The sequence below is a fragment of the Euprymna scolopes genome, chromosome 3, assembly GCF_053919585.1.
Source record: "Euprymna scolopes isolate OS-2025 chromosome 3, ASM5391958v1, whole genome shotgun sequence".
Classification (NCBI taxonomy): domain Eukaryota; kingdom Metazoa; phylum Mollusca; class Cephalopoda; order Sepiida; family Sepiolidae; genus Euprymna; species Euprymna scolopes.
This window is the reverse complement of record NC_136484.1, coordinates 26,421,190-26,493,278: the sequence shown is the minus strand read 5'-3', so window position 1 is coordinate 26,493,278 and position 72,089 is coordinate 26,421,190.

The window sequence follows — 72,089 nt, the reverse complement described above, 5'->3', positions numbered from 1 at the left end:
CATCACCCGAAGATGATTCAATGAAGAATTAAAAACGTTCACGGTACACAAGGAATATGCATGAATTTATTTTGATTTTAACTCAGAAAAGATCATTAAAAAAATTTTTTTTAAATAAAAAAAATATACAATTAAGTCAATGAATTCTGTTATTTTTAACAAAGTTTAATTAAATGATGCGAATACTATTCGCTTGTTTGTTTCAGTGCACACTAGATGACGTCATCCATTAAAACAGAGGTGGGAATAACCGTACACAGTGAAGGACGTCACAAAATGATGATGTTATCTGTCAAACTATAGAACTAAGAATAGAGAAGGTGGGAAGAGATACTTTATGACGTCATCCTTTTCTGACACCCAAGCTTACTGGTTTTATCTAGAGGATTCATGACCCGAACGTCCAGACCTCCAAGGGTCTCTATTATATCTTTACTATTATATAAAAAAAAACTTTTTCTGTGTGCGCGTGTTTGTGTGTGTAAGTCTGTTTCCTATGGACTCCAAAATGGCTGATCTGATTTTTTTTTTTAAATTTTACCCGAATGTATGTGATGCCTGGTAGTGTCCGTATGTAGACTTTGTATTGAAATGTGTTCGATAAGTACTGAAAATCGATAATTGATTCAAGTGAATATGTAAAAATAATTTCATAAAATCAACAGTTTAATTTTTCTGTTTAGAGCACAATTTAACCATGATACTTGACTTTTGCATTTTAAACTTCTAAACTAAAGTGAAGACATTATTTACAGATAATTTTATAAAATCAACAGTAGATCCTCTTCAGTGTAATATAAACTACAATGTATTGCGGACTAAGTCACTGCAGGGAGACATGTGAAGTTTCCTTTCTGTGCACTGCGATGGGTCCCCAACTAGAGCAGGCAATCAATCGATTTGATTGAAAAATAAACAATGTCACTGATTTTATCTGTAAATGATAGCTTCACTTTAAACGTAAAATGCTAAAGTCAAGTAGCATGCTTCAATTGTGCTCCAAACAGAAACATTTATTTCGAACATGCCTCTATCATGTCAAAGTACCTACTATTAATTTTAAGGCCAGGCCTTTCGGCTTGTATGATAATAAAACTTCTCAAATGCACTTGTGATGTTAGACTGTGTAAAGTGTTCACTTTGGTCAAAATTGCCTGTTCGTTCTTTTATCAGATTATTTCGATTATCGGTTTTCGATACTTTTATCAAAGACATTCATTATACAAAACCTATCTATGAAGGTAAAGCACATAAAGTGCCTTCGAGTAAAATTTCATAAAAATCGGCCATGCCGTTTTCCAGTCCATAGGGAACTTTCTCACACACACACACACACACACACACACACACACACACACACACACACACACACACACACACACACAGAGAGACAAACAGACAGACAGACAGACAGACAGACTTCTTTTTATATATATATATATATATATATATATAGTGTGTGTGTGTATTATACAAACATTATTGGTTACATATGTGCATACATGTTTCAGTGGAATCCCAATTCAAAGATGACACTTCATCAGACCAAAAAGAATCGATTCTTTTTGGTCTGATGAAGTGTCATCTTTGAATTGGGATTCCACTGAAATATGTATGCACATATGTAACCAATAATGTTTGTATAATAAATACACTATATATCAGCTCTATCCTGTATTGAGCACTCTTTAATAATCACGTGTATTTCATTGGATTTACATCTAGGAAACCAATCGATACAACCATTATATATATATATATATATATATATATATATATATATATATATATATATATATATATATATATATTTATTTAAATAAGGGAGTAGTCACCAACAATGTGTATTTTTTAACATTATTTTATTATTCCGTGTCTTGGTTTTTCATTGAGAATTATGTTTGGATCATTGTACCTATTTACTATGCCTCCCCACGGGACAGAGTTAGACACCAGGGTCGTTTTTTAACGTGGAGAAAAGGTACAAAAATAAAAATTGTCTCAGCCGTGAAGGATTTCTCCTCCAACGAAAGAGAACAAGAAATAGAAGTGCAGCATCTGAAGAACAGATACTACACTTTGATCTTGTCCCGAAAGCCAAGGTTGGATCATTGTAATCAAACATAATTCTCAATGAAAAACCAAGACACGGAATAATAAAATAATGTTTAAAAATACACATTGTTGGTGACTACTCCCTTATTTAAATATACATCTTTCTTTCGTTGGAATTTCTTAACCCATTTTATTTATATATATATATATATATATATATATATATATATATATATATATATATATATATATATATATATAATTTAATTTAATTTAAACTTGAAATGGAGTTATTGATTAAATAAATTCCCAAAGATATCTACTAAATGGCTAAATTAATTAAACGATAAAGAATAATCTCGGATTACGACTGACACCATTTTTGTTGGATTCCAATCCACCTACCTTAGCAAAAAAGAAAGATTGGTGTAAGTATTTCAGCTTCCACCTACCAGATGACACTTTTTTTCTCAGCATCATTTACCATTAATCCTAGCGAATGGTAGCATCTCGTTTCTGTTTTCTTCTGAGAAGTTTTCTAATGTTTACCTGAAATCTTCCTGACACATAAAATAATGAGAGCAGCCAAAAAAGAAAAAAAAAAGAAAAAAAAAGAAAAGAAAAAAAATCAAGCTATGACAAAACAGACTAAGTTCACCTGCAATAGATAGTTTCTTGGAATCTAACAATAACAACAAAGAAGAAAAAATAAAAAAGGAAATAACGGATTGTTTGGTGCTTATGCAGAGAATGACCCATTTTTTTCGTGGATGTTGTGTCGGCATATTCCGGCTGTTTGCGTAAACCGCCAGAATATGATAAAACAAACACTCAGCCGATGTAGCAGCAGGACCGGCTTTAGGTAATTGGAGGCCCCAGGCGAAGTGAATTTGGTAGCCCCAAATGAAATAAAAATAAAAAATAAATACCGAAAAAAATAAAATTACGCAATTTATTAAAAAAAAACTACCTGTATTTCCTGTATTTATATCTAAATCAATAGATAACTGAAATTTATACAAACATATTTGTGTAAATGTCATAAACTTTCAACAAAACTCAACTTTTCGTGCTTCAACAGGAGCAAAGTCTCGAATAAATTGTGAATCATCCAGAGACCCAGAGACTGGACGATATCTTGTTCGATAGATATCGTTGCCAGACTGTTCAGGCGTTCTTGTATCATTGTCATTCTCAAATAGTTTTTTTTTTTTTTTTTTAAATTAATTTCCACTTGGAAAAACTTCTTTTCCCCGATGCAACAGTAATCGGAATTGTTAATGCTATAAGAAGGGCTATAGCGACATTTGGAACACATTTAGAGCGACATGATAGGAATTTCTAAAAATAGTAACATGCCACTGCGGATCGATGAGTAATTTCTCTAGTGAATTCTACCTATACTCTATGATTTTTATTTTTTTATTTATTTTTCTTCCTTTGAAGATTGTAACGCTGGGTATGGGGCGACCAAACCAGCTGCCAACATTGTCCTGCTTTTTTTTTTTTTTTAAACCACCCGAGAGCTCTTTTTAGTATCCTCGTTGTTCCCTTAAGTGCAATTGTCTGGATCTCTTTTGCACTTTTTTCACCAGGAATATTAGTTAGATATACAAGTAAATATGCGTTGATATCACACGCCTACATTAATATGCCTATATTTTGTTTTATGCATAATTAGCATTATGTATATACATTTTTTTCTTATGATTCCTGTGCAAGGCCCCCACCAATCAGGAGCCCTATGTGGCTGTCGAGTTTGCCTATGCCTAGCAGACGACAGTTATTAAATTGGAAGAAAATATTAGTTTTAATTGTACAATCGTATCTTCGATGAAATTACTATACGATAAATGTTTCCTATCATGATGTTTTCTTCCTTTTCTTTTTTTTTTCTAGCATTTTAAAATTTGATCAGTGCTTGACATATTCTGGTGGATTACGTTAGCTGCCGAAATATGCTGACCTAACATCCACGAAGGACCGGGTCATTCTCTGCATAAATGCTGATTCTTTAATTATAGTAATTTTCAATGAAATTTTACATCCGAATTCAATGAGATATTTTATTGAAAACTAGAAGGGTTACTCGGCGTTGCTTGTGTATTATGTATTCTAGCAAGAAATATGTTACTCCCGGATGTATATTTTTTGCTATATATATGACGAACGAACATTCATTACAAAGTAGGAGGCAATGCCTGGAAAGATGGCATAATGATAATAAAGCAGATACTACACTATTACTTTACCTTCTCCAAAAGAAGAAGGTAATCCTTGGGAAGAAAGTATAATGACTACAGAACAGATACTACACTACCCCCACCAAAAAAAAAAGAATGGAGTAATGTCTGGAAAGATGGTATCATGACAATAGAACAAATACTATACTACTCCCACTTGAATTGTTCAGACAAACAGATACCAAATCTCCATTAGTAATCGATAACAAAAATGTAAATTTATACATGATGACCTTCCCCTAATAACCCCCAAAAAGAAATTCTACTTTTTAAGCGATTGCATGTAAAACCTGAAAAACTTGGTGGCAAAAAGAAACATTATTTTAAAATGTAGAGTGAGCGATCAATTTTGTATATATACTTAACATAAAATGATTACCCATTTCTGGACCCAAAGTTTTTAATTAGACAATATTTTAAGGCGGTATATCAAAAGGAATGCCCAATGTAATCAAAGTATCCAACACATATGCATGACAAATTTCAAAGGTTCACGATTTATAAGAAATAGCTTGAAACATTTGCGAGTAAAAGCAAAAATAATTAACCCTAAGTCCAGATGCTAACCCACCCATTTTTTTTTTTTAAACTAAAATTTAACTAAAACCAGAAAATGAGTATATATCGTCCAAACACTATCTGGTCAGAAAGTGGGTATTCATTTTACATTAAATTTATATGCTCAACTGATCCTCCCAGCAAAATGTCTAAAATATTCTATTATTTTTTTTAAATGTTTATCACCAAGTTTTTCAGTCTAAGTTAAACGACGTAGAACATGGTCAATATCAGAGAGGTGATAATTTAAGAATACTGGGCACTGTGTGTGAGAGGATGACAGCATCTCCGAGCAAAAAAACTACAAAAAAAAAAAAGGTGTAAAACTAACATTAATTCTTGTGCTAATTGTCGGTGGCCCTAAAGTTAGACGCTAACCTATGAAGTCAATGGTGTTTTTGTGATTGGGTTCTAATCTCCAGACCAGCAGTAATTATCACTTCCTACACTTATGATTATGAAAGCATGAAACACTAGTGCCTGTATGTATAAAAAATAATTGTCAATATTTATTTTTAAAAACTGTTATTTACATATTTATACGAAAGGTGTTCCAAAAGTAATGCCTCTTATATTTTTTATTCCGCACGAATGGATCAAAGGGATTGCAAATTGCAATGTTAAGATGATTGAACTTTTGCATTCATAACCTGAAAGTTGCATCTCTTTGTTACAAATATTGACAGTGTAAAACTTTGAGGAAGCAACCCCTGTCATGGACGCTATGGGATGACTCAATAGAGTTTTCATTCTTGCACACGATTGACTACATCAGTCACTGTGCAAACAAGGGTATTGTATTTAATCCAGGCAAGTTTCACTATGCAGAAATGAAAGCGGAGTTTGCAGAATTTCTGGCTACTGTAAACGGTATTAAAACAACAACAAGAATGACAGAAGCCATCCTTCACTTCCCTACTCCCACGAATATCACTGGGGTTAGGTCCTGGTTTGAACTCGCAAATCAGGTGTTGTATGCATTTTCACAGGCAGAAGCTATGGTCCCCTTCTGGAAACTATTGAGGACAAAGAAGAGAAAGTTCTATTGGAATGAAACAGTTGAGTGCCTATTCCAAGAATCAAAGAGAGTAATAATGAAAAGGATTAAGACAGTTATCAAAACGTTCAAAATGAACAGAGTGACACGACAGGCGACAGATTACAGTACAACAGGAATATCGTACTTCCTATTTCAGAAACACTACAGATATGAGGATGAATTCAACATGAGTTGTGGGGATTGTCACTAGAAGCTTATTCTGGCTGGATCCCATTTTACAAATGACACAGAATCATGATATGCACCAGAGGAAGGAGAAGCTTTACTGAAATCCTGCCTAATGTTCATACTCGAATATCCGGATATGCTGATAACAGTGAATCCCCTGCCACGAATAAAAATATTTTCAAAACAGGCCCTGGAAAATATTAACCCCACGCCACCTGTTAGAAAAATATTCCGGATGAAACATCGTCCAGAACATCACATAAGTTTACTGGTACATGCAAAAAGGGATCGCAACAATTTGTTCCGTGGTCACGGAAGAGGGGGCATATACAGGTAAAAGAGTTATTTACTCTTGATAACAGGAAATCCCTGTGGAGTTATCTCCCATGATAACAGGAAGTAACCAGGGAGTGATCTCCCTTGATATCTATATATATGAGAGTGGCCATTTGCTTTTTGTGTGGATCTTAGTCTGAAGTAAATGATATAGTTATTGATAGTCTCCCTCAAAAGAAGGTCGTTGGTGAGATGATGACTCATCCCAGCATTGATGAGATCGAAAGAACATTAACAGAGATTAATAAAGGAAAAGCACCCGGACTTGATGGGACACCTGTTGAATTATTGCTATTTGGAGGTGATAGCGTTATCATCGCAGTCCATACACTCATTCTTGCTGTTTGGCATGGTAATGCTATCCCTCAAGATTTGATTGATGCAATATTGATCTCAATTTATAAAGTAAAATGGTCAAAATCTGAGTGTGGTGATTATAGAGGCATTAGCTTGCTTGAAGCAGTAGAAAAGGTTTTAGCAAAGATGTTGTTACATTGTTTGATGAAATGGATTTGTCTCTCTATTATCCCAGAGAATAAATGTGGTTTTAGATCTGGCCGCAGCACAATGGACATGATATTCTCTGCATGACAGCTAATGGACCAATGTATGGAGCAGCGAGTGCATTTGTTGATCTGACGAAATCTTCTGCAATGTTATGCACATGTTCTTTTATTTTCTCATAGGAGTTTATGTTACAGATCTATTTCGTGAGCAATCTTTAACAAACAATAAAAATATGTTATCACTGTATTTTTGAATGTAGCAAACTCTTCAGACAATTCTATTGGCGCTCCAAATAGAAACAAAAATGGAGAAAAATTAATAGACCATCGAATGTAATATCATAATATGGCTATGAATGGAACTAGTAAAAGAAAAATGAAAAGAAAAACTAAAATGGGAAAAAAACTACAGAAAGTAATAATGAGTGAGGGGCATCTAATTCAATAGAGCAAATACGAAGGAGAAAAAAAACAGACGAAGGAAACAGATTTGGTTTAATCCGCCATACAGTGACCACATCAAAAATAACATGCCGAAAGAATTATACCAAATTACTGATACCCCCCCCCAGAATGTATACTAAGCAAAATAATTAATAAAAATACTGTTAAACTTTCCTTTTCCACTTCATCTAACTTAATCAAAACTACAATAAATTCCAACAATGAAAAATTGAACAAAATCAGAAAGGATAGAGATAAGGAAAACCAGGAAGAATATAGTGAAAATAACTGCAATTGCAGGAACCCAGATGAATATCCACTTGAAGGGAAATGCCTAACTTCAGATATTGTATATAAATGTGAGGTTATAAATGAAAACAATAGTAAGGTATACTTGGGATCGATATATACCAATTCAAAGATATATTTCGTAACCACCTAACATCTTTCAAGTTAAAGATAAGTAATGAAACAAACAAAAATGAAATGAGAATGACAATACTAACCATAATAGTAGAAATAACAGAATGAATAATAAAATCCAAAAAAGTAAGAAGATAAGCAACACAACACTAGGCGAATGGAAATAAAACTGAATATAAATTAAAATGGTCCATCGTAGAGAGGGTTAGTAAGTATAAACCAAATACTTTGAAAAGATGTAACCTCTGTATCCTTGAGTCATATCACATATTAACGTCTAAGGAAGATTTATTAAATATGCACTTGGATGTAGTGCAGGGATGCCTGCATAAGAATAAATTCCTGCTATCCCGCATTAGACCAGACTAATTAAAAGAATAACAAAATTAGAAGATATATAAACGAATAAGTAAATAAATATACATAAAGGAGAAAAAAGTATAATAGAGTGATCTCCCCTGGATTAAATAACTAGAATATATACAACAAAACATAATGTTTACATACAGACAGATAAATAAATACATTCCAAAGATATTGTAGTTTTTTATACAGAGCAAAAATATATATATAGTAACATAAAAAGCAATCCACAAATTAGCCAGCAAATGTTAATATATGAGAAATAAGTAAGGGGAAGTAACTAATAATGTTTGTAAAGAGCCACACGTTGTATCTCAGTGGTTGTATTTTGAAATGTTGGAACAGTGCGTAGGTAATGCAGGAATAACGTCCAGGGTGTGAGTTCCATATATATTTATAAACAGACATTTCTTTCTCCAAATTTACAACATAGAAAGAAAGAAGAAAAGAAAAAAAACATACTGAGGATGGAGTGTAGCTCCGAAATATATTTATGTTATAATGTTATAAATTTCAAACAAGTTAAATATTTGTTTATTTTCCTAATATTACGTTGTGATTTGGCTTTTAATCGCACTTGATGCATATTTTATATATATATATATATATATATATATATATATATATATATATATATATATATAATTTTTAAAAATTAATAAAATCTGACGATATGAGATTAAAATGGGGGTGGAAAGACCTAGAGGCTCGACGTTTTGCCCGTATTATGCAGGCTTTCTCAAGAGAGATGGTCAATGACGGCAGGGTCGAATGTTTAGGGCTATATATACTAATAGGAGTCTTTATATAAATTAAACATTTATACACATATATATAGTTTATGATGATTGTAATATATATATATATATATATATATATATATATATATATATATATATATATATATATATATATATATATATAAAAGAAATTAAAAAGGGGGTATTTAGGGTTATCCTGTATCTAAAATGGTTTCATTAACAAGGATTTTTGACATATAGGAAGAAATATAGAAGAAACCTTTTTTTTTTTGCTTATTGGTATTAGTTTAGTGGAGTCGGAAAAGGCGAACATTTATATCAAGCAAAGGTTAGTGGTACAGAAAAGGTTAGTAAGTCTGTGGGGAGTCGTCTCGGTACGACATCCGGATAGCTCTCATTGAGCAGTCTATACTTGCTGATTATATGCCTAATGGACAAGTCCATCTTAGCGGTTTTAAGGGTGTGTATGTCCCCACAACAATTAGTAAATTGGGAAATGAGAGCAGATTCGACTAAACGACGTGTTGATTTATTGTGTATTTTACTTTAATTATGAGACTCTCCTAAAACACATAAAACGCATATTTGTACTCTTTCCAAAACATTGTCCTTGACAGATTGCAGAATCTCTGGATTGCGATTTAAGTCCCTTATTTTGTTCCTGATGTTTTCCTTCAATTCTTGCAGGGTTTGGGGTTTGTTAACATAGACTCTTTCTTTAAGATATATCCATAAGAAAAAGTCGCGCTAGTCAAATCTGGGAAACGTGATGGCCATTTGACATTGCCATAGCAAAAGATAATATGCGAAGCTGAAAATGGGTAACATTTAAAAGACATTATTTTCCATAAATAAAGATTGTTTGAATTTTGCATTTTTAAAAAGTTTCCCAATGTCTTAGTCAGATAGTGTTAAAATTACAGAAAGATATCATCAAAAATAAAGAATCTATTTAAGTTCAAAACCCGTCGGTGATTTTTGGACACCCTGTAGAAACATTTCTTTTATAAGTATATTTTGTTGAATAACATAAACGTTTCATGTCTACTAATTCTGGTTTGGATCCTTTCCATATTTCTAATTAATTTTCTTGCTTCTGGTAAATATTGGCTGATCAAGTCACGATATTTACTGTAGGATCAAGTATTTTCAAATCAGTCTGGATTCATGGTTTTATATATATATATATATATATATATATATATATATATATATATATATATATATATATATATATATATACTAGCAAAAGTACCCGTCGTTGACTGGGTTCAAAAACAGCCTACAGAAAATGGACTCTGATTTATGAAAGTATGATAGGTTATGAAAAGGAAGGGTTGTAAAGAGATAGCTTCGAATTTGGGGGTATCAAAACCAAAGCAAAATATGATGAAAGTAAAAATAAAATTTATTATACCAAAGCTGTTCACACTGAAACACTTATCACAATATTCTGTGGATCTATATTAAAAAACCTTGTTAAACTTTGTGACATATTTCCATTCTATGGAGGTCAGGCACGAACGAACACCACATAATTTTATTATACCATATTTCTTCAAACTGAAACATTATTATCAAAGTATACTTACGCAGATAGATATGAAAAGTCTTTATTAAAGTTTGTGCCTATTTCCATTCTATGGAGGCCAGACGCGAACGCAGACCCCACAATTTCATTATACCATCCCTATTTAAATTAAAACATACTTATCAAAGTATTATTATTATGTACATCTATATCAAAAACACTTGTAAACATTTTTTTTCATTTTTAAATTTTTTATTTATACCTTGTGAACCAGGCGCGTTGCAGACCCCACAATTTTAATGAATCATCATTCCTGTGTCTCAATACATCTTCTTTCATTATATGTGATCAGTTTTCTGTAATAGTCAACCATATAGGAGCCTATTTGTGACCAGGTATTTATTTGCTCCCCCACCGAGCAAATTAGGCACAAGGCCGATTTTTAATGTGAGGAGTGAAGGGGAAATGGGGACCAACTCCCCGGGGAGTAGGGGAGCTCGATAGTGACAATTGGTATGATGGGTTGCCTCTACATTGACCAAGGTCTTATATGTGGGGTTTCCCCCACATAGGGTCTTTGCTTGCAGTATCTGCCGGAACAGATACTACACTTTGATCTTGGCCCGAAGGCCACGAAGGTAGCCTAGTCGTGACCAAACACACACACACACACACACACACACACACACACACACACACACACACACACACACACACACGTTCAGCTTTATATTATATATATATATATATACATATATATATATATATATATATATATATACGCGCACACACACACTACACGCATATATATATATATATATATATATATATATATATATATATATATATATATATATATATATATATATATATATATATATATATATATATGTGTGTGTGTCATTATTTCATGTATTGGTTTGTATTATATAGTGGAGGATATACATATTGTCTCAGAACTTTATTGCTTATTTAGAATTTCTTATAAGAGTTCCTTTTATTTTAGTTGACATGGACGGCGCCTTTGTTACATTAAACGAACATAGCTTAGTCTTAGAGGCATGGATATCGTTAACAGCGGTCGTAGTCGACATTAAAATCGTGATCAATTCGCTACTGTTCAAGAAAGAAAGTTTTGCGAACACACGAACGCACACTCTTACTTTTATTTATATAGAAGAAAAAAAAAGTGTCAAGTGATTAAAGTCGTAGTTTTTTTTTTTTTTTGTTTTTGTTTCCTTGAATTTTAATTGTCAGTCGAGTTTCATCCGTGATTCTCTTCAGGCACCCGTCCCTTGCTGAACCACTCACCAGTAGTAGTACCAACCGGTGCAGTTTGGAAGGGAAGAAAGCTCATTATACTTGCGCGGCTATTTTCGTTACCTGAGAAAGAAACCTGTAACCTAACGACAGGTCACTCATTTCTGCACTTAACGACTGACTCGACACTTTTGGAGTAATGATCAAACTGACGCCAAGGTGTTATGGGAAATATACACGGAGGATACCGTGCGTGTGTGAGTGTTTGTCTTTCTAGTACTGCAAGAAGGATGACACACATTCTCGACAGGAAGCGAACAAATTAGGCACAAGGCCAATAAATTTAAGAGAGTAGGGGGTATCGAAGATTGTGCTGGTCTGTAATCCTTTCTTAAATTATTTATCTCCCTCCCACGACGGAATGTGTCGGAATGTGGGATTTGAAAAGCCAGCGTCCTAAAGAAAAGCACTTTAACCTGCAAAAAATGTCTGGACAGCCCCGTCGGCATTCCCTGGTAATGATGTCCTAGGCGATCAAGAATGTATTAACCCTTTCTTGAAAGGGAGAAAGCGAAGCAGGGAACAAATCATTTCAATAATGAGCTAGGCCAGCCATTCTCAATCGTTGACCCCTCGGCTTTATGTATTTCTTCATTTATCCCCCACTCCCACGCAAAAAAAACTCATAGACATCATAAAATAACAGAAAAAGAAGCTCAAAAAGAACCTTTTCATTGTTTAGAACTTTAGGTTTTGCATAAAAATAGTATGATACATAAAAATAGTATGATACATTTATATATATATAACAAAAACATAAAAATTGTATGATACATAAAAATAGTATGATACATAAAAATAGTATGATACATTTATATATATATAACAAACACATAAAAATTGTATGATACATAAAAATAGTATGATACATAAAAATAGTATGATACATTTATATATATATAACAAAAACATAAAAATAGTATGATACATAAAAATAGTATGATACATTTATATATATATAACAAAAACATAAAAATTGTATGATACATAAAAATAGTATGATACATAAAAATAGTATGATACATTTATATATATATAACAAAAACATAAAAATAGTATGATACATAAAAATAGTATGATACATTTATATATATATAACAAAAACATAAAAATAGTATGATACATAGAAATAGTATGATACATTTATATATATATAACAAACACATAAAAATTGTATGATACATAAAAATAGTATGATACATAAAAATAGTATGATACATTTATATATATATAACAAAAACATAAAAATAGTATGATACATAAAAATAGTATGATACATTTATATATATATAACAAAAACATAAAAATAGTATGATACATAAAAATAGTATGATACATTTATATATATATAACAAAAACAAATTAAACCTTTTTTTCTAAATAGAAAATTATGAAGTTAATTTGTATTACTTTTCTTAGACATACCACAATCTGAAAAGAAATATTTTTTTAAAACTAGTCTGGTTGCCCGGCATTGCCCAGGTGTTTGAAGGTGTGTGTTAAGCAAAAAAAAAAAGTTGTAGTAGGAAGGCAGGCTCAACCTCATACTGTGAAAGAGGAAAAGAATGTGGAGTGAAAAAAAAAGTGACGTCTTTGCTGCTGCGCCCATCGCCAAATCAGAAGTGGCGAAGGTTTAAATTAAGACTAGTCAATCGAAAAGAGAGGATGAGTTTTGAAAATATCGGCGAAAAAAGTGACCCCTCCCTGTAGAAAAGTGCCCAGTTGAGAGTGAAGGAATTAATGTTTTTAGCCAGTTTTTCAATATTTGTCGTCCGAAGAGTCGGGCTTCAAAACGATACTGATCTCGTGAAAATCCATCGCCTCTATTGAAAGTTTTAGGCATACATACATACATACATACATACATACATACATACATACATACATTTAAACAGACAGGTGAGATTTATATTAATAGAAAATTATCAGGCACCTCAATTATTTACCCACGACTATATACTTTTTTTCGACCCCCTAGGAGTAAATTTACCCCTGCTTGAGAATCTCTGACCTAGATTCTTTTGGCTTTGGTGCCGAGGGAAAAGTCCCGGCCTCTCTTAAACTAAACACTTTTGCCATAATACCGTATTTATTTTATGGGATTGACTACTTAAAATATCCCCAGCGTTTGATGGATTTTATTTACAAGCAGAATACGTACAGATGTATGTATGATAGAGAGTTAGCCGATTAAAAAGATTCTTTAAAACAAAAAAGATAAAGCAGCCAAATGAGATAAAGGGTAGGTTCGTAAGCCCCCCCCCCCCGCCCTCAACCTTTGCTAATTGTACACCTTTCATTGTTTTCTGGTTTGTTGGTGTCGGAAACAAGCAGATCAATCTCTAAATAGGAATAGCGTTTTAATTGGGGGAGGGGGGATAAAAGCGATGAATAAACGCGATTTTAGCAAGGAGCAGAAAATTTATTCAAAAACTCTACAATGAAAGTAGACAATATCCTGGTAGCTATAGATCTCTACAGTGAAGTGATTGTGTTGGTAATTGGACGGGTCGGTGGGAGGAGGAGAGGATTCGTTTAAGGGTCACAAACGCAGTAGTTCGTTGGAGCATATTCAGTAGAACTACTTGTAAAACGAGCCAGGGATGCTAGAGACTGAAGCTTGGTAAACAGTGTGGAACATATTACGTTTTATAACTATTTGCAAATATAAGCGACCATTGGATGCAAATCTATTATTATACAAAATGTGAGTTGCAGACCGTTTGTTACCCTAAAGCTTATATATATATATATATATATATATATATATATATATATATATATATATATATATATATATATATATATACTGGTGATATGTCCGGCTTACATATCAGAGCCCCAGAATGACTTATATTTAGTGGGAATAAGGCAGACCCCTGGAAAATATTTCATAAACGATAGTCCAACTCTTTATTGACAGGTCTGGACCATTAAACCATGAGAAATTCATGTTGCTATACTTGAGAACTGCCTGGGTGATGACGCCATGGAAACACCACTAGGGCATGCAGTTTAACACCCCGGAGACTGAGCGCACTGTGGAGGATATACTATGAGCAATGGAGGAGTATTCTGTCGGAATTCTTAGCGAAACTTATGAGAGATTTGCATGCCGTTAGAGGAAACAGGAGAGGTCTTTGACAAGTTCTCTACAATGATCTAAGAGTACTTTTGAAGGTGTGCAATTTCTGCATTCTATGCAGTGACTTACTTCTGTGAAATCAGATTGTAGAAGGTGTCCGTGACCAGTCAACCAAACAGGATCTGCTAAAAATACAAAACCTTACTCTACAGAAAAGTGTAGACATATGCAGAGCAGCTGAAATGGCCTCAACCCACAGTCAGGAAATGAGACTAGATACAGTCCAAGTGATGTGAGTACGTGAAACCAGTCTCCAAAAGAGAATGCTTATTTTGTGGCTACACACACACACCAAAATGCAGCAGATGCCCAGTCCATAGCAAACTGTGCTATGCATGCAATGAGAAGGGACCACTTTGAGTCCAAGAGTTCTAACAAAGACAGAATGACATAAAAACAGATACAACACACATGAATAAAAGCAAGAAGCGTGTTGCACCTCCACCACAAGTACATCAACTAGACACATCATCATCAGAGGAGGAGGAGGATGAAGAATACACCCACTGGGTGAATGTGATAAAACCCCAAAAGACAAAACAGGCAAAAGAGGCCAAATGCCTTATGCTTCTGAATTAGAAAGAACTTGTTTTCCAGATTGACACAGAGTCATCTATTAATACTCTCCCTGAAAGTTTGCCAAGAAGATGAAACCCTATAAAGGGGTCTTATCAATGTGGAACAAATCTTTGATAAAACCACTTCATGTATGCGAAAGAAAAATAAAAAATGAAGATGACTGCCAACCACTGCTTGGCCTGCGGGCGAGTGTACAAATGAGCTTTGTGGAGATAAAACAGAAGAACTTCCACCGTGTCACAGCAGTCAACATAGAAAAGAACAATAAAGTGTTTGATGATCAACTCAGCAAACTGTCGGGTGTTTCCACTCTCCAGCTCAAGCCAGATGCATACCAGTTGTAATATCCAATCGGAGAATGCCTATAGCCATACATTCTGAACTGAAAAAGGAGTTAAGTCAACTAACCAAATTAGGAGTAATTAAACCAGTAGAAAAACCCACTCTGTGGGTTGGCCAACTTGTCATAACAAGAAAGAAGAATGGGGCAATGAGAATATGCCTGGATCTTAACGAGCTCAACAAAGCACTCATGTGAGAGCACTACAACATGCCAATTCTCGAAGATGTTCTTCATGACACGAGAGATACAAAAATATTCCCAAAAGTGGACCTCTCATCAGAATATTGGCATGTTGAGCTTGTTGATGCATTCAGTGACCTGAGCACCTTTCAGACATGCTTTGGTCAATACTGTTGGCATCGATTACCATTTGGCCTGAACTCCTCAGGACAGATATTCAAAAGAAAGCTGAATGAACAATTTCAAGACATTCAGGGAGTTGTCATTATTGTAGATGATCTGGTCATTTATGGTAAAGACTAAGGAGAACATAACTACTTCAGAAATGCCAAACAATAGGAGTAAAACTTAATCCAGAAAAACTAGAGACCGGACTAAACACAATTACTTCCATGGGGCATCACATCACCAAAGATGGCATTGGAGCCGACCCAGAAAAAGTGAGGGCTATCACTGATATGCCAGCACCAGGAAAAATTGGAGCTCTCCGTAGATTTCTAGGCATGAAAAACTACATAGGGAAATTTATTCCAAATCTTGCAACAATGATAAAACTCCTCTAGAACCTGACCAAAAGATGTTTCATGGACATGGTCAGGTTCCCAAGCAGCTTTCAACGCTGTAAAAGAAACAATCACAAACTTACCTATCTTACGTACTATGACCCCCACAAGGAACTGACTCTGGAGAATGATGCATGTGAGTATGGGTTAGGGGCAGCACTAACATAGGTTGACAAACTAGTTGCATTTGCAAGTAGATCCCTATCAGATACCGAAAAAATTGAGAAGGAGATGTTGGCAGTTGTATATGGTCTAAAAATATTTCACTACTATACCCATGGAAGAGAAGTGATAGTTTTGACTGACCACGAGCCCTTTCTCTCAATCAACAAAAAGCTCCTATGAAAAGCACCAAAACGGCTACAACACCTCCAGTAATACAACTACACACTCCAATATGTCAGGGAAAGATATCCCATTGGCAGATATGCTGTCACGAGCACCAACAAGCAAGCCAGAGTTGGAAGAAATAACGTCAGTGAATAATCTGACAATGCAACCGATACAAGACCACAAGCTTGCAGAGATTTGCCAAAGGACAGTTGAGGACTTCAACATGAGATCACTGGCAGATGTAATCACTAAAGAGTGGCCGGATGATAAGGAAAGCCTACCCAATTCAATCAAACTGTTCTTCGATTACTCACTGTACAAGATGGACTAATACTGCGAGAACAGAGAATAGTCATACTGCATGCTATGCGGACTGAGATGAAACAAAAAGCCGGCCACCTAGTCATAAATACATGTCTGTGAAAAGTGAGGGACCTCATATTTTAGCCAGGAATGTCTAAAGAGATTAGACAATACATTGAAGCCTGTGGCACGTGTGCAACCTGCAGACTATCAGCCAACAGAAGCACAGATCATAGCACCAGTGCGGGAAAGACCTTGGCAACGAGTAGCATCAGACCTCCTATCATGGGGAGGGACAGCTATCTGATCACAGTGGACAGACAGCAATTTCTTTGAAATTGACAAACTGGATACACTCACATCAGAAACTATGATTGAATGCATGAAAGCATATTTCGCACACCATGGAATTCTAGAAGCACTGACATCTGACAATGGTCCTCAATTTTTGTCATACACGTTCAGAAAATTTGCAAGGAAATGGCTGTTCAAACACGAAACAATATCACCAGGCAACAGCCAAGCAAATGATGCTGCTGAAGCAGCAATAAAAATCACCAAACGCCTCTTCTGCAAATGCAGAGCATCATTCTTACGGCTGTTGAACCTACATAACGCGCCAACCAAAGAACTAAGCACCAGACCAGCACAAAAAATCTGTGCCAGGTGTTGAATTTAAACTTAAGCCCCTCTAACCACACTCAACTGATGAAGCATAGAAAAAAACAGAAGAAGAGGCTTAGACACCATGAGATGGGGAAAGAGCTGAAAGGCATCAATGTTGGTCACAATTTTGGAGTTCAGCCATCCGATCCCTACACAAGAGAGTGGAGGGAAGCAACAGTCCGAAAACGAATGACTGGCAGGTCCTATGAAGTAGAAGCAAGAGACACACAACTATATTGCCGAAACAGGCGATTCCTGCAGAAAACGCCTGAGTCAAAAATCTCCTTCACAGGACACTATCCATCTACACGTACAGCTGATGGTCACCCTCAGTCCCAAATACAGCCTGACAAACCCATACTACAAAGAGAAAGGATTCCACAGGAAAATGAGTTGGCCAAAGAAAGCATCTATGAAAGGAATGACAGCCAACAGCTGACTATGCATTCAAGATGGATTATTCGAAAATCAGCATGCTACAATGAATGAACAATCCACCCTCCCCCATATTACGATTCAAAACCTTGTCCCTACCTCCTTGCACTTCAGAAGAAAACAAAATTAACAGACACTCTCCCTGAACGAGGGGAGATGTTACATATACTCAAACCCTCACCACTGCTCTCCCTAGCCCTCTCCCTTTTTTGCATAACTCTCCTATAAAAAGTGGAGGACTTCTCATTGTAAGATGGCCAATCAATAAAGCTGCCGTTACACTTAGTCCTGCGTCGTCTTCATTCTGATACTAATCCATGAACATAAGAAAGACTTGCCAGTTAGGAACAGCAAAAGTGTTAAAGTACAGCTTGAACGTCTAAAGTCAAAGGAACTGACCTAGTATTCAAGAAAATATATCCAATTAAAAACATTGAAAAGTTGAGACTACTATGAAGAAAAAAAAACAAAAAAAAAAAAAAACAACAACTACTACTACTACTACAACAACAACAACGATAATAACAACAACAATAATAATAATTTTGATAACTATTACAAAAAAATATAATGCTGCATTATGTATTATATATACTATATGGTAATGCAAAAACCAAAAAAATCCAACTTCCTCCTCTCTTCCATGATTTTGCAAGTTACAACCCCTATTTATCAATTAATTAAAAGAATAAATGTACTTACACCTCCATATTTATTGAGCAAATATAGTGTAAATTTCACTCAATACAAAAATAAATCACCACTTCACTGGATGTCGAAAGTCTATTGACCAATGTACAGTTTATGAAGAAATCAACATTATAATTAACTAGTGGGACTTGTAGAAATTCCGCAGGGGACTGATTCATATGTAATATATTGATGTTGGCATTCTATAGATGTTCAGTGCAAATGGAGACGCTAGCAGGGACGCCCGGCATAGCCAGATCGTAAAATACGCTTAAATATGATACTTTAATTCTTGTAGATTTCGTATATATTATTATAGAATTAATGTTGTATCGATTTCTATATATTATAAAGTTGCGATTTCAAAATTTAAAAAAATATATCTATATGACTTGGGTTCATCAGCTTGAATCGAAACTGAATCTCAAACTTATATATATATATATATATATATATATATATATATATATATATATATATATGTATATATATATATATATATATATATAGACATCCACATACAGTACTGTTTCGCTGTCTCACAGCTCATCAGTGTGGCTAGATAAGCAACTACCTCAAGCCAGGATTGAAACCCGACCGTCTGCACAACAGTCAAGGCTCCTAACCATTGCGCTATTGACGGCTGCTGAGCGAGTAGTGAGTTTAACGATGTTTTGACATTGTCCGAAATACTTCTGCTCGATTTGTTTTACACAAAGAGTGTCGCTTATTTGCTAATGGTAATTCGTGTATCACTTCTCGATATGCTCAACTCAAGATGAGGAGCATAACTAGCTGTGCCCGGCCACGTGTTGCTGTGGCTCAATTTGTTAAAATGAAAAACCTCCCTCAAGAAAAATTGCATTTTGTATTGTTTATTTATTTTATTATTTTTTGCAATTTTTTTTATCAATAAAAGTTGTTCCCCCCCCAAAAAAAAAGATTAATTTTTTACCATAAATTGTAAGATGAAAGTTATTTTTTTTCAGGAAAACTTGCACTTTTTTTAAAAGAAATTTGACAGTAAACGTTTCTTTTTGAAAACGGAATTTTTATTATAAAAAAAATGCTTTATATGAACACTGTAAATAGTGAGGTGAAAGTAGGGAAAAGTTTGATTTTCTTTTTCAAGAGAATGTCAAATTATTTTTTTGTTAAGAAAATAAACAGAAAAAAATACTCCCATCATTAATTAATTATGCAAAAAAATAAAATGTTGATTTAGTGTTTCAACATTTGAACAACACTTGGTTGAATCCGGTGATTGCCGATCGAACCCTAACCATAATTGGAATCTGGGGTGGGGGGTCAAATTCTTCATAAGTACCATTCTTTTTAATTTCCTCTTTTGTTCAATTTTTTGAGTGGGCTATCAGCGATTGCAAACTAACAAATTTAACCAAAATGCAAATTCAACAATTAAATAATTTTAAAAAGTGCCAAACTTCTAATATAAATCCTAGTAAATCAATCCCCCTTATTGGAAACACTCAAGGGAAGGACGAAACCAAATCATTGCCAGTATATTTGGGAGAGGTTCTATTTTTTTCATTTTTTTCCAATATTTTAAGCAGATTTGACACTCAGCTACCAGATTTTTATGAGTCGCTCGGTTTTTAATATAATGTAACGTACGATAAAACTTGCTGAGTATGCGCTGTTTTACAGCTGTTGTAAAAATGGAACGGAAACTTAAATTTCGCTCTGTTTTAATCTTTTTTTAATTGTGCCCTCCCCACAAACGAATATAATCAAAAGAATAACATTCAACAATTGTACTTTATATATATAAAACACAAAATATTTTTAAAAAAGTTATTAACGAAAGGGAAATAATTCCATTTTTAACCGAAAAAAGTCAGTTTGGCATATCTTTTTGTTATTTTTAAATAAGCCCAACTTATCGTTCACATTGGAAATGTCGACATTTATAGGTTGTCGGGTACGTTTACAACGAATAAACACTCCAATCTACCCATGTTAACAACGGCTCTTGGAATAGACACCTCCAACATCCCCATGTTAAGAACGGCTTTCGGAATAGACACCCCTAATCTTGTCAGCATACCCGAAAACCTATAAAAGTTGACATGTTGAATGTGAACGATGAGTTGAACGTAATGTATAAATGTACTAAATTTAAAAGGGAACGAAATATAAATTTCCGTTCCATTTTTATAACAACCGTAAAGCAGAGTACTCTATGCAAATTTTACCTAACTTAGTGCATTAATGTTATTTTTTTGGTAAATATAGGGATATGTTACAGCAGAACACTAATTTGTTTTTTTAGGGGTAATCGAGGTCGCTCACAACGAATCTGATAATCAAACCCGGGGTAAATTTACCGTTTGCATGGTATTAACCCCTGAACCCACAAACTACTTTCCGCCATTTTACAGCTTCCATTTACGCTATGCGCGAGCGCACGGTAACATAAACAACGGCTGTTGAATGTGCTTTTACGTATAAAACTGCCTTTTCACATGGCATACGAATGTTTTGTGGAACATTTAAAATTATATGAAAAAGAAGAAAAGCACTCCAAGTGTTGGGGGGGAGGATACGTCAGAAACATTTTTTTCTCATTGGGGGACAATTTAAAATTCGAAGGAAAAGTTGTCCAAAACAAAATTTAAAAAAAATAGATTACAGTACTTTGGGGAGGGGGATTTTTTTTTTTTGTCTTACATAGTTTTAATGCATTTCAAACAAAGTTTTCAGGAGTGGTTTACAAAAACATAAGCACCAGCGTAAATGGAAGCTGTAAAATGTCGGAAAGTAGTTCGTGGGTTCAGGGGTTAATACCGTGCAAACGGTAAATTTGCCCCAGGTTTGAATTATCAGATTCGTTATCAGCGACCTCGATTACCCCTAAAAAAACAAATAAAAGTGGTCGGTATCCCTATATTTACCTTTTTTTTTTAAGTAAAAATAATATTTAGGTTTGAATATAAATTCCTAAACTCATTTCACACTAAATAATTTAGGTGACTGAAATAGGAATCTAATTGAATCTTTAATTTCCTGAATAGTAAAAAGATGATCCACAATGATCGATTTCATGCTAATATCCATTTTTTAGGTACGGGCAAAATAAACAAAGAATAGGAGGATCTAGTTTTGAAAGCCGATTTATCATAACTTTTTTGTAGGTTTCCGACAAATGCTTAATTCAATGATAATATCAGTAGTTCGAGAAATTCATTTTTCTTCGAGTTATATTGAATTCATTAATACGGACTTTAGGGGCCTTTTTTGTAATGTTACTGTAAAAATTATTATTTTTTATTATTGTTACAAATTATAATGCTTTATTTATATAAAAAAAGCTAAAATAAATTCTTGCGTTTTTTTATTTACTACTGAAAACCATAACTTTAGTAAAGGTATTTTTTGTTTAAACAAAATACTAAGATTTAAATAAAAAATAATTCCGCGATCATTATTGGATAAATAATGAAATTTTCATTAAAATTGGTTAATTTCCTAATTTTTGGTGTATTTTTAAGTAAAGGAGGGGTCAAAATGTTTATATATTTTGAGCGTCAGCATTTATTTTACCCGTAGGAAAACGACCACATGTAGTTAATTTAAATTAAATTTAAATCACATGGTTACATTATAAATAATCATGTGATTAAATCCATTTAAAATTTACCGATTAGAATCTGATATTTTAAAAAATTATTTCATACAACATGATAAGAATTTATTTACATTGTGAGACCACAGCTTGTCGTGGTGAGACCAAAAATTCCTTTAAGTGATGTCACGTGACGGCAGGTGGTGATAAATAAATATATCCCCAAATAAAAATAATGGCCCATCGGTACAAAGAAAACCACCTATTTATTAAAGAAAAATTAAGTATAATGTTATAATTAAAAAGAGATATATAAAAACATGCATGGGTACAGTAAACATATTATACCAAAATGTCGAAGCAATCGTTCTAGTGGTTATTTAGACTACTAATAACGAACGAACCAAGAATTACATTTTTATATATATATATATATATTATATATATATATATATATATATATATATATATATATATATATATATATATTTGGGCTGTGGAAATAATTATATATATATATATATGCATATATATATATATACACACACACACACGCATATATATATATATATATATATATATATATATATATATATATATATATATATATAACTACTTCATTTACTCACATAAAATTAATATACGAAAGTATAGATTTATGCGTAAACTTTAAGTATTTACTTCAAAAGTGCTCAATACGTAGGTAGAGCTAGTTAGTAATTTATAAAAAATATATGACGATTAAGCTACACTGAATATTCTGCGTTTCATCCACTATAGGATTCGTCAGGCTTATGCACGAATTCTGTGGTTGTTTCTTGTTTTTATATATGTTGAAGATTTTAGTTAGCCAATCAGCTTTCTGGTATCCACCGCGCCCCTTCCTATCAGCCAATGGGCATGCATTTTATCGAACAAAAGATCTGTTTTAGAACTAGGTTAGTGGTTTAAGGTAGACGTTTTCCTCCCTTTTTTTTCTTTTTTTTATATATATAAATATACATATGTGTACACACATACATGCACACATACATACATATATATATATATATATATATATATGTGTGTGTGTGTGTGTGATCGTTTATGTATATTCATGTTTATTTAACTTATTTTTTTTTTTTCTATTGTTTCTGTTAGTTTTAAAGCTATCTTGTATCGCTATCCTAGAGTAAGTTTTATTTTGTGAACACAGTTGTTTGCTATTTCTCGTCTACAGTTTAATAGATTTTGGGGTTCTTTACAGTACAGGATAGCAAATTTTTCATGGAGGCATAATTTACATGGGTCGTCTAAATGTCTGCATGTGGTAGCTTGTCTTATTATTTTCCATTCAACTACCGGCGAATGTCCGCTTTCTTTGAGTTCCCAGTATTTATTCACTAGTGTTGTTTTTATACAGTGTTTTTTATTGTTGAATGTACTTTTGTGGTCATAGTATCGGGTTTTGAAATCTAAGGAAGTCATGCCTACATAATATTTCTTGTTATTCGGGTTTTCTTTTGCAAATATTGTTGCTTGATAAACTACGCTTTTTGTTAGACATTTATTTTTAACTGGGCAAAGTGTGCGGTGTCTACAGTTGCATTTATCTTGTTCATTATTAGTATTTTTATTTATGGTATGGTTGTTCTTGTCCGGGGTTGGTTTGTTATTATTATTATTATTATTATTATTATTATTATTGTTATTATTGTTACTATTATTATTATTATTATTATTATTATTATTATTATTATTATTATTATTTCTGCTAGTGTTGGTTTTATTTTTGTCATGGTGTCGATATCAAATATAAGCAACAAAACACCAACAACTATAATAAAATTAAAAATAGAAGAAAAAGAACTATAATTTGGTATACGGCCCCATACAATCAAATGTTAAAAACAAAACTTGGCAAGAAATTTCTAGATCTTATTGAAAAACACTTTCCCGCAACCAACCCCTTACACAAAATCTTCAATAAAAATACCTTGAAGTTATCTTACAGTTGTTGCGAAAATTTAGAGATGATAATTAAAGCACATAATAACAAAATACTAAATGAAAACAATGTAAACAACAACAAAATAAATAATAAAAAAAGTAGACACCATGACAAAAATAAAACCAACACTAGCAGAAATAATAATAATAATAATAATAATAATAATAATAATAAAAAACCAACCCTGGACAAGAACAACCATACCATAAATAAAAATACTAATAATGAACAAGATAAATGCAACTGTAGACACCGCACACTTTGCCCAGTTAAAAATAAATGTCTAACAAAAAGCGTAGTTTATCAAGCAACAATATTTGCAAAAGAAAACCCGAATAACAAGAAATATTACGTAGGCATGACTTCCTTAGATTTCAAAACCCGATACTATGACCACAAAAGTACATTCAACAATAAAAAACACTGTATAAAAACAACACTAGCGAATAAATACTGGGAACTCAAAGAAAGCGGACATTTGCCGGTAGTCGAATGGAAAATAATAAGACACGCTACCACGTGCAGACATTTAGACGACCCATGTAAATTATGCCTCCATGAAAAATTTGCTATCCTGTACTGTAAAGAACCCCAAAATCTATTAAACTGTAGACGAGAAATAGCAAACAACTGTGTTCACAAAATAAAACTTACTCTAGGATAGCGATACAAAATAGCTTTAAAACTAACAAAAACAATAGAAAACAAACAAATAAATAAATAAAATAAGCATGAATATACATAAACGATCACACACACACATATATATATATATATATGTATGTATGTGTGCATGTATATGTGTACACATATGTATATTTATATATATAAAAAAAAAAGGGAGGAAAACGTCTACCTTAAACCACTAACCTAGTTCTAAAACAGATCCTTTGTTCGATAAAATGCATGCCCATTGGCTGATAGGAAGGGGCGCGGTGGATACCAGAAAGCTGATTAGCTAACTAAAATCTTCAACATATATAAAAACAAGAAACAACCACAGAATTCGTGCATAAGCCTGACGAATCCTATAGTGGATGAAACGCAGAATATTCAGTGTAGCTTAATCGCCATATATATTTTATAAATTACTATATATATATATATATATATATATATATATATATATATATATATGTAACTTGAGTTTCTTCAGCTACAATCAAAACCGAAACCAAAACTTATGAAGAATTCTTGATAAAGTTATAAAAACAAAAAATAGATTACTAAGGTGCCATCAGCTAAAATCGAAACTGAAACCAAGACTTATGAAGAATTCTTGATAATATTATTTTTAAAATATAGATTATTGGAGTGCCATTAGCTATAATCGAAACCAAAACCAAAATTATGAAGGATTCTTCGTAAAATTATTTATAAAAAAAATTAAATGACTTGAGTGCCATCAGCTATAATCGAAATCGAAACCAAAACTTATGAAGTATTCATGGTAAAATTATTTATTACAAGAAATGAAAGTATATAACAATTAAACGACCCGGATGTAAGCTTAACACAGAAAATAATACACGCTATCGTATTAATATATAGATGTTATACACCCATCTCACCCTCCTCTCAAAATCAATCATAGAATCCATAAAAAGTTATTAGTAATCTGCACAACCGAAGTCCTCTTTTATGACTATAAAAAAACATTTGCAAAGAAAGACATCTCTTCTCTCTCCTGTCCCTGTCCACTGGACACTCCAGCATAGACGATCTTCACTGGAAGATAACTGCTGACTGACCTATGACAACCAAAAAACTCTCAGCTCTCCCCTTTTCTCAATATTCAACTTTGTATCGCTGAAATAAACCTTTCGTTTTTTGTTTTTTTTCATTTCGTGTTGCAATTCCGACTGCTAGTTAATTAAGAGAAATGCAATCTTGCATCTATTAATTAGCATAAAAAAAACCAAAAAAAAAAAACCCAGCAATTATTTAATTGAAATTCATTATTGAGATGAATATTATTTATTAATTTTATTTATTGCGGACTATTATGCTCATCTTTTCTTAGTTGTTTCACAACGTTTCGGCCAACTATTTCTCTGGCCTTCGTCAGGTGGTAACCGCAAGGGATAAGAACTCTGAATCTCCTGACTGCATTTTGTGCAATTACTGCCTTCCATAGTTGTTGTCGTCTCACCACGTTTTGGCCAAGTAAGCCTCTGGCCGGCTTTGGGTAGGATTGAAACCGCTATCTTCAGACAATTCTCACCTGGAACCATAGAGATTCAACATCTCTATCAACTGTGCCATAGGCCCCGAAGGCTTACTTGGCCAAAACGTGGTGAGACAACAACTACAGAAGGCAGTAATTGCAGTGAATGCAGTCAGGAGATTTAGAGTTCCTATCCGTTGCGGTAACCACCTGACGAAGGCCGGTTCAGTTGGCTGAAACATCGTGAAACAACTAAGAAAAGATGAGGATAATAGTCCGCAATAAATAAAATAAAAAAAAAACAGCTGTATAACATATATATATACTGACCTCCACCTATCTTCTAATCAAAAAAGGTCATGAACCAGCCCCATGTTTTAGCCGCACATAATAGTTGTGAAGAATCAATAGTACTGGAATCATGCTGAGTTTGTTTGCCACTTAAATTCCAAAGAAACCTGAACGGTCGTTGTCAGCCTTCCTTTGGTCAACAACAGTAACGCTGTCTTGATTAATAATAACTAGGGATAGGACAACAGAATATTCTTTTCATTGTTTTGACTCTGGAGTATATACACAACACAGTTAGACACCGTTAAAATCAACCGAGAACCACATCACTCTCTATAAAAAAAACATTTAAGATACTGTTATGGTATTAAATGGTAATAAAACGAAAGGAACACAGGACTTTTAGAAACAAACATGTATTCACATATATTACAGGCAAGGCGGGTTGAGCAATACCATTCCTCAATTGTTGGGCGACCTGCTTGGCCGCGTATCAATCTCTGACTGCCGGGCACCGGTACTCTATTTTTTTTCTTTTTTTTTTTACACAGTGGTCACCACTTATCAAGGTCCAGAAGCCACTCAAGGATAAGGGTCAAAGGGTCATTGCAAGTACATTATGTTAGTGTGGAGATTTGATGAAGTGTTTACTTAAGGGAGCGGTTCATTAGGAATTTGTTAACGTTGGACTTGAACACATCCAAGTTGTAGTCAGGTGGGAAGCAGGCAGACGGAACAGAGTTCCACAGGCGTGCAGTTCTAAGAAAGAAGCTTTGTTCATGGAATCCACGTTTTGATTTAGGCACAGATAAAGAGTGGGGGAAATTTTTCACAGTGGATTCAGCTAGACGGGTGTCGTTACCAAAATTTACGTTACCAGAGGAAGTGACGTCATGAGATAGTCCATTAATTCCATGGAGGGGCGTCTCGAACAGATATGGACGGATATATACTTGAGAGTCAAAACAATGAAAAGAATATTCGGTACTTATGCAGTTTAGGAAAGATATAAAAAAACGAAAATAAAGAAAAATCCCTATTATGAACATGCCCGTTTTCATAAATGAAAAATCTCTTAATTTGATCAAGCATTCTTTTTTTTACAGAGGAAAATAAAATTTTAGTCAGATACCTCGCAACGTAGACATCCTAGCAAAATTAGTTACAAAGAGGGGAAGGAGCACAAGGGGAAATAACTCCATCTTGAAGTGTGCAAAAACACACAGTTTTGAATAATCTTAGGTATTCCTTTTTTCTGTCTATTTTCGATTTTTCAAAATTTCCAGAAAGAAAAAAAGGAATATCTAAAATTATTCAAAATTATGCGTTTTGGCAAACTTCAAGAATTGGATGGAGTTATCACCCCTGGCGCCCCCCTCTTCGTAGCTAAATTTGCCAAGATGTCTGCGCTGCGAGAAATCTAACTAAAATGTTATTTTCCTCTGTAAGAAAAAAAAAAAAGAAAAAAAAACCTACTTGATGAAATTTTTCGTTGACAAATGTGTATTTCCGTGGTGTAAATTATTTGACAGACAAAAATTTATAAAAATTATTTATGTTTATATAAAACACATTATTAAACCCTAAGGCTAAAATAAAACCCGAAAAAAATGTAATTTTTATTATTTTTTTCAACATTTTTTATTAGACTAAATGTACGACAATCGAGGCTGCCATCTTGTTTTGAAATTTTGGCCTTTCTAAGGCTTGCCAGGTTGGCCTATTTGAGGTCAAATTTGTCCTTTTTACGCTCTTGCAGGGAACCATGATTTTGACTGCTGTTTTTTTTTGGGGGGGGGGTCTTTTTCTAAATGTGCACTTCACGTGCGTAAATTATTGTTAAGACATTGGTGGCCATTTTGTTTTTCATATTGCTATTCTTTTTTCCCAAATTATTATGTTTTTTTTTTTTTTTAAATAAAACATGAGACACCAAAAATCATAGTCCAATGAAAATATTTCCCCAAACATAATAATTTGGAAAAAAAGAATGGCAATATGAAAAAAAATGGGCATCAATGTCTTAACAATAATTTACGCAATTGAAGAGCACATTTAGAAAAAGACCCCCCCCCCCAAAAAAAAAAGCGGGGGCCAAAATTATGGTTTCAAGAGCATAAAAAAAAGCCAAACTTGGCCTCAAAAAAGCCAATCTGGCACGCCTTAGAAAGGCCAAATTTTCAAAACAAGATAACAGCCTCGATTGTTGCACATTTAGTCTCATAAAAAATGTTGAAAAAATAGTAAAAATTAAATTTTTTCGGGTTTTATTTCAGTCTTAGGGTCTAATAATGTGTTTTATATAAAAATAAATAATTTTTATAAATTTTTGTCTGTCAAATAATTTACGCCGCTGAAATACACATTTACCTTTTCGTTTATCATACCATAATGGGTGCGTACATAATAGAACTTTTTGTCATCTTCGTTTTTTAATATCTTTGCTCAACTACATAAGCACCAAATATTCTGTTGTCCTAGCCCTAGTAATAACAAAAGGTCCTTGAACTTACTCCAGCCAATGCTAACTTTCGCAATCACACCAGTACCAACTTATCTTTGCGTTCTAATTATTATCAAAACTTTTGGACAGCCATATATATTTTCTCCACATCTGAGTTCTTATCCGTTTCCATTGTCTTACAATTTAAAAGTAAAGTTTTAATCGGAAACATAATTTAACAGCATACATACTAGTGTACCTATTTGACCCGGTTTGGGGAGTATTACCGTTGATATTGTCATATTTTTAAAAGCCTTATTGAACATGTCAATTTTGATGTCATCTTTACGATTTCATTGTTTTATCATTTATAAACAAACACACGCGTCAAAAGTATAAAACACGCACACATCTACTGTAGATGTTTAAATTGTAAAAGACAAAAGGTCATTTCACTCAAAGGCTATTGATAAATTTATGGAAACACTTTGAATGAGAAATAAAATAATATTTGAACTTTGATCAAGAAATTTATCTGCATTTATTGTTTTAATAAACTTTAAATTAAACATTAATTTTTCTGATTTTTAAATAGTAATCAAGCAGGACAATCTGTTCTTGAATATTCAAAGAAATTACAATTTTAGTTCAATCGTACTATAGAGATTGTAGGATTATTTCACTCGTTTTTTGTTTCATATTCACCTAAATATTTAAGTAATTATTTATTTATTTATTTATTTTTTAATAATCTTGAAATAAAATTATAATTTAGTTTTCTTTTGTCTTTTCTTTTATTTCTCCCTCTCAATTACCTTCCCTTATTCATTCTTAATGTTATCTCTTACGTGGAAACAGCTTTTTTCTCATTACTTTTGCATAAATGAAGAAGAACGTCGTATGGAATGAATAAAGCTTTTTTCACATAGAAAAAGATTTTCTAGCAACCTTTATACCATTCACACACACACACACACACACACACACACACACACACACACACACACACACACACACACACACACACACACACAATATTAAACAGATTAATGAGAGTATAAAGTGTGTCTTGGGATTACTTTCTACAGCCTGATAACTCTTGCTTCCCTTATTTTGTCCTTTACTCCTCACTTTCTGCAAGCGATATTTTTTGTGTTGAAATCTAGCCACCTCACACTTATTGTTGGCTAATTTTTGACCTAGAAGTTATATATTTAGCTCCTTATCTTAAGTGGTTTCATGTCCTGTCTGGGGCGATTTCCATTAAAACAAGTGAAGCATGCATGGTCCCCCGTGAGTGCACAGTGAACGAGGTATAAAAAAATTGCCTAAGTTCAGCATTTGCCCCCCCCAGCTCCACCCATTTAGCCCCAAAAGTCCCCAGGGGACGTCAAATCCTAGTGAAAATGAACAAACATTTAACATATGTAAATTTGAGTTCTGCACCATGCAAATAAAAGAAATGACTAAGTCTATAATTTGCCCCATCCCCATTTAGCCCAAAAAAGTCCCCAAGGCCTTAATATATTTAAATTTGAGTTCAGTACCATGCAAGACTGCTAAATAGAGATACACAGAAAATTTTGGACAAATATGGTAAAATAGTCCCAAAAATGGAGTGTTTTTATTAACCATAAAAGAGCCCCTAGAGCACACCCAAAGTACAGATAAACAAAATTATATAGAAATCAGTTAGTTAGAACTCTTTTAGAAAGTTTTATAAAAATCTAAGGCATCAATTTTATTTTAATAAGCACAAAAGTGTCAATTTTAGCCATTTTAACTCGAAAGGCACTCCTAGGTGGGGGGGGGCAACCGAAGTTTTTCCAGAAAATCTGTTCTATTATTTTTTTTACTCATATCATATTTAATGTTTGTGCAAAATTTCAAAAAAAAAAAATCCAGGGTGTAGTTATTGAGAAAAGTGTGGACAGACGACCGGACGAACGGAGAAGGGTGAATTTACAGGTCCACCCTCCTTTTGCCGGGGGACTAGAAATTGTAATGTAAAATCAGGATAAAAATAATTATGCCCCATTGAGGTTTCTCATGCTTAACCCCTTTTTTTTTATTATTATAATATATTATTAATTTATGCTGGCAACACAAAAGACTTTTCACAGTTGTGTTTCCAGAGTACAAATAATACCCACATATCCTCATCTATTTTCCCAGGACTTTCCGTAGAATATACATAACAAATCATCTCTTGCACTTTTTTGTTTTAAACTCAAAATTATGCTCTATTTTCCATTTTCGCTCATAACGTAATCGTTTCTAGATTCTTTATTTACCTTAATATATACGGCATAATAACATTGACACACCGGCTTACATTATATCACCAAAGTTAAGCAGCATTAAGCCTGGTCAATACTAAATGAATGACTATTTGGGAATACCATATGTTATATGTGCTCTCTGCTTATCCCAGCATTGTTTACAGTCGTCTTAAACTTCTCCTTTCCACTAATTAGGCAGTGTTGACTCAGGAGAGATGAAGTTTGGGATTGCGCAACCCATGCTTTATGATTACATGTGCAGGTACTTTTACAAAGGGTATCCATTGTCTCCCAAGACAAAACGGAGGCCATTAATCATTAGCCATAAATTACTTAAAAAAAGAGGAAGGCTGCATAGTTACTGTGTTAGCCTCACGCATGTAAAAGAAATTTAAAAATTGATCAGTCTGGTGCTGCATGAGACAGCAGGTCAATTATCATACAAACATGGGAGTCCATGTCTTATACTTAAACGCTTTTTACCTTATGAATACTGTTTAGACTAATTTTTTTTTGCAAAATACATCACAAATCATATAAAATAGTACCTCCCTTCCAATGTTTAATCAATTCTTTTTACATTGAATTGCTATTTATTTCCAATTTTAGTTTGCATTTATTAAAGATTTTACTTATCATTTAAATCAAGAGCTGGTTATTATTTGAAATACATCTCTCTCTTCTCTAAATCAAAGTAAAAATAAAAATCATCACCTCTACGTAAGTACGTCGCTGTTAAGATGGTTTCTGGTATTTACAAAACAATATGAATGTGCATTTTTATTTGCAAATTTAATAATTAAAAAACACTATAATTAACACTTATAGATAGCTAGAAAAATTGAGTACAAAAATTTGTATGGTCCTATCTTTGTCACGATACTCGAGGTAATCGGGGTTTCGTGACTACCATATGGAGGTTTTGACCGTTCTAACCCTCCTTCATGCCCCACGTTGTGTCAGCATAGTTTCACAAAAGAAGGCTTGAGGTGATGCGGCCTAGAAGACTGTTCAGTTCTTGTAGTTGGGGTTACCAAACAGATTTAGCAATTCCAAAGGAAAAGTAGAAAACAGCCGGTCGACAACAATAACAAGATTTATTTGTTTTATGGGGTTTAAAGATATAAGCAGGAGTTTCTTGGGGTCTTCTATTTTCCTGTCAATAATTTGTTCAAATTATAAGAAAAAAGTATTCAAGCCTAACACACGAGCGTCTAGGTTCCTATGGTAATTTACTTACCTTCTCGTACTATACCATGCCATGTCATGCTAACGATTCAGAATTTTTGTTTTGTTTGAATTCAAATATTTTTTTATATTTTTTATATTTTATTTGCTCAGCCGTTTTCATTAAATTTCTACTTATTTTCTATTTTAATTTTAATTTATTTAAGATTTTAATTATTATTCAAATTAAAAATAGTTGTACAGACACTCTCGTTTACTCACTAAATAAATAAATAAATAAATATTCATCGCCTCTAAGTAAGTAGAGGGTGGCCCACTTAAAAGTAGCCTCCCCAAAAAAATGTAGTAGAGAGGAAGAACATTCTTTTATCGTTTAAATTACCCGTAGCATTAAAATAAAATACGCATCTAGTGCGCTTGAAAGCCAAATCACAATGTAATATTAGGAAAATAAACAAATATTTTACTTGTTTGAAATTTATCACAAATGTATTTCAGAGGTATACTCCATCTTCAGTGTGTTGTTTTGTTTTTTTTTCCCCCCCCTGTTGTAAATGTGGAGAAAAAAGTCTGTTTGTAAAGAGCTGCGTGTTGTTTCTAGCGGTTGTATTTTGAAATATTTGAACTATGCATAGGCAACGCAAGAATAAAGTCGAGGATGAGAGTTTATATAGAAACGTTGATTTAATTTGAATAAAATAAAATATGCATCAAGTGTGCTTGAAAGCCAAATCACAACGTAATATTAGGAAAATAAACAAATATTTTACTTGTTTGAAATTTATCACAAATATATTTCAGAGGTACACCCGCTAGAAACAACATGCGGCTCTTTACAAACAGACTTCTTTCTCCAAATTTACAACATTGCAAGGAAGAAGAAAAGGAAAAAGAAAAGAAACAAAACAACACACTGAAGATGGAGTATACCTCTGAAATATATTTGTGATAAATTTCAAACAAGTAAAATATTTGTTTATTTTCCTAATATTACGTCGTGATTTGGCTTTCAAGTGCACTTAATGCATATTTTATTTTATTCAAATTAAAGCAACGTTTCTATATGAACTCTCATCCTTTACATTACCTATAGCAGTGTTTAAATTACCTGTAATGTTATAAAAGATGCTGAAAGTGTTCCCCGTTGACATCTATGCATTTCTGGGCACATTTAACAACGTCTGCAGATACTGCTTGTAGATTTTCTCTGGTGATTCTCCTGATAACATTGGTAATGTTCTCCTGTAGTTGGTCTAGATTATGAGGATTATTTGCATAAATTTTTTGTTTTAAAGTTCCCTAAAGATAAAAATCACATGGTGAATCATGTGGTAGCCATAACCCTTTGCTTATTGTCCTCTCTTCCGTAAACATGTCATGAACTCGTGTCAGTGATCTGTGAGACGTGTGGCACGTAGCGCCATCTTGTTGGAAAAAGAATTGCAGTTTGTCTTGTGGTGTCAGTTGGTCGTTAAGAGAAAGATTAATGAGGTCAGGTTACTTTTAAGTGGGTCGCTTAATCTGAAAAAATTGATAGAGAAAGATTAGAGAGATCGAGCTACTTTTAAGTGAGCCACCCTGTATGTAGTTGCGAGGATGCTTTTCTTAGTTAATATGAAGGTTTATTTTTTATTTATAAATTTAATGATTAAAGAGTACTATAATTAATACTAATATTAGGAGAGTAGAAAATTAATCTTGGATTTACTTTTGACAGCTCCATAACTCCTGCTTCCCTTATTTTGTCCTTTAGTCCTCACAATCCATGAACAATGTTTCTGATAAAGGGGAAAGAATTGCTATTTCCTGGGTTGGAATCTATCTGCTTAACACTTATCGTTGGCTAGTTTTTTACCTTAAAGTAGTATTTTTTGTATCTCATTACATCAAGTGGCTTCATGACTTGTCTAGAGCGATTTTCATAAAAAGACGGTATTATTAACTTCCCTCCAGTTCCCACTGCAGAAATGTGTGACACAAGGTTGGAAAATGGAAATTGAAAAGCCAGTGTACAATAGGATATACACTTCAGAAAATATCTGAATAGCCCTGTTAAGATTCCTCGGTAGGATTGCCTCAGGAGATTAGCAATAAACTAACCCTTTAGTATAAGGAAGTAAAGTTTGAAAGAGTGGACCTCTTCAATCTTCACAAAACTATACCGCAGTCCAACAGAAGCAAGGCTACCAGATTCAAATAGTCCAACACTGTTTGACTGATTGTCGAAGACATATCCTCGACGTATGACAGTTTTGAGAAAGCTGAGCAAAAATATTTATATGCTGTTCAGAGGTGGTAACATGAGTTTCTCTGGTTCTTCAATTTTAGCACTTTTCACTATTGTTATTATAATACTAGAAGGGAGACCCGACGTTGTCTGGGATTGAATGATGATCAACAAATGTTTCACACTCCCATATTTTTATCGTCATTGAAATCGATGAACTCTCCCATTTTTCAATCATATCGATTGATTGCCTGCTCTAATAGGGGACACATTATAGTGCACCTGAAGAAAGCTTCACATGCCTCTCACAGTGACTAACTTCACAATACATTGTAGCCTACATTACACTGAAGAGAACCTACTGTTGATTTTATAAAATTATTTTTTATATATAATGGCTTGAATTAAAGTTTAAAATGCAAAAGTCAAGTATCATGCTTCAATTGTGTTCTAAACAGAGACATTCATCTCGAACGCGTCCCTATCATATCAAAGAACTTACTTTCGATTTTATATGCCTGGCCTTACTGCTTGTGCGGTGATAATGGCTTGAATTTAAGTTTAAAATGAGAAAGTAAAGTATCATGGTGCAGTTATGCTTTAAACAGAAACATTCATTTCGAATGCGTCCCTGTCATATCAAAGAACCTACTGTTGATTTTATATGTCGAGCCTTTCGGCTTGTGTGGTGACAAAACATATCAAATATCCTTGTAATGTTAGACTGTGTAGGGTGTTAACTTTAGTCAAAATCGCCTGTCCTTCTCTCATTGGATTTTTTCGATCATAGATTACCGATACTTATCAAAAACATTCCAATACAAAACCTATCTAAGAACACTGTCAGGCATATCAAGTACCTTAGTGTGAAATTTCATTAAAATTGACCCAGTCGTTTTCGAGTCTATAGGGAAGGATCTCACACACATAGAGACACAGACAAAGTTTCTTTTATATAATAATAGAGATACCATTGAAGAAATATGCTTTCTTGTACAGCTAATTATGTTGTATTCTAGTCTAAAGCGAAGATTTAGTCAACAACATAATTTAACATCATTAACAAGAAATTTACTGTACCTATTTGGCCCAGTTATTTGGATATGATCATTAAGACCTTGCTAAAAGTCGTATTGAAAATGTCAACTTTGATGTAAGTATATCATATTTACTTAACGATTTCATTGTTTTGACATTTATGAACAATCACTTTGGTTAAAACTACGCAGAAAGATATAAATAAATACGTAAATATAATGTGAATGTTTGTAATTGTTTAGAGTGAAAGGTCATTTCGTTCAACAGCTATTGATAAATTTATCAAAACATTTCCTTCAAGAAATTAAATAAAACTTGGACTTTAATCGGGAATGAAATTCTGAATGACCTACTAATTTATTAAAATAAAATTTGATCACCTTTAACTGAAACAATGGCCCTTGTGTACTACTGCGTAGGAACTACTTTTTGGTTTTCAGTTTGGAGATTTCGAGAGCGTACATCAGGGGCAGATAAATGCAATTTCAGCACTGGGTCGAAAACCTCAATAAATGTCAAGAACAAATAATGTGTGTGTTTTTGTTACACATTTATTGTATTAAAATAATTAAGAAAATTATAATAACACGAAATAGAATTGTTTTCTTTTATAGGGATTTTTTTTCATATCAAAGTCCAAATTCTGAAATTTGAGGAAACTAAATTTTTATGAAAATTTTCAATTTTCGTAATGAATGAATGAACGTTGTCAACATAAAATTTTCAATATCCGTAACAAAGTAAAAATTCTTAAATTTAACATGAATTTAAAAATTTAAGTGACCAAGCGTATGAGTTTTTATTTACAAGGGATAGTGTTCTCTTATCAGTCAAAGAAAATTGTTAGTGTTCTAACAAAGTTTGTTTTCTTTTTGAAAGTTCTTGTTACACATTTATTGAATTAAAATTAATTTAAGAAAGTTATGGTAACACAAAATAGAGATTATTTTTTAACACAAAATAGAAATTTGTTTTTCGTGTCTGCCGTGACTGTTCAGAGAAATTTTATGGGAACTCTTAAATTGCATTTGTTTGCCCCTGATGTACACTCTCGAAATCTCCAAACTGAAAAAAAAAATGGTTCCTTTGCAGTAATGCACAAGTTTTTTTGTTTTTTTTTATTCAATCTTCACCCAAAACAAGGCAAGTGCCACTTTGAAGTAGGGGGCTAGTATTGGGGACAATTTGTGGGGGCATTATGAAGGGAGATCAGTAGAAAGATGTTTGTTCACATTACACTTGAACTTCTGCATATCAATACAGTTGGGAAAGCAGTATACCGGAAGGGAGTTCCAAAGACTTGCAGTTCTGGGGAAGAAACTATTGGAGTAAAAGGCTTTCTTACACCTAGGGATCTCTACTGTAAAGGGGTGGGACTTAGCTGTTTGTCAGGTCTGTCGGGGGTAGTCACGTCGCGGAGGTACAAGTGCTTGCAGTTCGTCAGAGCAGTCACCATTAAAGTATTTGTAGAACAGCCAGAAGAATGCAACATTTCGTTGATGGGAGAGAGGCTGAAGCTTAGATCACAGTTCAGGACCGACCAGGTTAGTGACTCTCTTTTGAACCCTGTTCAGGAGTGAGAGACAAGCAGCAGATGCACCAGCCCAAATGTGACAGCAATACTCCATACATGGGCGAATGGTTGCCTTATAGAGGTACAGGATACTTTCAGGTGTAAGTAATTTTCTGGCATGGTAGAGAGAGCCCACCTTCTTCGCAGCAGCCTTGGCAATTCTCACAATGTATATATTCCAGTTCATGTTCCCTGGAAGCGTTAGGCCGAGGAGTTAAAAGGAAGTACTTTCAGGCAGTGTATTCTTAGCCATTGCTATTGGTGGTAGAAAAGGTTTCTTGTAGTTATTGAAGGAAACAAGCTTAGTCTTGGAAGCATTGAATGCGACCATTCATTTTTGTCCCCATTCCACTGCAGATTTGAGATCATCCTCTAGTGATTCTCTCATTTCCTTAGATATGTGTTCATTTGTTTTCCCTTCATGCCTGTTATAGAGGGTGGTGTCATCGGCAAATATACCCATCTTCGAAACAATTTTATCAAGGAGGTCATTTATGAATATCAGGAACAATAAAGGTCCAAGGATAGACCCCTGGGGTACTCTCGCATTTATATCATATTGTTTAGATGTACGATAGTAAGTGCTGAAACAATCAATATACTATTTATCTTGATTTATTGTTTTAATATTGAAGTTAAAAATTGATTAAATTTTTTTTTTTAATATTAACCAATATGAAAATATGTTCTTGGACATTCAAGGAAATTACAATTTTGGTTCAGTTATACTATAGAGATTTTAGCGATATCTCTCTTATTGTTTTGGTATTTACTGGAATGTTTTTGTTTAAAGTAATACCCTTGGACCTGAAACAAAGTTATAAGTTAAAATTTTGTGAATAAAATTGAACTTTTATACTAAATGCTTACCAATTGCAGCCATGTTTAAAAATAATTTGTTAATTTGCAATTATTTTTTCGGTGGTTTATTATTTTTAAATTATCGACTGGTTGTTTTAATCTTTTCCTTTTAGTTTTAAAATTCTTTAAATTTTCTTAAAACTTGTTTTGCTTTTATTTCAAAATAACAGTACATTTTTTTGAAAATGTATGTGCATATAATGGCATAATCACACTAACACACCGCTTTCTGTGAAGTTAAGCATCGTTGAGCCTGGTCACTACTAAAATGGTGACTATTTGGGAGTTACAGATGCTGTGTGTGCTCTCTGCTTATCTCGGCATTGTTTCAAGTCGTCCTGGATTTCTGTTCACTGGAATCAAGCAATGCCAACTCAGGAAGTGAGGTTGGAGATTGTACCATCCTTGCTTCACAATTACATTGCAGGCACTATTACAAGGGGTGTCCATTGTCTCTCAAGACAGAACAGATGGCAGTTATTTTTATAATGGTATTTTAAACAGATTAAAAACAATGCTCAGTGAGCAGCCACCGAATATTTTACCCCGGAGAAATTTTTGGGGGGATGATTTTTTTAATTTTATGAAAATAAATCTTTTTTTCCATGTTTCTGAATTTTTGAGATGAGGATTGATAATGTGGATTATTCGAACTACTCTTCTCATTTTGAGTGTTACTTTCACAATGTTTCGGGCGATGTAACCTCCAATCTTCTTCAGGTATATCTTGTCGAACTTGGGAATCTTTCTGTCGGACCTGGGAATCTGCACAAAATTTTTAATGGAACTCTTTATTTAATTAACGGAGGTAACATGCTCTCATTCTTCTAGCCATGATATGATACTTACATATGGTTGCCATATATTCTTCTTCTTCTTCTTCTTCTTCTTCTTCTTCTTCTTCTTCTTCTTCTTCTTCTTCTTCTTCTTCTTCTTTTAGGGATGGTACAATGATTAAAATGATTATTTAAACGATTAATTTATTAATTGAATAGAAAATCACTGGCCTGTTGATTGTGTCATGCGTTCCTTAAAATTTTCATTATCGTTTTCTTTCCAGATCATATGGCGGAGCACTCCAAAAAACAACTATAGAATTGAATTTCACTGATTTTGAAGCTCAGAATTTAAAAAGTGAGAGTTGGGGAAAGAATGTCTAGGAAAAAATGAACTGTGAACAGTCATATACATGGTTAATGTCAGTGATAAGGAGGATGATATTTGGGAAATAGTTTTTTCTAGAAGTATATGTTATATTAGCTTTTGTTATGCGTTGACCTTCAAAGGTCATCTCAAAATGGAAGGCAGTACGCATTTAAAAATATATATAAATATATATAGATGAATAAGTACAAGAAAGAAAATTATTAAAATGTAAAATATGTATTTTCTTTTATAATTTTTTTTTTTGCATATATATTTTCAAACTATATACATATAATTGTAAAAAATATATTACCCCCCACCCCCAAAAAATAAATAAAAATATTTTTTTTTAATGAAAATAAAGCATCGAAAATTATAACAATTAGAAAAAAAATTATTTAATTTTTACAGGAAACTAGAAAAAAAAGCCCTAAAGTCCGTATTAATGAAATGGATAAAACTCGAAGAAAAATTAATTTCTCGAACTACCGATATTATCGTTGTTTATTTAATATTTTCACAGGCATCGAACTATCGATATTAGCATTTTTTATTTAACATTTTCACAGAAAAAAAATTATAATTACCAAAAATATTTCTACTTTTTTTTATACGGTTACATTTATAAAGTAATCTTTATATGTAAGATTCTAATATTTTCATTGCACCCATGGACGTATTATCATCAATGTAAGATAATTTTCATATAATCTTGGAAAATAAAGTAAAAATAATTATATCGAAAAACAGAAATATACAAAGATAATTAAATTAAAAAATGGTAAAAGGTATACGAACATTCCATGTTGGTAAGTACGGATGCACAGTTCTGAAAAGAAAACCCGTTGGCTTTGCCCACCTACCCCTCTATCCAACTACCCGATGTCCTTTTCAGATGCGCCTGTTTGTGTCAGTCAACTTTAAATTTCATGTAAACATTCCGATAAATTAAAACGTAAGCTTGTATATTTTGTTAAGTGTGTAATTTTTTCAATAATTTTATAAATTGTTTTCGGTAATCATGAAGAAAGAGAGAGCCTGTTTCCTCCGTTTGACTATAGGTGGCGTTACTGTCTGTCCACCCAGTTACGGAAGCACAAAATGTATATAATGGCACCCTTGAAATAAAAATAAATGTTGTTATATTTTAATCTTAAACATGTTTTTTTTGTTTTCTTTTTTTGCAAACATATTTAAGTTTTATTTTTTTTTCAAATATATTTACGTTTTTTTTTGTTTTTGCAAACATATTTAAGTTTTATTTTTTTCAAATATATTTACGTTTTTTTTTTTTTGTTTTTGCAAACATATTTAAGTTTTATTTTTCCAAACATTTACGTTTTGTTGCTGGTTTATTTTCAAAAATTTACGTTTTTTTTTTTTTTTTACTTTTTTTTTTTTTTGCAAGCATAAACTAAATGTTTTTGCTATATTTTTCTTTTAAACATATTTATAGGCACAACAGTTTTTCCGCGAGTATTTTTTACGCTCTCATAATAAAAAAAATCAACGTTTTTTCTTTTATCTTTTTATGGACCCCCCCTTTTTTTCTTAATTTTTCTGCACTTATTTTACCTTTTCCGCGAGTATTTATATATATATTTGAAAAAGGATATTGTAAAACCTGAATCTTACTTAAAACTACTATATAAAAAAAAAAAAAAAACAGCGCGGTACAATAAGTGCATAAGCAAGCTTTTCAAAAAGAAAAATATTTAAAAAATATTTAGTTTATGCCTGCAAAAAAAAACAAAAAAAAACACACAAAAAACCGTAAAAACAACAACAAAAAAAAAACGTAAATGTTTCAAAATAAACCAGCAACAAAACGTAAATGTTTGGAAAAATAAAACTTAAATATGTTTGCAAAAACAAAAAAAAAAACAAAAAAAAAAAACTAAACATGTTTGAAAAAACAAACAAACTTGAATATGTTTGCCAAAAAAAAACAACATGTTTAAAATTAAAATATAACAAAAACATTTATTTTTATTTCAAGGGTGCCATTATATACATTTTGTGCTTCCGTAACTGGGTGGACAGACAGTAACGCCACCTATAGTCAAACGGAGGAAACAGGCTCTCTCTTTCTTCACGATTACCTTGTTTTCTTTCTATTTTGAATTCTGTATAAATAATTATAAATAATGGTGTTAACTTTTTTTTTTTTCAATAAATAAATTGTCAGTATTATTAATGAATTAAATTAACATTTATGCAGTTTGTCTTTCAAGTTTAAATTCTATTAATAATTGTTTGAACTTTTTAAATGAATAACTTGTTATTGTTACTTAGTGCATTTAATTGACCTTTCAGCACTTAAAATGCACTTGTAGTTTTATTAAAAAATAATTTATCGACGCATTTAGAGTAGCCGACAAAGCAAAAAACGGGGTAAACCGAATGCAAGCTAGATAAGTTTTTTGTGCGTGTTCTAACTTACTTTTAAGTGTTTTTTTTTCTATTTAAAAATAAAGCTAGCGAAAAGCCAGCAGAGTTAGAATGAAATAAAAGGTTTTTTATATTCTATGATTATTAATAAATAAATATTAACATTTTCATTAAAATTGGTTGATTTCCTGAATTTTGATGAATATTTAATGAAAGGAGGGGGTCTGCGACTCAAAAAAAAAAAAAAAAAAAATCGCTCGATATATGAGAATAATTTTAAATAATGAAATTATGTTCTTTTTGCGCTTCCATACTTTTTTTTGAATTTTGCCGCTATGTTATTTTTGACACGATAAACAAACTTTGTTGCTACTGCTGCCAAATCTTTCGATAATTATTACATTTTTTAGCAGAATTTAAGTACATTTATTGTATTAATTCATTATCTTAAGACTTTAACTTAATATTTCACTTGGAAATGATTCAAGAAAATTATATTTCTCTTAGAAAAATGTAAAGACGATCTTTGTCATAATGAATTTTTACGTGAAATGTACGGTTTTTCAGATTTGAGATAAAATTATTCCATGTATTTTTTATTTCACACGCTATTTTTTCTTTGAGAAATTAGATTTAAGCTGTAATCTTTTAAACATAATCAAAAATTAACCGAAATTTAAAAAAAAATATTATGATTAGCCGGCATTCAAAACCATGTCCCCTACCCAGTCAGTCAGTCATTTTGCACGTACCTAATGATAAGTGTATGAAAAATGTAAATATAAATAATTCCGAAGCGATAAATAATATATCAAGCAGATACTTAAATTTGGAGATATAATATTTGATTCTGTAACAAAGAATACAAATAGACAAGTATGTGTCGACCTAATATATATTTTTTGTATTTATTATAATGATTGTGCTAATGCTTTTTATTGACATAGAATGCAATACAGAAGATTTTTGAAAAAATAATATTATTCGTTCTACAAAGAAATCTGATTGTTTATTTCGTAGCGATTACATGATGTAACCTCCGACCTTCTTTAAGTGGATCTTGACGAACTCACAATTCTTTTTTGTTAAACTCAGGAATCTACATAGAATTTTGAACCGACTCTTTTATTTAATCCATTAAGGGAGCATGTTCTCGTTCCATGAGCCCTAACTGGGTAGAGACGGAACGAGAGTATGGTAATCCTTGGATTAAATAAAGAGTTCCATTCAAAATACGTTGCAGATTCCTGAGTTTGGCAGAAAGATTCCCGAGTTTGATAAGATGTTTTTGTAAGAAGCAGAAATCTAAGAATAAATGTACGAGGGGCGCGCAATAAGTAATGCCCCTGACCCATTTCCCATAGCAGTAGAGTAACGAAACTTGGCACAGTTATTAGTCTTTCTCTAAATAGGAACCACCCAGTTATGCATTTCTCTCATCGTTTGATGCAGCTCTGGAGACCGTTTTTGTAGAACACCCCAGGTTGGTTCTCCAACCACAACGTGACTTCAGAAATCAAGGCTGCGTCATCTGGGAAACGCTTTCCTTTCAAAAACAACTTCATGGCTGGGAAGAGGTGAAAGTCAGAGGGTGCAAGGTCAGGAGAGTAGGGAGGATGGGGAAGGATTTCATAACCACACGCCCATGCTTCTGATCTGGCGACATGCGAGTTGTGGACCGGAGCGTTGTCCTGCAGGAGGAGGGTACCTTTGCTGATCTTGCCCCGCCTCTTGATTTTGATAGCTTCCCTTAATTTCCTCAAAAGTGAAGCATAATAGGCTCCTGTAATTGTGGTACCCTTTGCCAGGAAATCTGTCATCACTACTCCGTCCTGGTCCCAGAAGACTGTGAGCATGATCTTGCCAGCGGAGGGCTGCATCCTTGCCTTCTTTGGAGGTGGTGAGTCCAAGTGCTTCCACTGTATTGACTAGGCTTTGGTCTCTGAATCATAGTGATGAACCCAGGTTTCATCCTGTATAATCAGTCTTTTGAAAAACTTTGACTTATCTTCTTGGCACATCTCCAAATTCATACTCGAGCACTCGACGCGTTCTTCTGGAATGGTGTGAGCAACCTGGGAATCCATCTGGCAGACACCTTATGCATATGCAAATGCTCATGAATGATAGTTTCCACAGACCCTGTACTAATCTTGACATCTTGGGCTATTTGGCGAATAGTAATGCGCCGATCTTCCAAAATGGCAGCCTCAACTTGACGGCCAGATGCCTCATCAATGGCAGAAGGGGGGCGACCAGGTCTGGGAGCTGTTTCCACAGACTTCCGGCCATGTTTGAATTCACGATGCCAGCGTTTTACAAGGTCATATGATGGGACATTATCACCATAAGTTTCTTTCATTTCATTAAAAGTCTTCTGTGGTGTGTGTCCTTTCAAATACAAAAACCGGATCACTGTTCGACATTCAACAAGCTCCATTTCACACCTGACTCAGTTCAAATACCTGTAAAACAGAAACCACAATTAGTTCAGAGCTGTAATTTGCCACATAACCCGCAGAGAAATAAATCATTGCACATGCAAAATTTCAGCTAGATCAGACAACTGGAAGTGGGTCAGGGGCATTACTTATTGCACACCCCTCGTAATATGTCGTAAGTGTGTAACTAAGTAAATGTTAGCTGATTATCTTATTTAAAGAAATAATATATATTCATAGGGTCTATGAAAATATAGCGCCTGAAATTTTTTTTAAAAATCAAAAATTGAAAACATCAACATCTAAATTGTATGAGGTGAAACTTAGCGGACATCAAATACGTTTGTTTAAACTTAATGTAATTAGGCAAAGTGTATATCAAGCAACCAAAATTACAGAATAGAAATCCCATAATCATGGAATGTAGTGGTGGTGTGCTATGGTAATAGCCTATCCTCTATATGGATAATTGATCAAGTGGCTATGGGTGGCATGTTAGTAGATATTTTATAGAAAGAAAATATTGTTGCTACCTTGAATTTGGAAGGCGTTTTTGGGAGAAGCAGAAATCTCAGAATAAATGTAATAATTTTTGTAATAATTCAAAATGTAAAAAATTTTGTAAAACATGCTGTAGGTTTTGGTGTTGAGTGGAAAAAATTTACATAGAAAGCATTCGATTATTTTCCTCTAATTGCGGAATTTAGAGAGGAAAATCGAGATTACTTTATTATATATAAGAAAATACAAAGCAAGATAATATTTATTTAATTAATTGGAATTTTCATTGAGATAAATAATTTGTATTATTTATCCATTTATTTATTGCGGACTATTATTCTCATCTTTTTAGGTGTTGTTTCACAACGTTTCAGCCAACTATTCCCTCATGAAACAACAGCTAAAAGAGAGGATAATAGCCTGCAATAAATAAATGGATAAATAACCCAAATTACTCATCTCAATGGACCTGACAATGAAAAATTAGATAACAAATAAATGTTGATTTATAAGACCAAAAAATTACACCTTGATCGTCCTTTAGGGCCTGTGGCTCAGTGGATAGAGACTTTGAATCTCTATGGTTTTAGGTGAGCATTGTCTGAAGATAGTGGTTTCAATCCTACCCAAAGCCGGCCAGAAGTTTAGTTGGCCCAAACCTAGTAAGACGACAACTATGGAAGGCAGTAATTGCTGAGGATACAGTTAGGAGATTCAGTGTTCCTATCCCATCACGGTTAACCCCCTGACGAAGACCAGACGAATAGTCAGCCGAAACGCTGTGAAACTACTAGAAGATGAGGATAATAGTCCGCAATAAATAAATGAATGAATAAATAAAATGAATAAATAAGATAATATTTGTTTCATCCGAAATCTCATTTTTAAAAGAATATTGGATTCAATATATTGATTGATGCTTTTTAATCAATATTTAATTAGAGGCTTTTAAACTTACCCAACATTTTTAGAAGTGAGACAAAAGAAGTATTTTAGCAAATAAAGGAAAACATTAGTTTCTCTTTATATATGACTGACTGTTTAAAAATATTATTAACACAGAAACATATTTTATTGCTGTATTACATAATCTACTAAAGAATGTGAATACATTAAATCAAAAAATAACATCCGCGTGCGCGTGTGTGTGTTTAGATGCAGGCATTGAATTTCTATAATTGGCTATGTCCATCAGTCTCACTTAATCTTGCCCTTAACTTTGCATTTAACCATGACCTTGAAAATCAAGGAGATCGATTAAGCTGCTGCCACTTGGTGTGTTTTTTGTTGTTGTTTTTTTTTCTTTTTTTTTTAGTTATGAATTTAGAAAATGTAAAGTTATTTTGTATTATTTGGACTACTGTTCTCATCGTCAGCGTTATTTTCACAACATTTCAGTCAATGTAATCTCCAACCTTCTTCAGGTGAATCTTGATGAACTCGGCAATCTTTCTGTCAAACTTAGGAATCTACACAGAATTTTGAACGAAATCCTTTATTTAATCCATGGGAGTAGCATACCACGTTCCCTCTCTATCTAGTTATGGCTGACGGAATGAGAGCATGCTACCCCAATGGTTAAATAAAAGGTTTGGTTCGAAATTCCATGCAGATTACCGAGTTCGACAGAAAAATTCCTGAGTTTGACAAAAAGATTCCCGAGTTTGACAAGATGCACCTGAAAATTGCCTCAACTGAAACACTAAAGATGAGAACAGTAGTTCGAGGAATCCAAATAATACAAATAACGAATCCTCATCTCAAAAATTCAGAAACGTAGTTATTTTAATTAAAAAATTTTTTTTTTTGTTGTTTTCATCAAAATAAATAAAAACTAAAATAAGATTTGTTTTCATAAGAAAATCATAAAATAACATCCGCGTGTGTATGTGTGTATGTGTGTGTGTGTGAGAGTGAGTGTGTGTGTATGTGTTTAGATATTTAATTTAAAAAAAAAATTGTTGTTGTTTTAATCAAAATAAATAGAAACTAAAATAAAATTTGTTTTCATAAGAAAACAACAACAAAAAAGAAAAAAATAAACAATTAAAATATTTTATTAATTTTAGAAGTTAAAATTTTTATCCTTTTTACAAACAATTTCACTAATAAAATAGACAGACTCCATATTTCAGATGATTCTTTTGGTGGATGTAAAAAAAAAATACAGGGTAATTAATTTTCCATTTTTTAAAACAAATTACTTTCACTTTAATTTCCCTTCCCTAAATATGAAGTGTTTTGTCCACAAGGAACCGTAGCGTACTGAATGAAGTACTAAGTAAAACAGTTCTTTTTTCTGGAGGTTGATGGCTCAATCCTCAGTATGGGCGATACAACCGATATCAAGTAACAAGTCTATAAACCAAAAATTGACAGAGGATTTTGGTAGTAAGCGTTTCTCAGACAGACAGACAGACAGACAGACAAACAGATATTATCACTTATCTATCTATCTATCTATCTATCTATCTATCTATTTCTACTATCATATAAAAGTCACTTTGTGTGTGTGTGTGTGTGTGTGTGTGTGTGTGTGTGTGTGTGTGTGTGTGTGTGTGTGTGTGTGTGTGTGTGTGTGAGTTCCTTCTGTATAGGTTCCGAAACGGCTGAGCCTATCTTTTGCAAATTTCACACAAAGGTAATTTATATGTCTGGCAGTGTTCTTAGATATGTTTTTACAGAAATTCATCGAATTGCATCGAATATGAAAAACTTGATCTTAAAAATAGTCTTTCTCTCTTAAAGAAAAAAAAAGAATTTTTACAGGGGAATATTTTACATTACACCAGCAAGGGAAATAATAAAATTTCAGAAAATCATTTCTCCTTAAAAAAAACAACAGATTTATTGTCATCTAGAGATATAGCTCAATGGTAGAGCATTCGACCACAGATTGACTGATCCTCTGTTCAAGCCCGGGTGTATCTCACCATTTTATTTTAATTTTTTCTTATTAATGAGTTCAATTTACAATAAAAGAAGAAGTATCATTTAAAATCGCTGCAAATCATTTCTTCGTTGGCATATTTTAAAACTAAACATTAATCAGAAGTGACTTTTTCAAGCCATTCATCATCTAGCCCAAATATCAGCTGACGTGATATTGTAAACAAACATGGACAGTATTTGATGAACGACATTATCATTATTATTCTTTAATTTTTTTATTTTTTTATTTTTTTGTGAATTAGTCCACTGGGCAAATTATTCCTCCTAATATACATTAATCAATAGAGGATTGATTCTATAATGATGCATACCTAATCCGCATAAATAAAAATATCATGTTTAAGCATATTGTAGAACTGCTAGTATATATATATATATATATATATATATATATATATATATATATATATATATATATATATATATATATATTAGCAAAGATACACATGCTTTGTGCAGGACTCTGCTGTACACTCGGGTACTTACTTTGCAGGCACATTTGCAGTAAGTGGATGTTGTAAGAGTCGCACCAAATATGACCTTAACCTTTGACCTTGACGTTGAAAAATGGTGTGCACCATCCCTAGGTCGGAGACCATCATTATGTCAGGTTTGGTCATGATCGATTCAGTGGTGTGATCTCTAGGAGAGCATATATATATATATATATATATATATATATATATATATATATATATATATATATATATATATATAAGCTATGACCTTGACCTTTACCTTGGAAAGTGGTGTGCATCATCCCTAGGTGTGGGACTATCATTTTGTCAGGTTTTATCATGATCGGTTCAATGGTGTAGGCTGTGAGAGAGTTGTACAAACACACACACACACACACACACACACACACACGAACGCTACTACATTATATATATATATATATATGTGTGTGTGTGTGTGTGTGTGTGTGTGTGTGTGTGTGTGTGTGTGAGCAAACAGTTAATAAGATATGTTAAAAACCACTTTGAAATGAGTTAAAAACATATTTAATCTGAAAAGGAAACACTAGATAAATGGATAGTCTTTAATCCGCGGAGTTTCGAAGAAATACTCTCCTTCTCATCAGAGGGTAGGAATTAGCAAAATGCGGGATCGGATTTTGTATGCAGAAGTATTTGATGAAACAACAAGTAAGTCAAAGATCTTACTTGAAAACAAAATAAGCTAAGCAGAGGGAATATGGTAAAGAAAAAGGTGATTACACATGAATAGATAGTCTGGTGGAAGATAAAAAATCCAGTGACAGTAAAATCCAAATTCATATAGTAAAATTTAAGTAAATATACATACAAGATATGAAAGTGTGGGTAGATTGATATATTAGATAGATAGGAAAGTTTAAAGAATAAAACAGAAAATGCAGATAAAAAACCGGCCATGCAACGAAGAGATAAAGAATAAAATAAAGGATTATTAAATTATAAAGTATTAAGAAGTATGTCGAAAAACGAAAAAGTTAAAGAAAAAATATTTTATATCTATATAAAAGGTAAAGGTAATAACTATGTAATTTCAAAATTGCCATAATTAAATTTGGACTTATGTTTACAGAAAGAGATCAGTTCATTTTTAGAATTTATTATATTGTTACTTTGAGGGGAAGTAATTATAGTTATAGCTTCGGTTGTACAGAGGCGACATGACTTAGAGCCTGGAGTATAAGACTTAACTTTTTTTATAATAGTCCATTTGATTGAGAAGGGAGTATTGTTAGAGTTAAGTTTTTTAATTAAAGTGGTTAGAGAAGTTCCTTGGGGTTATTATTAGAATTATGGTTGTTAAAAGAAGAAATGTGGTTTTTCTTAATTAATGTTGAATATATATATATATATATATATATATATATATATATATATATATATATATATATATATATATATATATATATATATATATATATGCAGGGTGTCCAAAAAGCCACTGAAGAGTTTTGAACTTAAATAGATTCTTTATTTTTGATGATATCTTTCTGTAATTTTAACATAATCTAAGACATTGGGAAATTAAAATAAATGCAAAATTCAAACAATCTTTATTTATGGAAAATAATGTCTTTTAAATTTTGCCCAGTTTCAGCTTCGCATATTATCTCTTGCTATGGCAATGTCAAATGGCCACCACTTTCCTCAGACTTGACTAGCCACGACTTATCTCAAAGAAAGAGTCTATGTTAATAAATCCCAAACCCTGCATGCATTGAAGTAAAACATCATGAACGAAATGAGGGAGTTACATCGCAATCATATATATATATATATATATATATATATATATATATATATATATATATATATATATATAGATTGATGGATAGATTTCCTTGAATTATGGATACATTATTATCATACTTGTAAATAAATAGGAGGACATTTGTTTATACATTTCAGAGTTTTTGATTCAGAAACCTGCAATACTTAATTTCATATGTAGCAAGGTAATTCTAAGAGATTAATGATAGCAACCATATATTAACAGAATCTGTGCCTAAATCTAAATGTATTCCATGAACAAAGCTTCTTTCTTAGAACTGCACGCTTGTGGAATTCTCTTCCGATTGCCTACTTTCCAGCTGACTACAATCTGATTGTCTTCAAGTCCAATGCAAACAAGTTCTTGATGAACCGCCTCCCTAAGTAAGCTAATTCACAAAATTCGTACTACTTATGTTTACTAAACTATAATCACATTGACTAATGTATACCCATTAACCATTATCCTTGAGTGGCCTCCAGGTCTTGATACGTTGTGATTCCTGTATAAAAAAGTAAACCAAACGATTTTATCGCAACATCATTTGAAGAAACAACCTAAATCTTCATTTAAAATGCAAAAAAACAACAACAACAATAACAAAAAAAATGATTTATTTCAATATCCAGTATGTAAAATTTGACATGACCAATAATCCTTGTAGCGTGTTCTTTTCTGTTAAATGAAAATTATTAAATTTCATAAGCATTATCTTCATTTATAACCAACCCTTTTTATCTTAACGATTCTACATCTACTAACCCAAACCGTCTCATCTATTCTTTCAACAAAACTTCCTGTTCTGTACGTATCTCTCTATACTGTCCAGGTTGAACCTTCCTCTGAAGTCACCAGATGTAAGTCTGTTTCTCATATCACACCCATTGTCTCATTCTTATATTATTTCAATGCATATCCTCAACCCACACTGGCCATGATGAATACATTAGTTTGTCCTAGATAATTTATACAAAAGGAGTTGATGCTATAACTATTTAATTACACATTTATTTATATTTATATATTACTAGCTGTCCCGATCCGGCGTTGCCCAGACGTATTTACAAAGTGATTTTCTTTTTGCAGTGTAGGAGGTGCGTTCAGTAAGTTTCCATACTTTTTATTTTTTGTATGGGTGCTTTTATTGATATTACACACATGAAACTCTAGACTCCTTGAAAGTAATCTCCTCCAGCTGCAATGCACTTGTTGTACTGTTCCAACAACTTCTGGAAGGCACCATGGAAGTCCTCTTGTGTTGGCGTATCAATGACCCTTGTCACAGCCTTTTTTCAGCTCCTCAATTGTCTCATAACACCAGCCTCTAAAATTTTCCTTGAGCTTAGTGAATAACCAAAAGTCATAGGGAGCAAGGTCTGGACTATAGGGAGGGTGAGGAACTGTCTTGATGCCCATCTTGGTCAAAAAAATTAAATAGATAGATTACCTTGAATTATGGATACATTATTATCATACTTGTAAATAAATAGGTAGACATTTTGTTAATACAAATGGATGGAGCATTCTTGAGACAAGCTGTGCAAATCTCCACATCTTCAGTTCCTTGTGAATAATTGTGTGTATAGCTTCCACACTGACATCAAACTGTGCACTTATTGTCTCTATAGACACACGACCATCTTTATCCGTAAACTTTATTTGGCCAATCAACTCTGATGTTCTGACTTCCTTACCCCTCCCTCGCCTCTCATCATCCTTCAAAGACTCCCTGCCTTCCTTGAATCTCTTATGCCACTCAAAAACTGATGTTCAATTCATGCAAGATGGTCAAAAAGCAGTCTGAAGCATTTCATACATTTCTGTGGCATTTTTTTCCAAGTTTAAAACAGAATTTTATTGTATGTTGTTCTTCTAAAATATCCTCACGTCCAGATTGCATTTTTGAAATTAGCCCAACTCTTACAATCTGGCTTTAGTAGAGTGTATTCTAATTCCTGCTGCAGCTGTTCATTTGAACCTGAAATCATAAAAATTGATCAGTCATCTCCTAAAATGTATAACAATAAGATACTGAATTTTCAAGAGTCTACGACAATGTTAAATGCCTGAATAAAAAACGTCTGGAAACTTATTGAAGGTATGTAAGCAGCAGTTTAACGTGTATTTTACATACTGGCATGTGCTGGACGACTTTTAGAAACTTCCAAACTAATCTATTAAGAAAAAAAATAAATGCTGTTTTACAACAATAAAACGTGTCGGTCCGTGCACTCTTTTTCTTTGTAATAATTTAAAATAAAAATGAATGACAAGATAACTTGTACACCAAAGAACAAGAAATTTATTGAAAATAAAGAAAAAATAGGATTTGCAATGCATATTTGTCCATACGAAAAAAGAAAGAAGTAACAGAATACTCACAGTCAAAACTTTAAAATTACATATATTTTTTTTTTGTTAAGAGGAAATTGTCTGGTGTGTATATGTGTGCATTTTTTTTTTTAAAAAGTTTGTTCAAAAGTTCTTATTGGTGGACGATGAGTATTTTATGAAAGGATTTTTTTTGTAGGAAATCTTTCACGGCTGAAGACAAAAATTCAGTCAAACAGTCCATTCTTTCCTTTGAAGGAAATCTTGTACAACTGATGGCAAAATTTCAGCAAAACAGTTCTTAATTGAAAAGGTTTCGGCAAATTACGGATTCATGCGTGTTGGGGATTCGCATCAGTCACCCGAACACGAAATGAAAAAGAAATACACTACGAAATAATGTAAAATAAACTTTTGTTAATTTATGTTAAAAGGAAAGAAATTGCTTTTTTTTGTGCGCAAATATGTCAGTCTGTACAAAAAGGAAGAGAGGAAGAAAGTAAGGAATTGGAAGTGTGAGAGGAAAAGAAATAGACGACCTGTTGTGGGTGAGGTGAGAGAAAGAGAGAGTCAAGCAATGTTTCTGGGTGCGTAATTCAGCCTGTTGTCTGTATTTGCTCTGCGTGCGTGCTATCCGCGTCCTCTCTCTGTCTGTCTGCTGAAAGAAGTTCTTTTTGGCCTTTTTATATTTTTTAAGAGGCACCAGAAACTGACAGGAATAAGCGTTTTTTTTTTTTTTTACCGAGCCCTGATAGGTCAAAAATTTATATTTTTGGCAAGGAGAATGCTTTCTGCTACGTCGGTCCTTTTTCAGGAGTCCTGCTTTTTGACCCCAAGGGGTTTGATGTGGGTAGACGCGGTAATGTCCGCGCAAATTAATTTTTAGAAACACCCGTGTATGAATAAATTTTAATGTTTGTGTGTGTGTGTGTGTGTGTGTGCGTGTGTGTGTGTGTGTGTGTGTGTGTGTGAGAGAGAGAGAGAGACAGACAGACAGACAAACAGACAGACAGACAGACTTGCAAAGATAAAATAAGAAACAGCGCATGCGTTTCTTTTCGTTTCTTGTTTCTTCTTTTTTCTCAAGTAATAAATAATAAAATATTATTTGAAACTCTGAAAAAAATATATATATTTATATCTTAACCTCACTTTACTAATATACTATTTTTCTTAAAATAATTTCTCCTGTCTATTTCTTAGTAAAGAAATAAGAATTTATGAACTGTATTTATGAAATTAAACATAAGAAGACATATATTTTTTTCTTTTTTATTCATTTATCGTTTGGATAAACGGATATTAAATTCAATGACACTTTTTAAATAATTAGTCACTCTGACTAAAATACAAAGCATTCGGATAATTCTCTCGATATTTCAACAAATTTAGGGTATATTTCGATTCCGTTTTTCCAAATATAACCTTCGTTAAATATTGACATTTGTCATAATCTTTTTCTTTTGAATAAAATAGATAGTTATTATTTGGGGGTTTTCAAATATAACTTTAAATAATGACCTTCCGTCACAAATCTTTTTCTAATTCTCAAATCTTTTCCAGGAAAATAACTTTAAAGTGTTTTCAACTTAAAAAAAATTAAACGTTGACTCTCTGTCAACATCTCTTTTTTCTTCTTAGAATTCTCGGATCTTTGCCAAAAAAATAAATTCAAGTGTCTTTGACTTCACAAAAATGTCTAAAGCCCTCAAATAACTTATAAACTTAAAATTACATGACTAAGATCTTAATTGTCACAACTTCTCTATATTTTGAAAGGTATTTTAAAATAAAGTGCATTCAGATATTATATCGAGTTATTAAAAAAAAAAAAAAAAGAATAATTTATTAAATGACGTAAACTCAATTTTTATAACAGAAGAAAACTGTATTCACGGAGATGAAAAGATGTTGCGTTAACATCTTAATTTTAATCTCCCTAAATACAGTTTTCCAGTCAAATACAGTAAAAACTAAAATTTTATTCTGACAAAAATCACAGAAATCTTTAAATTATTATCTGCCAGTGCTTACCATTAAAAACTGTCACGTGACTCAAATAAACCAATAAAATGATGACACGAACGCAATCATTCAAATGTGAACAAAAAATGATTGTCTACCCATTATTTTCAAACGAAATTCAATACAAACTTGAATCCGTTACAAAAACAATAAATTCACCAAACTTTATTTTATACTGAGCTTTTTATTTAAAATCATATCAAGCCATTTAAAAATAAATTCTGAAACTATGTCTTGCCAGCTTTTTATTTAACTCTCTTTCTCCCAATCCATTTATGGTGAGCTACGATGTTCACTCTTTCGCTGCCGGAAATTCAAGTGCCCCGAGGCGTTTTCTGCGCAAGCGGCTAGAGGCGCCTTTTTTCTTTTTACTGAATTGCTCTGGAGGTTCAATGTTTTGATTTTTTTTTTTTTTTTTTTTATTTCCATACTTTGTGGACCAGGTGCAAATGCAGATCCCAGAATTTTAATGAACCACCGTTCTGCCAGATCAAACATACCCATTCCTGTGTCTCGATACATCTTCTATCATTATATGTGATCAGTTTTTTAAAATAGTCAACCATATAAGAGCCTATTCATGACCAGACACACACAGAGCCAGACAGACATTCAGCTTTATATTATAGATGTTTTTTTTTAACCTTTTAAACTATATCACAAAAAAAAAAAAAAAAAAAAATTAATTTTTATATTTATCATTCGTTAGAAAACTATTTAGTCATTTAATCACCTGCAATCAATGCATCAACTTGCTCTCTCGAATTCACTATAGTACTAATGTTAATTTAAGGGATCATCAGTTGTTTACCATGAAGTACTGTTTCAGGGATTTAAAAACAAAACAGTATATTACATCATGGCTCCCCAGCAGTGTTGATCAAACACCACCTCCCTTAAGAACAAAAAATGTTAGATATTAGATCTAGCTTCCTATTATATATATATATATATATATATATATATATATATATATATATATATATATATATATATATATATATATATCTTAACTGGACACCTGGCATTGCTTAAACATGATATTTTAATTTATGCAGATTGCATGCAATTATAGAATCAATCCTCTATTGAATGATAAATATTATGAGGAATAATTTGTCCGGTGGACCAATTCACAAAAAAGTTTAATAATGATGATGATATCATTGATCAAATTCTGTGTTTGTTTAGAATATCATGTCAGCTGATATTTGGGGTTGACGATCTTAAAAATAGTCTTTCTTCTCCTATAGACAAAAAAGAACTTTGACAAGGGAATATTTTAAGTTGTACCAGCCAAGATTACACCAGTGTAACGCAAAATATTCCCCTTTAAAAACTCCTTTCCATCTATAAGAGAAGAAAAACTATTTTTAAGATCGGATTTTTTTCGATTTGATACTTTTCAGATGAATTTCTGTGCAAAACATATCTAAGAACACTGCCTGACCTATGAATTACCTTTGTGTGAAATTTGAAAAAGATAGGCTAAGCCTCCACCTCCTTCTTGGGTAGAGCACCATCATAAATGATTTCGCCTGCTGCTTGCTTAGCATTATGTGAAGCTCTTTGTTTGTAAATAAACAATATCAAGCCCTTTAAAAGTGGCAGTCAAATCTATAATTAATAAGCCATGGACCTTGCTTGCTTGCATCTTGTCTTCAACAATTGGGCGATTCCATCTTTTAAAAAAGGGATGGCAGGTAAATATATATGCCTATGGGTTTGGCTTAAAGGCTAAGGAATTAGGGTGGAGAGTTGTCCATTTTGGTTTTGATTCTAGCTGATGACACCCAAGTTAGTTTGCGCCTCTAGCCGCTTGCGCAGAAAACGTCTCGGGGCACTTGAATTTCCGGCAGCGAAAGAGTGAACATCGTAGCTCACCATACATTATTATCGCTATTTCCCATGTTTTCCTTACCTATCTCTGCCATCTAACACTGCTATTTCAACTGTTTTACATCTACTAACCCTAAAAAACTTTCATCCATTTTTTTCCAATGCGATCATACCATCGAAGTTTCTAATTTTGCACACATCTCCCTATACTCTCTGCATTTAATTTTCAACTGAGGTCATCAGATTTACGCCTGCCTTTAAGGCTCATATTACTCATTCTTTGTATCGTTCTCATATCATATCTCTCCATACAACACAAATCTTAAACCTTCATTGGTCATGTATCATTTTTATACATACATTAGTTACACAGGCTTACTTTGATCGACAGTGATAATGTTTTGCGGGTTAACGATGGCAGCAGTTTTCTGAACTTACTCCATCTACCTCTATCTCTTGCAATCATGTTAACATTATCTCTTCCCGAGCCAAAATCACAGTGTAGTATCTGTTCTAATGCTATATTTTCACCTTTTCTATCCTCGGTCAGTGGAGGAGAAATCCTTCGTAACTGAGACAACTTTTATTTTGACTCCTATCCAGAGTGCCCCTTTTGGGGAAGCTGGATTTTCCCCACATTAAAAACCGACTGACTCTGTCCTTGTGGGGAGGCAAGTAAATAGGAACATCATCTCCTCCCTAACAGCATTTTATTCGTAATTTCTTGAATGAATAACTTAAGATGTACCTCGCTTCAGAATGATCTAAGATGACTGATTAATTTAAGTCAATGAGAAAAAGAATAAAAGAAATAATGAAGCCTTAAATTTTCTTTTTCAAGCCCCTTCTTTTTTCTTGATCTTTAATGGCTGCTCACCATTGTTGTGGTTTGAGTATCTTGTTGTGGTTTGATGTTGCAGTTGGTAAGAAAGGATGTGGTAGGGGAGAATACATTGTTTAAAAAGCTGTTTTTGTCCATTCGAAGAGCAACTGAATGAGTCTTTTCGAGCTATTCTGAGCCAAAACTTTTATTAGAGAAAATATAAACTTGCTTGACGAAATGGAGAAGTGCATTTATTTTAAAACTGGATCTTAACATATAAAATGGGTTTTAGCACAGAAACAAATTTTGAGAAAAGAAAATCTTTAAACAGTATCTATAAAACATTTTAGATTTGTTAAAAGTTAAAAACGAATTTCGTTTTATTATTAATCTGATTAGGTTCATACTCAAGAGCTTCGCAACATGCTTGGATACAAAGTTCTACATCTTTTTGTATTGTGTTTTAATGGTAGGTGTTCCAACGAACTACGAGCCCTTGTACCCCCTTGATGTAAATATTCCCAACAAATCCGACAAGCAGCAAAATCTCACCCCTACACAGTAGAGATCCCCAGATATCAGAAAGCCTTTTATTCTAATAGTTTCTTCCTTAGAGCTGCTAGACTTTTAAATCTTCTTCCAGACTCCTGCTTTCCTGACTGTACTGACATGCAAAAATTCAAGTGTAATGTAAACAAACATCTTGCTGCTCAACTTCTTACATGGTATCCCTGCGAATTATGTCCTCTACAAAGTGACACTGTGCCTTGTTTGGGGTGAAAATGCCCTCATCTAAACATATTTATCACTGTACTAGACCATTCTGTCAGCTGCCAAATTTAAATTGTCAAATCTAAAGTTGTTTAAGGCTTGAAAATTCGATACTCCTGCAGTTTAACATTCAGAAGCAAATTTAGAAAGCTATTCTTAACATGTAGAGGGAGGCTTTGTAAACTCTTATGAACCTCTCCTAAAATGAAAAAAATTAATTTGTTGGTGGATGTTAAACTGCACTAGTGCCGAAAATTCTTAATAAATTCTCATTTAATTAAAAGTTTGACTCTTTTTGTAACTGATTACATCAAATAAATTTATGAAAAGAGATTAAAACAATATTACCTTTACAACAATTACTTATAGTTTCATAACAATTTGGTTCAATTAATAATTTAATGACGATTTAATAGTTAAATTTAATGCTTTTTATCTGTTCAGCTCATCTATATACGAGTAGAAGTACCCGGTTAAAAGGTTATGAAAAGGGCGTGTGTGTGTGTAAAGAAATAATTTCAAATTTTGCGATATCAAAACCAAAGCTATCATGGAAAAAAGAATTTTAATTTTATTGTCGAATGAATGATTAAAAATTCAGTATCTGCTCTTTCCTCGTCAGTCAGATGAAAACAAATCCTATTCGACTGAGGTAATTCTTGCCTCTCACAATCTTCATTTATACTTCATAAAATCGAATCTTATTTTACTGTGGCGTACTCTATCTACCTCATTATTTAATTCTTTCATTATTTAATAATATTAATCACCATCTAAAGCATGAATGGCTTTTATTTTTTTTCCTAAAATATAGTTTAAGTAAAATAATTTGTTTTGGGGTATTTTCGTAACCAATTTAGGTGACTAAAATAGGATTTTACAAATAAAAAAATCAGGTACTTAAAGGGGACAATAATATTGACAGAAAATAATATCAAATAGTTTAACCCTTTCATTTTTATTATAAAATATTTGAATATTGGTCAACTCCTATTTCGGTCACCTAAATTGGTTTCAACATTACTCACAAATAACTTATTTTTCTTAAACTATATTTTAGTAAAAGAAAATTAAAAACCATTCCATGAAAGCTAATTAGACCCCATAATTTTATTATACCACACCTGTTCAAACTGAAATATGCTTACCACAATATTCTTATCTGGGTCTATATAAAAACCTTGTTGAACTTTGTGACATATTTCCATTCTATGGATGTCAGGCGCGAACGCAGACCCCATAATTTTATTATACTATATTTCTTCAAACTGAACCATAATTATCAAAATATACTAATGCGAATAAATATCAAAAGTGTTTGTTAAAGTTTGCATCTTTCCATTCTATGGAGGCCAGATGCGACGCAAACTCCACAATTTTATTATATCATCCCTGTTCAAGCTGAAACATACTCATCAAAGTATTCTTATGCGCATCTATATCAAAAACACTTGTAAAATTTAAAAAAAAAAAAAAAAATGTTTATTTTCATACTTTGGGGGCCAGGCGTGTACGAAGACTCCACAATTTTAATAAACAACCACTGTTCAAAATGAAACATACCAATTATTGGTTCTCGATACCTCTTCTATTATTGTATGTAGTCAGTTTTCTAGTCAACCATATAGGAGCCTATTCCTGTACACACACACACACACACACACACACACACACACACATATATATATGTAGATGATAGATGATCCCCTTTATGTGTGACTTTCACATAACCCACTACACTATTTAGGTCATTAGTTTTCCAACGAGTTTTCGTTTGTTAAATTCTGATCAATAGTCGCTGAGATTATTAGAGGATTATTGAGAGGAACTTATAAAATTGCCAAAAAAGCTGGCACATATATATATATATATATATATATATATATATATATATATATATATACTGGTAGCCAAATATTGGAATGCTCATATCGTTGGTTCTATGGAACGAAATTACATGAAAAATTACAGGCTTTGTGAAGATTATAATACTATCCTATGGTTAAAATTTTATGACAATTGGTAAAAAAGAGCCTATATTTTCAAACCAATAAAATATGCCCACATTTGCCTACATTTGTATATATAGTGACCTGCTTTGGTTGTGCCCCATGTGGCCTTTACAGGCTTCTAATATACGGCATATATATACAAGTCACTCTCCAGTAAAACGACACTTAATATTTCAGGTCATGGGTCGACTCTATTTTAATGGATGACATTATCCGTTTATGACTTCATCATTTATGACGTCAACATGTTACTTCACTATTATCTCTTCTCTCTCTATATATATATAAATAAAATGAACTCCTTTTTTCATGCGTGAGTTTTTACCTTAATAGGATTAAAAATCACGGCATTACATTCAAATATAATGTCCCCACACTTCAGCACAGAATCTGAGGTGTGTTATAGGCCTACTAACCTTTCAGTTCCTTGATATTCGTACATTTCTATATTTTTTCCGGTGAGAGTTCACGGCCACAATCGGTTAGAATCAATGGAAGTTGTAAAATCTTTTCTCTCTATTCGATTCATACTCCGCCCGTGACCTCTTAACACCGCTATGGATATGTCCACAGGGGAATATACGAGGAACATCGGTTTGAGTTCTTAGTTGCTTAAAAAATATGGATTGGCATTTTTCCGTCGGGTGAAACGCGACTTTACATTCCAGTTTTTCTGTGGGTTACTTGTGCCATTTTATAAATTTCTTCTTCTTTTTTTCCCCTTTTCTTCCTCCTTTAACAGTCAGCTGCCAGTTCTTCAAATCTTGCACTGATTAGTCACTTTAATATTTTATTTACAGTCTTTATACTTCTATTATGTTTGCACTGATTTCATACGTGATACTGGGGTGGGGTGGGGTGGGGGAAGCTGACTTCCTATTTTCGGATTAGTTATTTATTCATTATTTATTTCTATACATTGCATTTCTGAGAGTTTCATTAGCACAATTACTACTACGCTGTCGATATTGGAATCAGACGACATTCAAATTGGTTAACAGCGACAACAAAGAAAACAATACAAAAAAAGAAACCAAAGCAAACCAACATTAAAAAAAAGTTTAAAAAAGGTCAGTTTTCTAGATTTATTTATTCATTTTTTCTCTTTTTCATTGAAACAAACAAAAATACATAAATAAAATCTAATAAACATATTTTCATTATACACGGTAAGTTTTATTTTTTGAATTTTGTTATTCCATTAAAAAAAACAAAAAAATTAGATTTAAATAAACATATTTGCATTTTATGCGGTAACTTTTTTGGTTTAAAAAATTGTTTTTTTCCTTTGGTATACTTTCACGTTCGTTTTGTTTTTCATTCCTTTCAATTTTACGCGTCATATATTAGCTAAACCAGGGCAGGGGGGCATATACAAATATAAAAGCTAAAATGTGTGTAGGTGTGGGAGGTGTATGGGTGTTCCTTCACCCTAAACTCGTCCTCCTCCCGCTACTACGACAATGACGTCATGTTTGACCTAGAAAACGTTGACGTTAGTTTCAGCCATCTGCAAGTGTTTTTAAAGGGTTAATTTTATCCGTCCTCAATTGTGTGTTTCTTTGGCGTAGAGGTAACGTGTCAGGCATTTTGTTTTCCGTCTTAGCCTTGATGCTTCCGGTTCAAGCCTGTCTCCCTACCTAAACCTTTTTCCTCTTTTACACCTTTTTTCCCTTTTTTTTTTACATTTGTTCATGGTTTTGCTTTGTTTTGGTTTTTTATAACATCGTGTTTTTTTTTTTATAATATTAAAACAGGGTCCCCCCTCCTACATACACACCTCCAAACACCCGGGCAACGCCGGGTACCCCCGCTAGTTCAATATATTTTAGTGGATTTCTGAAGTTATAAAGGGTTTTCAGCTATTTTAGTCAATGACATCATCTCGTTTGTGATGCAATTCCTTTGTGATGTCATCCAATATCAAATATCTCTCTTCCTTTCTCTTTTCTTTTTTCTCATTTCTCTCTTTCCTTTTTCTTTCTTTTGAATATTATTTACCTGCCTCCCCACAGCTTTGTGTTTAGTGTAGTGGTATTGGAATATAGGGCCATTATTGAAAAACACAGATGTAGTCATGGTTCTGTGACATGGTTGAGTGAACCAATGAGGTCTCACTGAGAAATCATCATGCTGACAGTATTCTTTTGAGTGATTATTACCAAGAAATTTATATATATATATATATATATATAAGGTAAAATTAAAAGCCAAGAACAATGCGAGATTTTTTTTTATATAGAGTAAAATTAAATGAAAACAAAAGAAATAAATTTCTTTTTTTGTTGTTGTTTGTTTTTTCTTTTTCACACAAATTTTAACTCTAAACAACAGTAATTTTTTTTTTTCTGTTGTATTCAATGGTGTTATAAATCTCAATATATTTCAGACTTATTAGTCCTTTTTCAAGAGAAGACAGCGGAAGAGTGTTCAAAATTGGAAAAGCAGCCGCAGAGTTTGCCACGTGATACCGCGAAATATAGAACAAAAAATGACGTTAGGAGAACGTTAAAATAAATCAGTTGATGTTTGAAATACTTGTTGCGTTTGTGAATCAAGGGAGATGACTATTCAAGCAAGGTTTTTTTTTTTTTTTTTTCTTTTTAATTATTGTTTTTCTTATGTTTTAAACTTATATTATAAAAGCGGAGCTCAATTCCAGTCTATTGTTTAGTGTGGGAGTATTTTTTGAAATAATTAAAGATTCGAGGATACGAAGTTGACCTACGTTTCTTGAAGAAGCAAGAATGTTGATGTGAAAATCTGGTTCTGAATTAATGCAAGTGTGAATATGTTTATAGAACGACGAAGCAGTAGTGTTTAAGTGCTCTTTAATGCGGTGATGAAGCAATCTGGTAGTGCTTCCGATGTAAGATGCACTGCATTTAGCGCATTGTAGGTCGTAAACAACGTGGTTCTTAAAGCATAAACCTGTGTGTGATATTGGGCAATTAGAGAGTGAACAAGGGGAAGGTGTATGCGATGGATGTTTTCGGTTGAGCTGTTGTCTTAAAGTAGATCCAGTGTGGATGAGTTGAATTTTGAGTCCCTCGCTGCGGATGGCTTTTCGGATTGAAGATGAGATTTTGTCACTGAGGAAGGGTAGTTTTAGAAAACAATTGTTAGAGAAGGGTCGGGTGTTGCGTTTTTTCTTTTTAAGTGAGGATAGGATCGTATTAGGGTAGCCGTTTAGTGAGAGGGTCTGTAGGAAATTGTTAGTGTGTGTATGTTTGTCGGAGATGTTAGTGCATTTGTCTTGTATGCGTGAGATTTCGGCATGTGCGTAGTTTAGTTTGTCCTTGAGAGGTAGTGCAGATTTGAAATGTACGAAGAGGCGTTTGCTGGCAGGTTTTCTGTAGAATTCAGTGCATATGGCACCATTTTTTTTATTTGTATTTTAAAATCAAGTAGAGAAAGAGATTCAGAAGAGTCTGGGTGTTCTATAGTAAATTTTAAGTTTGGGTCGGCGTTATTGAATTTGTGGAAAATGTTAATAGCTTCTTCGCGGGAGTATGTGATAATTAAAATGTCATCGATATATCTAGTAAAAAGGAGATAAGAGTAGCAGGTACTAAGGGTGTGTCTTTCGAGTTTGTCCATATAAGCAATGGCAAGAATACCGGATAGACTGGAGCCCATGGATGGTCCAGATACTTGTTTGAACGTGTTTTGTAGGAAAGTAAAGTAAGTGTTGTCTACTATAATACGGAGGAGTTGTAAGAGATCTTCTGGAGTAATTCCGAAGCATTGTGGGTTTTTAGATGCTATAATGTCTGCCATGAGATTGATGGCTGGATGTGCAGGAATGGAGGTGTATAAAGAAACGACGTCTAGGCTAAATGGGTATCTGTATAGTTTGAGTAGATGGTGTGGTAGATCGTTGAGTCTGTTAATTACTTGGTTGGAACTACTAACATGGGCTGGGAAGGTAGAGAGTAGAGGTTTAAGTAGGCGGGATATTAACCAAGAGATTTTATAAAGGGGACCGTTAACGCTTGAAACAATGGGTCTGATCTGTGTGTGTGTGCTATTTTTGTGGGTTTTAATAAGGTGATAAAAGGTAGGTAATTTGCTGTATTTAGTAATAAAATTTAGTCTGTGTTGTTTTGGGAGATTTCTTTTAAAACAAATTTGAGACCATGTTTTGTTAATGTTGTTCTCAATACGAGCAGCAGTGATATTATGTGCTGGGGTGTAAAGGTCGGTATTGGAAAGATGCTCTATAGCAAGGTTGTTATAAGATTCCTGTGATATAACGCAAAATTCTCTACCCTTATCAGAGGGTAAGTAAACTAAATCTTTGTCTTTAAGGGATTTAAGGGTGAGGTATTGGTTCCTGGTAAGATTGGGGGTAATACGGTGTTGTTCGCGTTCAAGTATTCTGAGGATTTTATGCTTTAACCTTGAAAGTTTTAGATCTAGTGGAATATTATTAGGAGGTGGGTATAAAGGGTGATCAAGCTGAAAAACAGGAAAAGAGGTGTTGTGATTACCTGAGAGGTTGAGGGGGGTGTCCTTGTTATCGTGCGGGGCAAAAGCGTGTAGCCATTTAAGGTGGTAAGCAGTTCTGCAGAACTGCGTTTCTATGTTGAGTTTAGCTTTATCCGTCAGTTTCATTGTGGTGATAAACTTAGGGCCAAGTGAAAGGAGATCCGTTTCAGTTGTGGAAAGAGAGTTAGTGAGGTCAGTTACGAGAAGATGATCTTTAAGGGACTTGTCGGTGGAAGAATCCTGTGAATTATGTATGTGTCTGTTGTGGACCGGTTTATTAGTTTTCTGTTTAAGCCAAGTAAATTTGCGTATGAGACGTTTCCGTTCATTCACGACAATTTATATATGACTATTGCTTCAAAATAATCATTAAGCAACACCACCGGACTCTACATGGACATATTAATTCAGTCAAGAACCTCAGGAATTCCCTCACTTCATCTACCCCTAACGGTCATTCGCTAAATAACATCCAATCTCTGATCGACCGCGCATACCATTCCAGCTTCAACAATGAACAGAAACGTCTTCTCTTGAAAAAGGACTAATAAGTCTGAAATATATTGAGATTTATAACACCATTGAATACAACAGAAAAAAAAAATTACTGTTGTTTAGAGTTAAAATTTGTGTGAAAAAGAAAAAACAAACAACAACAAAAAAAAGAAATTTATTTCTTTTGTTTTCATTTAATTTTACTCTATATATAAAAAAAAAATCTCGCATTGTTCTTGGCTTTTAATTTTACCTTATAATTTTCTTCAACAATGCTTCAAGCAAACTACAACCTACTTATATATATATATATATATATAAATATATATATATATATATATAAATATATATATATATATATATACCAAGAAATTTATATATATATATATATATATATATATATATATATATATATATCACCAAGAAATTTATATATATATATATATATATAAATTTCTCTATATATATATATTAGAGATGGGACGATTCCAATATTTTCCCCGATTCCGATACAATTATTGATTCCGTACTAAATTCCGATTCTTTATAAATCTCTAAATATTTAACTATAAAGTTGTTATTTTGTCAGGATTACAGTAAAAACATGTGTTAAATGTGCATACATTTTCTCGAAACGTAAAAACACACTCGTGGGGGGGGGATGATTTATTGCTTTTAGCTTTATTCGTAGCTTAAAATTAATAAATATTTATTGTTTTATTATTACTACCAGCAGTGGAAGATTTTATTTCAAACAAAATTAAATAAAAAAAGATAATTAAAGGAATCGTTTTTGGCATCGGAGAACGGGCACACATTTTTCCGATTTCGATACAAACGAAAGTCCCGATTTTTCCGATTCCTGATTCCAACTCCGATTAATCATCCCAACACTAATATATATATATATATATATATATATATATATATATATATATAATCTGTTATGGCTTGCAATAAGCCACAAAGAAAACAGAACAACAGAATAAAGTTTAAACAGTGTACTGGAACAACAACGTAAAAAGGTTACAACTAAAAAGAGTAGTAAACGTCACCGAGCAGGTGCGGATCGCTCTGATGTTTAATCCACACCTGGGATCAAAAGGTCTATGGTTTATATAATGGCTAGAACAGTCCATTTGGAGGGCGATTCCCCCACAACACCCCTCTCCCGCGGTTGTGAAAATCAGTATTTCTTCCTTTTAGGGCAGACCACCAAGGGGTCTGTGCGCTTCCTCTTTCTGTCGGAGCATCTCGGTTCTGACATGCCTTTTGGAGGATCTATGTCAAAACAGTCATACACAGTTTCAATCGCCTCACTGCCGTCCTGCGGTGGTTCTTCTTGATCCTTGTAGAAGGGTTCCTGATTTGGTTCAGGTGCTTCTTATGTTGAACTTTGGGCCCTGAATGATGTATGTAACATGGCCGATTCTTCGTAAGATCGTGCCCTGTTCCCAAAAAGAAACGTTATTTCTAAAATGTCTAAAATACACGTTATCTCCGCTGTTAAACCATTCCATTGGCATTGTAGAGGTTCTGCTGTGTACTATGTTTGGGTAGCAGTTTATCAAATACGGATTTTATTTTCCGTCCAAATATGATTTCTGCTGGGGATCCCGCATCTGGTTTGTTCGGATTTCTCGTGATTCTGTAAACCTACAGAAATTGCTGAAGGGCCTTTTCTGTCGGTGTACTGGACGCCTTTTTTAATGCCCTTTTAAGTGTATTGACGAAGTGTTCGGCGTAGCCGTTGCTTCTGGCATGGTACTGGGGTGTCATAATATGCTTGACTTGATACGTCTCGCAGAATTCTCTGAACTCTTTCGAGGTGAACTATATAGCATTGTCGCTAACCAGACAGTCTACAACCCCAAACCGAGCAAAAAATTCCAGTAAAAAATTTGTTGTTGTTGCTGTGGTCGGTTTTTTGCATCTTAGTACCTCTGGCTATTTAGAGTAAGAGTCAACTACTATCAAGTAGTAAAAATGCTCCACAGGTCTCGCATAATCGATGTGGATCCTCGACCATGGTTGTTCAGCCTTAGGCCAAGGTTTATATGTTATCGGTGGTGCTTTTGCAGCCAAAGCACAGCCTTTGCATCTGTTCACCATGTCGGTAATATCTTGGTCCATAGCTGGCCAATAAACAAAACTTCTCATTAGGCTTTTCATTCTGTTTATTCCTGGATGCCCTATGTGAAAACCCCTGAGAATTCTTTTTTGAAGGGTTTGGGGGATCACAACCCTTTCACCGTATAACAGTATTTCGTCGCAACCAGAAAACCGCTTCGTGGTTTGAATGAAATTGTCATTTAGAGATTCTGACTTAATTTCCTGAAGTGTGACCGGCAGTTCACGGATAATATTGTTTATCATGATTTTTACATCACTATTAATACGTAGTGCCGTGATTACTGAATCTTCAAGAGGTTCCATTTTGGTAGGAATCAGTCTCGATAGACCGTCTGCATGGGCTAGTTGTTTTGAGGGGACAAATTGAATCGTAAAATTATAGTTCAGCAGAATAGTTCCCCATCTTAATAGTTGGTTCGCAGTGAATGTTGGAAGTCCTTTTTTTATCCAAAAATGGATATCAACGGCTTATGGTTGGTTTGTAGAAAAAATGTCTTCCGTACAAGAACCGGTAGAATTTTGAAACTGCAAATATAATTCCTAGGGCCCCTTTCTCGATCTGAGAATAATTCTTTTCTGCTGGCAAGAGAGTCCGTGATGCAAAAGCAATAGGCTGTTTCGAGCCATCTGGCATTCGATGTAGCATGCACGCCCCGACGCCATATTGACTAGCGTCGCTAGCTACTATTATGTCCAACTGCAGATTGAAATGCGCTAGGAATAGTTTTGAAGTCAGGATTCTTTTTATTTCTTGAAATGATGTCTGGCAATCTTCTGTCCACTCCCAAGCCTTATCCTTTTTAAGCAATTCATTAAGTGGTGCGCGGCGCGCAATTTGTGCATATTCAGGATGAACCCCTGGTAATAATTTGCCAAACCTAAAAAACTCTGCAATTGAGTTATGTTTACTGGTGCCGGTATTTCTTTAATAGTGGTCACCCTATCTGGGTCTGGTCGTCTACCATCTTTATCGATTATTTGACCCAGGTATTTAATTATTTGTAAAAATAACTCGCATTTATCTGCTTTGATCTTAAATCCATAATCTTGTATTCGACTGAATACTTGTCTGATATGTTTTTCATGTTCCTCCCTGCTTTTGCTCGCTATGATAATATCATCAAGATATGCGATTGCGGTGTCCAAGCCGGACAGCATAGTATCCATTACTTGCTGGAATATTGCGGGTTCCACCTTGACACCAAACGTGAGTCTTTCATGTCTGTACAAACCCCGAGGAGTGTTAATACAAAGGAGGTTAGCGCTTTCGTCGTTTACCAGAATCTGTAGGCAAGCGTCGCTTAGATCGATCTTAGAAAAAAATTTGCTGCCATTTAATTTCGTGAACACTTCTTCTTGACTTGGTAATGAATAGTGAAAATCTTCTAAGGACCTGTTGAGTCCAGTCGCAAAGTCAGCGCAAACGTGAATTTCCCCGGAAATTTTCTTTACTTAAACTGCCGGAGCAGCCCACTCACTATATTCAATTTTAGTCAGTATACCGATGTTTTCTAATCTGACTAGTTCCTGATTTATTTTGTTCAGGGAAGCGAACAGAACATTACGTTTCTTTTTAAACACCGGTTGTGTGCCAGGTTTCAACTTAAAATCTGCGGCCATTTTTGTATATCTCCTCAGGCCAGGAGTAAATACGTTTGTGAATTTTTTTTTTAAAACAAATTATAAATTTCTCCGTTTCTGCTGGGCGGGTATCTATTTTCTTGCAGAATGTGGTTATAGGAAGATCCCAGAGACGAAACTCTTCCATTCTGTCAGAACCAAACAGGTTCTCACTATCTTTTAGCACATACAATCTTAGTTTTTTTTGTTTTCCCCCGTAAAGTGACGTTTGTAATTAATTCACCTTCAAAATAAATTTTTGTATCATTAACGGCCGTCGCCGTTCTGTTAGGTTTTAACATAGTCGGCTTTTGTAATATTTTCCACGTTTTGAGATTTATTATTGAAAGATCCGATCCACTGTCTAATTGGAATTTAATAGCCTTGCCGAAAATGTTAACCGTTACATATTTGCATAGATTTTCATCTACGACGTCCTAAGTTCTGGTTTGACGTATACGGCTTCTATTCTGAGTTTTCCTACAGTGCAAACTTTTATGACCGATCTTATTGCATAAATGGCATCTTTTTGTTAAAAATGGGCAATCCCTTATTCAATGTATTCCACCACATCTGAAACAAGCGCTCGTTGCTTTTAGTTTTTCTGAGTTTCGGTGGTTAGTGTCTGTGTGCCATTTCGACGGTTTTTTTCTTAGTTACTTTTTTATATTTGCGATGCCTGATTCGATATTTCTTGCATCTTTTTTTATAATTTCTACTTTTTGACAATCCTCAGTCAATTTTTGAAGTGTTAAGTCCGGTTCATTTTCTATTTTTTAAGGACTCTGCGCCTGATTTCCACATCTTTTCTCGAGGTTAACCCTTGCGCAAACACAAGACATTTAAAATTGTCTGCCGTTAGTTCAGACAACTTAAAGTCATCACAGTGTTTGTTCACTACAGCTGCGTAGGTGGCAAAATCGTCATTATCGTCTTTTACCACATTCAAACATCTCCAACGCTTATGGAAAAGAGACGTTTTCGACGAGAAAAGTTCTGTTAACAAATTTACCGTCTCATTGAATGATAAATCTACTGTTTCCGAGGCAAGATGTAATCCACGAATTTATCATGCTTAGCCGTTTCCAATTTTCGTAGTAGAAGTCTGGTTTTCTTTTGATCAGACCAATTGCTGCATTCAATATCAAAAAAATCTTCATAACGCCGAAATGATTTTTCCTCTTCCTCGTATTTAAAATTGTCTATCGCTGTCCATATTGTATTCTGAGAAAATGCTGAATTGTTTTCCGCGTTTGTATTATTCTTAACCATTTCTGTAAGCAATTCCACTGTTCATAATTGACATTCGGCTAACTGTTTTTGAACTTCTAATTGACATTCCGCTAACTGTTTTTGCCATTCCTTTTGCTGTTCCTCGAATCGTATTTGACGTTCAGTCCAGTGTTTTTCAGATTGTGACTGATGCTTTTCGGCATCAATATGCAACTTGGTCAAGTGTTCCAACGCTACTTTCAATTCGTCCATTTTGCTTTGTCAGTATTAGCAATTTAAAAACGTTCGCTGAATTTTACAAAACCGTTTTATTGTTTCTTATTTCTTCTTCCAGACAATAAAACGAACAGAAAAAAACATAAATATATAAAAAGTTCATTGTCTAAGGAATAAAAAAATCCAAGTGTATATTTTTCTCCAGAGGAAAAAACAAAAAACAAAAAAAAAACGCCCGATTTTAGCAGCGAAAACCTCAAGTGACGAATTCTTTTTCCAAAAGTATAAAAATTTACCTTTATAAGTCGCGACGGACCTTTTTCTTTTTACAAAAAGTACAGCGCTATCTTTGAAAGTCGTGACGAACTTTTTTCTTTTCAACTCTTTTTTTTTTCGTAATATCTGCGTTTTTTTAATGTTTTTTTTTTTTTAGTTACCGTGAACCTTTCAGTTGCAAGTGTTTAGACACTTCCTTAGGCTTGATAACATTTGAGTCCGACGTCGTTAGTATTTTTAGAATACTATTTCAACGCGAGTATTTTTTTTTCAATGTCGTTACTAGTTTCGATTTTAGTATGCTCCTTGAATCCAATGTCGTCAGTGTTTAGTTTTTTAGAACAGTTTTTAAACGTGAGTAGGTTCTCCGAGTCCTATGTCGCCAGTGTTATGGCTTGCAATAAGCCACAAAGAAAACAGAACAACGGAATAAAGTTTAAACAATGTATTACTGGAACAACAACGTAAAAAGGTCACAACTGAAAAGAGTAGTAAACATCACCGAGCAGGCGAGGGTCGCTCTGGTGTTTGATCCACACCTGGGATCAAAAGGTCTATGGTTTATATAATGGATAGAACAGTCCATTTGGAGGGCGATTCCCCACAACAATATCGTACTTTGGGGTTAATGCACCAAATCCGGGGTAATTGTGCCAACTAGTTAAAAGTGCTCTTTATATTCCATTCTTTATATTGCATCTCTCCATCTGTAATATTCCAACGAGATGGAGAGATGAAAAATACAACCTGGTTTGTTCCTTTTTCATCTCTCCATATAATTGGTGGGATGGTTTTATATATATATATATATATATATATATATATATATATATATATATATATATATATATATATATATGTATAATTATTCTACGTGACTTCATGTATACCACAAATAAAAAGCACGGATTTCCGAAACGATCGTACAGATAATTGACTTTGTTGTTGTTCCTTCTTATGAAACTGATTTTTAATTTAATTAAATTTTGATTTTTAAATTTTAAAAATTTTAAAACTTTTAAATTATAAATCACATTACTTAATATATATATATATATATATATATATATATATATATATATATATATATATATATATATATAACCACCCCGTCAATTATAGCTTTTCCTTATAACATTATGACATTGACAAATAAGTCTGTATACCAACATATGGTTTTGTCTATAATGCTCTTATATCTATCTTCTTTCTGTCTATGTTCCTATAAATTTGTGTTTTTTCTTTTGTGTATTGATATTAATAGTAAAAACTTTTTTTTCTATTTATTTAAAAAGAAAACACAACTTTGTTATATATGGGTCGTGGAATTGCATTCATTAGCAAAAGATCTAGCTAATTTGCATATTTTTTCAAGCATTCATTTTAATTAATTCCTTATTAGTTTTTTTTCTGTTTTCTGATGCGATGATCATCTTTAGTATACTATTACATGTAATTACACGTAATATTAATG